Consider the following 55,023-nt stretch of genomic DNA (forward strand, 5'->3'; position numbering starts at 1 on the left):
GGTTGCTGTGAGCTGTGATGCCACGGCACTCTACCCAGGGGGACAGCTTGAGGCTCTGTCTAAAAAAAAAAAAAAAAAGTAGAGCCTACATGGTTTGCTAAAGGGCTAGACATAGGTGCAGGAGAGAGAGAAAGAGGGGGTCAGAGGTAATTGTTAGAGTTTGGGCATGAACAATTTAAAGGACGGAGGTTCCATCAACTGATATGGTAAAGAATTCAGAAAAGCAGGATTAGAGGGAGTTGCTCAATAGCTCAGTTTTGGACAAAGCATGTTGGAGATAATCTCCCAAACAGCCTAGTGGAGATGTCAAGTGGGTGATCGAACATACAACTCTGGAGTTCAGGAGAATGGTCTACACTGGAGATAGATATTTGGGCATTGTGGTAGGCAGAACAAGTCCCCCACAAAGATGTTCATGCTCTAATCCTCAGAACCTATAAATATGTTTTCTTACATGGCAAAAAGGACTTTCCAGGTACGATTAAGAGTTTGAACCTTGAGTGGGAAAATTATCATGGATTTATCTGGATGAGATCAACCTAATCAAATGGGTCCTGAGAAGCCAAGAACTTTTCCCACCTATAGTCAAAGAAAGGTCAAAGAGATAAGACTTTGCTGGCTTTGAAAATAAAGGAAGGTAACCATGAGCTAAGAAATCCAGGTGACCTGTACAAGCTGGAAAAGGCAGAGAAACACATTCTCCCTTGGAGCTTCTGGAAGGGAATGCAACCCTGCTGACAGGCTGACTTTTAGCACAGTGAGACCCATGTCAGACAACCAAACCTCCAGAACTGTAATATAATAAATTAGTGTTGTTTTAAGCCCACTAAGTTTACAGTGATTTTTTATGGTAGAAGTAGAAAATTAATTCCAGTATCACCAATATAGAGATGATATTTACATCAAGAAGAGTGGAATAATTAGAGCCAAAAGAGAGATGTCTTGGAACTGGGCCTTGGGGTATTTGAAACTTAAGTCTGAGAATAAAGGAAGAACCAACAGAGATGACTGTGGCCATGAGGTAGGAGGAAATGAAAGAAAATGGCATTCTAGAAGTGGAAAAACTATGTCACGTGTCACATGTGGCCAAGTAAGATGAACAAGGCAGAGCAGGGAGAGTGGGTGTGGTCAGGCCAGCTGCTACCAGGAGGAAGGGAGTGGACCCTGCCTGTCACTACTCGAGCCACATAAATGGGAGAGATACATGATTGACACCCAGCCCTAATGCTCACTTTTTCATACAAGCCACCTTGGTTGCTAGCAAACTTGGCCCAACTAGAACACTGGAATGTTTCCAATCAGATTAGCAGTGTTTCCCCCTGGGAAAGGGGATGTGAGTCAGTGTGAGACGAGGAGAGAAGAGGAAAGAGGAACAAGATGAACTGTAAACTTTCACTCATAATATTCTTTCCTTTTACCATCCAATATAGTCTTAGCCCTCCAAGGCCCTAACTTGTAATGCCAGTTGCCCTAAGAGAGTTAACATAGTATCTCAAGACTAGGAAATAATCTTAGAGAAACTATGACCTCATCAAAATTAAGATATGCAAGCTTCCGGCACCTGGCATCTTAATCGTCCATTACTGCAGACATCCTTTTCTATTTTGCCTTTCTTTATCTCAATACCCAGGTGTCAGGTGATCATCTATAAAGGACTGAATGAAGTAGGGCAAGGAGGACCCTTGCGGCCTAAGACAAGTGCCTCCCTTATCACACTGCTTCCTGCTGACTTAGTTATTTGTTTACCTATTCATCTTCTCCACTAGACGTGGAAGCCCTCAGAGAGGTGAGACTGTGCCCTTTTACTGCTGAATTATAAGAGTGATAATTCATGAATTTCCCATTCACTGAACTTGTCATATGTGTCAGACATGGTGCTAATTGCTTTCAGGCATTTAATCTTCATATAACCCTATGAGATGAGCACTCTTTATTCCATTTTGCAGAAAGGTTAGGAAATTTACATAGGAGCCATGCTGAGTTGGAGAGCGGCAGAGCAGTCCAATGCCCAAATCTGTGCCGAATAATGGCCCCAAAGGTGTCCTCGGCCTCACTCCTGGAACCTATGAACGTTCTCTTATATGGAAAATGGAACTTTGCAGATGCAATTAAATTAAGGATTTTTGAAATGAGAAGATTATCCTGAATTATCCTGGCAGGCTCAATGTAATCACCAAGGTCCTTGTAAGAGGGAGGCAGGAGGTCAGACTAAGGAGGAAGAGATGGGACAAAAGACGGAAGAGTGGCAGTGAGCTGATAAGGGTCCCCAAGCCAAGGAATGGAGATGGCCTCTAAGCTAGAAGAGGTAAGAGAACAGACTCCCCTTACATCCTCTAGAAAGGAACAGAGACAGTCCTGCCAACACCTTGATTTAGATTTCTGGACTCAGAGCAATACAATGAAAATTTGTGTTGTTTCAAGCCACTAAGCTCATGGGACTTTGTTACAATAGCAACAGGGAATAGACACAACAGGTCTCTGCCTCTGTCATTGTATGATCTGTACACCCCTGGGCTTAAGGCAATGCCTGACATCCAGAGACTCCCTGGATGTTTGCTAAATGAATTGGTAGAGGAGGAGAAGATTTTCCTCTAAGGCTTCTCCTGTCTGGCCCAGCCTGAACCCCTGACCCAGAGAATCTAGCCTACTGCAAGAGAGGCAGGCAGGAGAGACCAGGTATATCCAGGGCATTGGTGGGGTGGTGTATGTGTTTTCCTTATGGCTAAGTTGAATGGATAAGTTAATTATAGTCTGAAGCTTATTCTATGCCAGTCAGTACACCCTGGAAGACATGACAAAATACGACTCTAATTTACAGCTGATTTAGAGCCATGAGGGGGAAGGGAAGGAGGGAGGGAGGTGGAAGAGGGAAGGAAATTGGCTATTTTTATATCAACAACTTAAGATCTTTCTTCCATTCCCTACAGCAGTGCATCAGAAATGATCCAGTTAAAATGATAAGCAGCATTAGTATTTTACAATCAAATTCCTTTAAAAAAAGCATTTCATGACAAATTGGAGCAGTGAATACACACACACATACTGCAATTGCACATAACATTACCTGCCCCATCACGGCCTGTTCTTTGAACAAGGAAGACGATATTTTCTATGTCAACATTAATAAGGGGGAAGTTTTCCAAGTGAATAAAGTCAATATGCCCCATGGCTTAGCTGCTGGAGAAATGAAGAGCTGGAAGTCTGAACATTGTTTAGGTCTCACGAATGGCTCCTCGTGCCGTGGAGTGTTACTTCCCCTTTCTGCATCCCAGTTTCTCTAGCCAGTCAAAATCCTACCCTTAGAAACTACAAAGTAGCTTCTGATCTTTCCAGAACAAGTACTACACAGGGGTCCTCAGACTTTTTAAATAGGGGGCCAGTTCACTGTCCCTCAGACCATTGGAGGGACAGACTGTGGGCCCTGGGATGAGTCGGCTGCTAAGCAGGACAGGCAGTGGCAGCAAAAACACCTGGTGGGCCGGATAAATGTCCTAGGTGGGCCACATGTGGCCCCCGGGCCGTAGTTTGAGGACGTCTGACATAAACAGAAAGATGATTATCACTCCAGCTAAAAACAGCTATTTAGAACTAAATCTCAAATTCATATATTTGTAGCCATAATTTATTTGCAGTTGACCTGGAAGGTAAAATAAATTATTGGGTAGATTTAAGCTAAGATTGGTCACTGCCCTTCCCCTTTCTAAAACTTTGATTAGACTGGCAAGTCCCATGGTGTCCCTAGCTTGTCCAGGTTTGCAGCCAAGGCCCCAGGTGACCCTGAGTGGCTTTGGAATCTGAATAAATCATATACACTAGGGGACCATCAAGACCACCAGAAGCTCAATGTATTTGTAGCACAAGACAGGATTTTATTGCCTTTCAGATTAACAGTTAAAAATGTTTTGCTTTTCTGCCTCGGGGGTATTAGTTTGATGTATGAGGCAGGGAGATTATTAAATCTTTGTTGCCTTCCAAAGATGTAAATTAAACCACAGCACCTCCTTAGATACCCTCCCTGTATGAGCTGCTGATTTATTATTAACTTGTCACTCTTGCATACTCATCAAAACAACCCGAGCCATGATTAATTACTCCTGTTTGTTTAAGGGTGCTTGTCATTCCAGCTTTTTATGGACAAGATATTGCGAAGTCTCCTGGTTTCTTTGCAGAATTAGAGAATGAGGATTTTTAGAGGACTAATCATTTCTATGAGTATATTTGAAGGAAATGTGACATGGACACAGCTATATATTGTTCTATCAGTTTTAAATAGAGTTACACTTCCTTTTGGCTTCCCTTCCCGAGCTAGTTTTGTTCATTTGGACATCTTGCCAAGACTTCGAAGAGGTCCGACATTAAATGAACCTGAACTCTAAAATTCTTCTTTCGATTTTGTCACAATTCAATAAAGCCAGTATTTACCAGGTATCTTCTAGGTGGCAAGCAGCAAATGTGAATGTATTCATTCCTTTTGTCCTACAATATTTATTTAATGTTTTTGTGCGTGTGTGTGTGCCAGTAGTGGTACTAGGTGTACTATTCATTGCTCAAAACAATGAACAGTCCTTGCCTCCGTGGGGTTACAGCCTTGTTATTTCCCTTGCCAGGGCATTTGTCTCTCTATATTATGGACAGGGGAGAATAAAGAGACAATGAGTACCTGGAAGAAGGGGAAGAAAAGCACAATGTCTCCCTCCTAAGGTGAGTTTGCACAAAATAGAAACTGTGCTGAGTCAGGTTTAATAAGACAGCTACAAGGCTCATTCCCCTACCCTGGTCCACTGTGAGTCCGCAGGACTGAACTGCATCAAAACCATGGCATTGCACCTCTTTTTTTTTTTTCTTCCTTGTACCTATCTGCCACCACAGATCATCTGGTTTTCTGAATAACCACTGAAGCAAGGCTGTTCAAATGAACTTTGGAGTCATGGCTGCCCGGCCTCTGTTTGCCAAAAGAAAAAGTCGCCTTACCAGTTTAAATGGTAGGATAGTCACCTTATTTTTTTTTTTTTAAAGATAAAGGTTCCTAATTATATCCTTGTCTTTCTTTTCAAAAGTTTTTATTACGTAAATTGTCCGAAAACATACACAAAAAGATTATAAAATCATGAATCTCTATGTACCTGTCACCTAGCTTGAAAGTTTATCAGTATTTTGCCATTCTTGTTTTTACTGATCACCTTTCTCTCTCTCCCCATCTTTTTATTGTTTTTGAGTATTTTAAAATAAATCTCTGCTATCATACTGTTTTACTTCCATATCCATTTGAATGTATGGCTAACAAATAAGAGCTTAAAAAACATAAATATCACTATAATACCTTAAAATACTCCAATAATTATTTATTTTTAATACCTAGTCCTTGTTCAAATGTAGCTGATTCTCTCTTTGTCTCTCTCTCTTTCTCTCTCTCTCTCTCTCTCAATTTCTGTGTATATATATGTACATATTGGATTGAAATGGGATCTCAACAAAGTCTAGACTTAGATTTAGTTGATGTATCTTTCACTTACACCTTTTCCCCCCATATCCTATGGAATATCACCATAAGGATCTTTAACATTTGATTTTTATCCAGGATAAAGAACTATCTCCAAACCTAAGATATGCTACTGGCAAAATCTTATTATGTAATAATATTTTCAAGGACAAACTATCAATAGAGACAGTGGTCATACAATTTATCACTCAAATGGAGAAACTGAGTGAAAAGGAGGTGCTGTGAATAATTATACTGGTGTAAACCAGGACAAATACTCACCTATCTGAAGAAGATATTGGTGTAAAAATGAGGCTCAGGTTTCTGCTTTCCACCTGAGAGCTGGAGAGAGGGAAAAGAGGTAGAAAGAATTCTCCTCCCATGCTTACAATTTCATAAAAAAAGTAGAACAAACTACAAGTTACCAACTTTCCTTGGATCCATCAAAGGGACAAAGTTGAAGAAACAACTAGTTGAAGAAATGTCAACTAGCCCAACATCTGAGAAAAGAGAACATAGCCTGCAGAAAACACCGATGCAAGCACTTGTTTGTGCAGTCGAATGCCATGAGGAGTCACCGAGAATTGATAACAAATTGGTGGAGGCTGAGTATTGGCTGGAGCAGAATACGGTCATGATAGAAGGGGAGTTCACACCACTCACGCACTTTTCCCAGTGACCCCAGTGGGTACCCACAAACAGCAATGGCAGAGTTCTAAGAAAATACCCCTGGGGGAGGAGAGAGCAGCTGCTGCTGCTGCTGCTGCTGCTGCTACTGCTGCAAGGCCATGGAAACCTGCCAGATCCTTCCTTCCCATCTCCCCTAATAATAAAAAAGATCTCACCTGTGGTAGGGAGGCAGGGGAACAAACACTGTCACCTTTAGGGTGTTGTCGAACACCCACAGCAGCTTTGGGAAGGAAACAAGAAAACCCTTTCATACCTCAGGGAGGAGCAGGAATATATGCCTGGCCCAGAACTATCAATGAGAAGGATAGGAGCACAACAATGTCACAACCCTGAGACACAGGAACAGAGATCCCTCTGGGCACTGAGGCTTAGTCAGAATAACAGAGAACTCTTCCCTCCCCTGCCTCCACCAGCACATGAAGCACGGCAGACAGCGGTGGACTACTGCCTAGAGGGCCCAGGTAGGAGCCAGGGCATGGACAGAAACTCCCTAGGAGTCCACTGCACAGGGGGAGAGAGTAAAGCTTAGGGCAGGGCTGGCACCAGGAAAAAGCCTCTCAATGGATAAATCCGCCCTCATACTAAACACAACCTTTTTTTTTTCTTTTTTTCAGACAGAATCTCAAGCTGTCACTCTGGGTAGAGTGCTGTAGCCTCACAGCACACAACAATCTCCAACGCTTGGGCTCAAGCAATTCTCTTGCATCAGTGTTTTTATTTTTATTAGAAACGGGGTCTCACTTTTGCTCAGGTTGGTCGCAAACTCATGAGCTCAAGCAATCTACCCACCTCAGCTTCCCAGAGGGCTAGGATTACAGACATGAGCCACCGTACCCAGCCCTAAACATAACCTTTTGCTACAGGAACTTGAAGCCTCTGGTATGCTGAGGATGACCCTAGCCACAACCACAGCAAACATGAAGTTCGCCTCAACTTCTGTCCACACTGATTCAGATCCCCACTAAAAGTCAAGAAAAAGAAAAAAAAGGTGCTATTTGCAGGCATAAATCTATACTGTCTTATACGAGATGTCCAGCTTTAACAGTGTGCAAAAAACTAAAGTTAAAAAGCACAAAAACCACAATGCAAAGAAATGAAACAACCAACAGAACCAAAACTCTATCTATCTAGACACAATGTCTCACTCTGTTGTCCAGCCTGGGGTGCACTGGCATCATCATAGCTCACAGCAACCTCAAATGCCTGGGCTCTAGTGATCTCCTGCCTCAGCCTCCCAAGTAGCTGGGACTAGAGGCACATGCCACCACACCTGGCTGTTTTGGGGTTTGGGGTTTTGTTTTTTTTTTTAATCTTTTGTAAATCCTATGTTGTTTAGGCTAGTCTCGAACTCCTGGTCTTAAACAATCCTCCCACCTCATCCTCCCAAAGTGATAGGATTATAGGTGTGAGTCACTTCCTCTGGCCCAGAATCATGTGAAACACAGATGTCAGAACTATCAGGGAATTTAAAATAGCTATGAAAAATATGTCGAAGTCTACAATGAAAGAATTGGACAGTATTCCTTGACAGATGGGTAATTTCAGCAGAGAGATGAGAACTATAAGAAAAGAGATCAAGTGAAGATGCTGTAAATGAGAGACATAATAATAGAGATCAAGATTGCCATTGACAGGCTCATCAGCAGACTCGACAAAGCTAAGAAAAGGATTGATGAACTTGATATCATCCAAATCTTTTGAAAGAGAAAAAAAGAATAAAAAATAGAACATAAGCATCCAAGAACTATAGAACAATATCAAATGATCTAACAGATGTATAGCTAGGATTCCAGAAGGAAAGGGAATGGGGGGGGGGGAAAGAGTAGAATAAATATCAAAAGGAACAATATCTGATAATTTCTGAAGCTAGAAACACACAACAAACTACAAATCCATACCACCAACCAAGGTAAATACCCAAGTCAGAGATAAACATATCACATTCAACTTATGAAAACACAAAGTCTTGAAGGAAAGCAGAGCAGGATGGGGGAGAGGCACATTGCTGATGAGAAATAAACATAATAATTACAACAATCATCCTGTTAGAAAACAAGTAAACCAGAAGATAATAGAATGATATTTTTAAACACTAAAAGAAAAACAATGGTGTCAGCACGGAATCCTCTACAAGGTAAAAATATCTTTCAAAAATAAAAGGTAAAAAAACTTTCTCAGAAAAACCAAAACTAAGAAAATTAATTGCCATCAGGACTACATTATAAATTTTTAAAGGGTATTCTTCAGAACAGAGAATCATACCAGACGGAAACATAGATTTAGATAAGAAATAAAGAACTCTAGAAATGGAACAAAGATAACAATTTGGATTTTATCACCTTTAATTGCTCTAAAAGGTAACAATATAAAGCAAAAATAAAAATGAACAGTAACAATACATTGCACATTATAACATATGTAGAAGTAACATATGGAACAAAAATAGCACAAAGGATGAAAAGACAGATTGGAAAAATTGCAAGGTCCTTGCAGTACACATATGCTACTACTGAGGGTGGACTCTGATTACAGTGTAACTATTAAAAATTTTTAAGAGGTATAGATAGTAAGTCAATAATACAGTTGAATAAGTGGAATAATAAAAACTACTCAATTAACCCAAGAGAAAGCAGAAAAGAAGTTGAAAACACTTGCTTTACTTACTGTGTTCTTGGCAGTGCAGAAGCTATTTAGTTTGATCAGATCCCAGTAATGTATTTTTGATGTTGCTTCAATTGCCCAGGGGGGCCTTCCTCATAAAGTATTCTCCCAGGCCAATTTTTTCAAGTGTTTCCCCTGCACTCTCTCCAAGAATTTTTATAGTTTCATGTCTTAAGTTTAAGCCTTTTAACCAGTGAGAGGAGAGGATTTTTGCAGGTTATATTTCTGACAAAGGTCTAATAATCAGAATCCACAGAGAACTCAAGCTTATTAATAAGAAAAGAACAAGCGATTCCATTTCATTGTGGGCAAGAGACATGAACAAAAGCTTCTCGGAAGAAGACGGGTGCATGGTCTATAGACACATGAAAAAATGCTCATTATCTTTAATCATCAGAGAAATGCAAACCAAAACCACTTTGAGATATCATCTAACTCCAGTAAGAGAAGCCCACATCACAAAATCCCAAAACTACAGATGTTGGCGTGGATATGGAGAAAAGGGCACACTTCTACACTGCTGGTGAGAATGCAAGCTAGTATGTTCCTTTTAGAAAGAAGTTTGGAGAACATTCAGGGATCTAAATGTAGACCTGCCACTTGATCCTGCAATTCCTTTACTAGGTGTATATCCAAAAGACCAAAAATCACTTGGCAACAAAGATATTTTGCACCAGATTGTTCATTTCAGCTCAATTCATAATTGCCAAGTCTTGGAAGAACCCCAAGTGCCCACTGACCCATGAATGGATTAATAAATTATGGTATATATATATATATACCATGGAATACTAGGCAGCATTAAAAAAGATGGAGACTTTACCTCTTTTATGTTTACACGGATGAAACTGGAAAATAGTCTTCTTAGTAGAGTATCTCAGGAATGGAAAAAATATATCCAATGTACTCAGTACTACTATGAAACCAATTTATAATCAGTCATACTTTATATGAGAGATGAATCACAACTATAGCTCAGGATGAAGGAAGGAAGGGGAAGGAGAAGGGGAAGGAGAAGGGAAAGGAGGGGTGTGGTTCAACAGAGGGAGGGTTAATGATGGGACCACAAACATGGAGCATATTGCAAGGGTACAAGTCAAATCTACCAAGTATTGAACACAATGTCTTAACACTGTGATTAAGTAAATGAGGTGAAAGCTATATTAATTAGTAGGATGTAAGCACTCAAATTTGTACAAATAACACATTGAATCCCACAAAGGCATAAATGTATTCATGATCTATGTATATATGACTTAAAAAAAGAAGTTGAAGACAAAGAACTTATAGGAAACAGGTAGCAAGATAGATTTTAATCCTATATCAATAATCACATTTTTTTTTTTTTGAGACAGAGCCTCAAGCTATCCTCCTGGGTAGGGTGCCGTGGCATCACAGCTCACAGCGATCTCCAACTCCTGGGCTCAAGCGAGTCTCCTGCCTCTGCCTCCCAAGTAGCTGGGACTATAGGCGCCCGCCACAACGCCTGGCTATTTTTTGGTTGCAGCCGTCATTGTTGTTTGGCAGGCCCAGGCTGGATTCGAACCCGCCACCTTCAGTGTATGTGGCTGGCACCTTAGCCACTTGAGCCACAGGTGCTGAGCCTATGGATAATCACATTAAGTGAAAGCAATTGAAACTTACCAGTTAAAAGGCAGAGACTCTCAGACTAGATAAAAAAGCAAATGTATGCTGTCTACAAGAAACACACTCTAAATATTTTGAAAATAAAAATACAATGTATCAAAATCTGTGAGATGTAGCTAAAACAATACTTTAAAAGAAGTTCACTGCATAAAATGCTTATCTCAAGTCACTGATGTAAGCTTCTACAAAACCTGGTTGATTAAAGAGATCAATGAATTTAATTTTAAAAAAACAAAAAAGAAGGAAGGATGAGGAAGGGAGTGAGGGAAGGAGGAAATGAGGAAGGAAGGAAGAATCGACTGAAATTACTAATTTCAGGAATGAACAAGAGAATGTCACTACAGATGCCACAGATATTAAAAAGACAATAAGAGAATACTATGAAAGACTTGATGCATATAAATTTAAAAACTTAGATAATATAGACTAACTTCTCAAAAGATATGAACTACCAAAACTCACTCAACAAAATAACCAGAATACTTACATATCTGTTAAAGAAATACAACTTGTAGTTAAAAACCTTCCAATAAACAGAAACTCCAGTCCCAGATGGCTTCACTAGAGAATTATACCAAACATTAAAGGAAAAAAATATCAATTCTAAGAATCTCTTCCAGAAAATGGAAGAAAAGAGAACATTTTATAACTCATTTTATGAGGCCAGCATTTCCCTGATACCAAAACCAGACGTTACAAGAAAACTGCAAACCAATATTTCTTATGACTATAGATATCAAAATTCTTCAAAAAATTTATCAAATCAAATCCATAAATATATCAAAGGGATAACATATTATAACCATGTGGAGTTTATCCCAGGAATACAAGGCGAATTTCAACATTCAAAAATAATCCAATTTAATCCACCACATTAACAGTCTAACGAAGAAAAACCATATGTTTGCCTCAACTGACACAGAAAAGGAACTTGACAAAATTCAACATCCATTCATGATTTTATTTTTAAATCTCAAAACTAGAAATAGAAGGAAACTTCCTTAAGAAAATGAAGGATTTTTACATGTAAAAAAACCAAAAAAACCCTCCATCTAACACCATAATTAATGATGAAATACAATTTCCCCCTAAAATCACGAACAAGGCAAGGAAGTACTTTCTTACTACTCCTGCTCGACATCATATTAAAAGGCCTACCCAGAGCAAACAGGCAAGAAAAATAAATAAAAAGCAGGGAGATTTGAAAGGAAAAAATAAAAGTCTATATTTCAAAATAAGCAGATTGACTCTGTGGATAGTTCCAAAGAGTTCACAAAAAAAAAAAAAAAAAGCTTCTTAGAAGTAAAAAAGATCTTACCAAAGTCAGAGTGCATAAAGTCAACACAGAAAAACGAACAGTGTTTCAAGACACTAACAAGGAAATATGTAGATTTGAATATAAAAATAATCTGTGCAAAGTGTGTACACTGCAAACCAAAAAATGGCAGTGAAAGAAACCAAAGAATGCCTATCCTAAATAAGGAGCTATACTTGTGTTCACTGTTTGGAAGATTCAGTATGATGAAGATGTCAGTTCTCCCAAGTCTGATCTGTAGATTCAATATAATCCCGATCAAAATCTTAAACGGGGCTTTTTTTGTAGATAATTTACAGGCTGATCCTAAAATTTATATGGAAAGACAAAGGATTCAGAATAGCCAAAATAATTTTAGGGGATAAAAAGTTGAGGGATTTAACACTGATTTCAAGAGTTACTGTAAAGCCACAGTAATGAAGACAGTGTGGTATTGAACAAAGGACAGATGTAGAACAATGCAACACCAAAGAGGGTCCAGAAATAGACTCAGACAAATATAGCCAACTATTTAAAAGCTGGAAAGGCAAGTCAGAGTGGTCCTTCAACAAATGGTGTTTTTTATACACAGTAACTTATGCAAAAAATAAATGAACCTTGGCCCTTATCTCACACTTATGCCAAAATTATCTCAAATTGGGTCATAGAACTAAAACTAAAACTATAAAATGTCTAGAGGAAAACATAAAATGTTTGTTATCTTAAGTCAGTAGAAAGTTCTTAGATATACCATGTGCCTGATAAGAAAGAAATTGATACATTGGACTTTATCAAAGTTAAAAACATTTGCTCTGCAAAGCCACTGTTAAAAGAATCAAATTAACCTGCCGCAGACTGAAAGAAAATATTTGCCTATCACACATCACACATTCCAATCCTTCCACCCACCTTTAACCCCTGGCAATCGCTAATATATTCTCCATTCCTGTCATTGTGATGATTTTAGAATGTGATACAAATGTTGTTTCTAATTTTCAGATGCCATCAGATCCTTAAAAATCTCATCTAAATCAAAAATAAGGTACATCAAGAATAAACAAAGAAACGAAGAAAGGAATAAAAACTCATTGGCAGTGGTAATTACTTAGATATTTTTCTTTGATTAAGTAGAAACTTCTGAAATAGCTTCAAATTCAGGGATTGGCTCCAAGAACAAGCACCTTAATCAGACACAAAATAAATTATAGGTTTGGCCCATTCTGGTTTTGTAACCAGAGAACCAGTTCAAGCTACTTCAACTTTATCAAAGTTAGAATGGTTGAGTTGTTTTTCAGCTACAGTGGACACCTGGATTGCAAGTCGTGAGCACGTGCAGATGAACCAAGCATGCCTGCATAGCAACTCAGGAGCTGGCTGGAATGAAAAAGTCAAGCACATACAGAACCTAATGGTTTGGAAGATTCAATACAGATAAGATGTGGGTTCTCCCCAATCTGATCTATAGATTCAACATAATCCCAATCTAAATCCTGACAGTCTAAGTACCTGGACACAGAGCACAGACCAAATGAAGAAGCAGGAGAAGCCCTAGTCTGTTGCAACACAAAATTGAAAGCCAGGATCTGGCACCACACCCTACAAAACCCAGTTAAATCACACAGTTACATTTTCCTATCCCCCTTGTAGTTGTTGTCTTCCTATAAAACCTGTCCTCCAGACCCCAGCTCAGGCAGACAGTCTTAAGCATTGCCTCCTGCCTTCTTGTTGGTCAACCTTGCGATAAAGCTTTCTCTTTTCACAAAAGCTAGTGCCATGGTATTAGTTCCTATGTGTTTCAACCAGCAAGCAATATAACAGTCATTCTTATTTACCGGGAGATGATCTTTCTACACAAAACCATTTTTAAAGAAATAAATTTTTATTTTATTTTTCTAATATAAAATATTCCTATATAAAATGTGCTCATGGAATTTTCCAATTTACTATGAAGTGTTATTGGCTATTTCTTATGTTCTTTCAATTTGTGGAAAGTGCATTAGAGTCAGGTCTTATGGGAATGAAAAGCAAGGCAGTTTGCTCCTCTCCCAGAACTTAATGTCTTTTACATAGAATGTCTGGTATGCTCTATGAATAATCTGTTTTTCTTCAATCTATTTTTTATTTTCCAGTTTAAGAGATCATTGCTTCTCTCAATACTTTGGCTTGCCTAGAAATGGCACTAAAAAGTATTTACAGAGCATCAGCTACATACCAAGTTCTAATTGTCTAATTGGGACAATTTGGTCAATAAGAACAAAGACTCCTCCCTTCACTATTTTGGAAAGAAACCATAAGTACACAAATAAACAATTCAACCTGTGAGGAAACACAAATCAGGATTCTGTGTTATAGAATGGTGACGGGAGAGGTAAGTGAATGGGGCTAGGGATTAGGTGATCAGTCAAAGTTTTCTGTGCTGAGAAGATAACATTTGAGCTGAAGCATTAAGGGTAAAGAAGAGATAACCATAGGGAAAAATAAAATATATGCTTCATGAATTTGTATGTCATGCTCTAACCTGGATTTTTCAGTCTGTTTCCAGCTCCTGAACTTACACCTTCAAGCCTCATTCCTCACCACTTCTCTTTAGACTCTGATCAACTCAAATTATCTTTTGGTTTTACAGCCCACGTAGCTGACTAAATTTGGTTCAATCAAATGGCAGGGGATAGAGTGGAGTGGAAGGCAAGGTCACATATCAAACACCGATGTTTAAGCAACAGGGGTTATAGGCAGACAAATCTTAAAAGGTGATATGGAACAAAATAAGCAGTTTTCACATCTCTCCATAAGAACAAAACTAATAATCCTCTACTCACATATAAAAAAATTGACCAATAAATAAATCCCAAATGCTAAAAATGGATAAATCCAGGTGGAGGATATAAGACAGTCATTGTGCAATCACTGCACTTTTTCTGTAAGCTTGGAATTTTTCCAAAAATAAAGTTGAAGGGAAGAAGAAACCTGCATATCTGAATTATGCATCTTTGAGTACATGTTAATAGACTACATACTTTGGAATTTGTGAGTGTAAAGAAATTTTAATATAAATTAGAGATACAAAGATTAAAGGAAAACCTTATCTGTATAATACTGTGTTCCTAGTCCTTGAAATCCTAGTTACAATTCCTCTACTAATTACCAGGGTCCCCCAAATTCATTATTTTCCCCCTTCACTGCAGAATTTATGGGAAAACAATCTTTAACAATATTTGTCATTTCAATAGTACTGGGCAGAAATAGTATTTTTTTTCCAGAAATAGTATTTAAAAAATCAAAGTCAAATGTAATTCTGGAAGTCTACTAAATATAACCTCCAAAATTAAAAGCTTTAATTTCTCACTCATCCTGCCAGATGTTTTAGGGACCAGAAATACTAGAACACAGCTAATTCATATAGGGACCAAACCATATAGCCCGAAATTAACTCCAAGTTTCCTGTGACACTTCAACTTTCAGAAGAAATGTAACCAACATTAGCAGAAATATGTATATTTCTAAAGCTGACTTTTCCTAGGCAGTAGTAACTATGTTCAAGCACTAAAGTTTCCTTGGTAAATAATTAGTGACTAATTTCTATTTTTTTTTCCTTTTTTTTCCTGAGACAGAGTCTATGTCACCCTTGGTAGAGTGCTGTGCTGTCACAGTTCACAGCAACCTCAAACTCTCAGACTTAACTCTTGCCTCAGTCTCCCACGTAGCTAGGACTACAGGCAACCACCATAAAACCTGGCTATTTTTTGTTGTAGTTGTCATTGTTGTTTAGCTGGCCCAGGCTGGGTTTGAATCCACCAACCTCGGTGTATGTGGCCAGCGCTGTAACCACTGTGCTACAGGCACCAACCCAATTAGTGACTAATTTCTGAGACCAAATGTAAACTATACTAATAAAACCACTTCGGTTACCTTTAAATTAAAGAATAGAAAAGCTTAAAGAAAATCTCTGCAATAATAGTGGAGTAGCTAGTATCAGATTAACTCCAGCAGATAATAATTATAACTCTGAACAAAATTCTAAAAATAAAAAAAAATTATCTGAAGGCACTGGAGAGAGATAGACCAAAAATGTGGCAGAAACTCCCTTCTCCTCAGAGAGGGGAGTTGATCTCTAAACTAAGGTAACTACACTGAGTAATATTTGTATTTTAAAGGCTTTCCACTTGAGGCTTCTCTCTAATCAAAAGGTAGAAAATTCAAGTAGAAATCTATAGTCCAACTGTCTTATGAAGTCAGATAATGGAATTGGAAATCTCCAATACTAGCTAAAACTAAGAGGAGAAATCCCAGCAAGAAAGGAGTCAAAGAAATAACAGCTCTAATATAACTACAAATGCACAGAGGAGATCGTGAGGTTGTCAGTGAACAACAACAGCTAGAAGGCTGAAAAAAACTAAGCAAAACTTTTAGGAACCTCCCCCAAATAGAGGAGCAGTCTATTTGAGTCCAGCCAAGTAGCTGCTTATTAGGACAAAAATCAACACTTTTCTGAGTGACATAAAAGATTCCATAATGTATCATCTATGTTTGGTGGTTAAAAAAAAAATAGATACACAAGGGAATAGTAAATTGTAACCTACAGTTAAGAGGAAAAACCATTCAATAAAATCTGATCTTGATATGACCCAGAAGCTAAAATTAGTAGGAAAAAAGTTTAAAGCCACTATTATAAGCAGGTTAAAAATCTTAAACGAAAATATGATCATATGGAATAAACATATGGAGAATATCAGCAGAAAAAATAGAAACCATAAAAAGGAATCAAATGGAAATCATAGCACTGAAATATCTAAGATGAAAAATTCACCAGATAGAATTAATAGAATATTGAAGATGGCAGAAAAAAGATGAGTAAACTCATAATGGAGAGGGGCCTGCAACAGATTCTTCCCTAGTGCCTTTAGAATGAGACTAGACCTGCCATTCTCAGGAGTTCTGGCCTCTATAACTGTGAGATAATAAATTTCTATTGGTTAAACCACTCAGTTTGTGGTATTTTGTTATAGCAGCCTTGGGAAACTGGAACTAGACATGGTTGTCCACTGTCATCACTTCTAGGGAACACAGTGGTGAAAGTCCCAGCCAGAGCAATCAGGCAAGAGAAGGAAATCAGGGTACCCAAATGGAGAAAGAGATCACACTATCACTCTTTGCTGATAACATGGTCTTCTATCTAGAAATCCCCAAGGATTCTTCCAAGAGACTCCTGGAATTAATAAATAAATTCAGCAGAATCTCAAGTTACAGAATCAATGCACACAAAGCAGTACTATTTCTATACACCAACAGCAGTCAAGCTGAGAATTCAATCAAAGACTCAATATCTTTCACATAGCAACAAATAAAACATCTAGGAATATATTTAACCAAGGAGGTGAAAGACCCCCACAAGGAGAACTACAAATCACTGAGGAAGGAAAACACAGAGGATCTAAACAAATGGAAAAACATCATCCTCATAGATTGACAGAATCAACATACTATGCAGTGACTTCTCGATTCAATGCAATGCAATGCTTATTAAAATACCAATGTCATTTTTTGCAGATCTAGAAAAAATAATTCTGTGCTCTTATGTGGAACCAGAAAAGAGCCCAAATAGCCAAATCACTAGACATCACTTTACCAGACTTCAAGCTATACCACAGGCTATGCTACCAAAATAGCATGGTACTGGCACAAAACCAGAGAAATAAGACTGGTGGATCAGAACAGAGAATCCAGATATAAAATCATCCTCATATTGCCATCTGATGTTTGACAAACCAGACAACGTACACTGGGGGAAAGAATCCCCATTCAAATGGTGCTAGGAAAATTGGATTGCCATGTGGAGAAGACTAAAACAGGATCCTTACCTCTCACCATTCACAAAAATTAACTCAAAGACTAGACTAAAACCTAAGGCATGAAAATATAAGAATGCTAAAAGAAAATGTTAGGAAAATTCCTATAGATGCCTGCCTGGGCAAATAATTTATGAAGAAAATCCCCAAGCAATCACAGAATTAACAAAAATTAATACAGGAGACTTGATTAAACATCTTCACAGCCAAGAAAATAATAGAATAGATATCCTACAGAATGGGAAAAAATATTTGCATGCTACTCATCTGATAAAGTACTAACTGCGGAAATTAGGTTTGTAGTGTAGTTTAGGCCAGGCATTTCTGGAGGGCTTGCTGACCAGAATCCAAGTTCCTCAAACCCCTCAAGGCTAGCAGTAGCCTGGTGGTCTATACAGGATTTGTCTGGCACCTGGCAGGCACAGGGCTAGAATTCTGGGGGAGTTGTTGACCACAGTCCAAGATCCCATGACCCCATTTTTCCTGGGCTGCTGATGGCCCTATTACCTGGTGGCTGAGAGCAGAATGCCTAGCAACCAAAGATTACTATCGCCTGAGTCCTGCCCAGGCATAGATAGAAATTACGGAAGCAAGTTGGGCAAGCTTATCCCCAATTTGTAGTTTAAGATATAATCACATGGTGGTGCCTGCATGATTTTCCCTTCATTTCCTTTCTTGTGATTGTTAATGATTACTTGAGGCGCCTTGCTTTGAATAACTTGAATTGAATTTATGCATTATACTGTAAACTTGATTTATGATTTTTGATTGAATAAAGAGACCAAAGGGAGAATGGCCCAGTGCTGCATTTGCTGGCTGCACTTGAGATGCTCCTGGCTTAATGTATGCTTCTCACAGGCTCCCATCAGTTATTTCACCTGAGATAATTGAGTCCGAGGTTTTTTCTCCTGTCAACTGCCCTCAGTGCAGATCCAGGCCCCCACAACTAATAACCAGAATCTACAAATAACTCAAGTAAATCAGTAAGAAAAAAAATCAAACCACTTCTTTAAAAAGTGAGCAAAAGACATGAACAGATCTTTTCAAAAGAAGATAGACTAATGGCAAACAAACATGAAAAAACGCTCACCATTTCTAATTATCAGGGAAATGTAAATTAAAATTACAATGAGATACCACCTAACTCCAGTGAGAATGGCTTTTATCAAAAATCCCAAAACAGATGCTGATGTGGAGAGAGAGGAACACTTATACACTGTTGGTGGGACTGTAAACTAGTACAACCTAAACACTTCTCAGTTTATGTGCATAGAGTTTTCATAGTATTCAGAGATGATGTTTTGTATTTCTCTGGTATCTCCTTTTTAATCTCCAAGTTTATTAGGGTTCTGTTTTTGGTTAGTCTAGCAAGAGGTCAATTTCATTTATCATTTCAAAGAACCAGCTTTCTATTTCATTAATTTTCTGTACAATTCTTTTGTTGTCAATTTCATTTCTGTTCTGACCTTAGTTATTTCTTTTCTTCTCCTGGCTTTGGGATTGGTTTGCTTTTCTTCTTCTAATTTCTTGAGAGAATTCATTAGATTGTTGATTTCCAATCTTTTTGTTTTCTTGATAAGCATTTAAGGTTATGAATTTTCCTTTTAGCACTGCTTTGGTTGAATCTCAGAGATTTTGATAACTTGTTTCTCCTTTTTCATTTAGTTAAAAGAATCTTATGATTTCCATCTTAATTTCCTCTTTGACCCAATAATCACTCAGCAGCAAGTTAATTTCCACGACTTTGTGTAGAATTGAGTGTTTCTGTTGATTTCTAATTTTATTCCATTGTAGTCTGAGAAGATACATGGTACAATTTCTATTTTTTTGAATTTGAGACATTTTGTGGTCTAAGATGTGATTGATCTTGGCGAATGTTCATATGCTGAAGAAAAGAATGTATACTCAGTAATTCTGGGATAGAATGTTCTATAAATGTCTGTTAAGCCCATTTGCTCTAGAGTCACATTTAAGTTTTGTTTATTTCCTGCTTGACAGATCTGTCCAGTTCTGTCAGCGGGGTGTTGAAATCCCCAGCTATTGCAATGTTGTTGCTTATCACTTTGTTTAGATCTAGTAGAGTTTGCCTTATAATTCTGGGTGCACCTATGTTCAGTGCATAACTATTTAGAATTACATCTGAGTCTTTCTCCACTGGTTTTTTTTTTTTTTAATTTGTTTTTCAGAACAGAGTTTCTCTCTTTTTCCCAGGTTGGAGTGCAGTAGCATCCTCATAGCTCACTGAAACCTGGAACTAACTCCTGGGCTCAAGCAATCCTCCTGCCTCAGCCTCTCAAGTAGCTGGGAGTAGAGACATGTGCTGCCACACCTGGCTAGTTTTTCCTTATTTTTTTTGTAGAGACAGGGTTTCACTATTGCCCAGGCTGGGTTGAAGTGATCCTTCCACCTTAGCCCCCCATGTGCTTAAGATTACAAATGTCAGCCACTCCACTCAGCCCTGCCATTGTATTCTTATCACACATACACAGGGTGGCCATTTTTACTAAAAAATGTCTTTGATGAAGCAGTAAAAATTATTAATTTCATTAAGTATTGATCTTAGAGTACATGCCTTTAATTTTCTTGATGTAGAAATGGAAAGTGCTACATACATAAAGCCTTGCTATATACCAAAGTAGAATGTATGCTTCCAGGAAAAACAATTGTGCAATTTGAGTTGCACTCAAATTGTACATTTTTCATAGAACACTATTTTTACTTGAAAGAAAAACTACAGTTATTGAGACTTGAGTATTTGGCAGATTTGAGTACTCAAAAATGAATAAAGTGAGCTGTCATTTCAAGGAAAACAACTGTCAGTGTTTTTTGTCATGATAAAATTTGCCCACTCAAGTGAAAATTAGAATTTTAGGAAATTTGTATTCACCACGCTGAGCTTGACAGATTTTTTTATGAGATCAGTGGTGATGTTTTAAAACATGATTTTTTTGGATACGGTATAATCAATTGTGTCAACATTTGCAAGATCTTCATGACTCAGGGAACCAACATTTTCCAAATGACAAATTCATGGTGTTAAAAAAAATCACATATGGGCAAATAATCCATTAAAGTACAAGAAAGACCAATGAATTTTAATGTATATAGCACAAAAAGTTATTATTATCGCTTAAGATTTTTCATTGGAACCAACTTTTAAGAAACTATCACCTGTCAAGCTTGTATGTAGCATTAAAAAAATCCATAATTATCTAAAAAGATTATTAAACTACTTCTCCCTTTTCCAATTACACATTTATAAGAGCCAACATTTTCTTAAGCACTTTAACCAAAGCAATGTATTGTAACATATTGACTAGAATCAGATGAGAATCCAGCTATTATAAAAGACATAAAAATAATTTGCAAAAATGTAAACAATGCTGCATTTCTCACTAAATTTTGGGTTAAGAGATACTTTTTCATAACAATGTTATTTATAACATGTTATCGTTATTTTTTAAAACTTGTTTTTCTCTTTTAATTCCTAATACAATATTATCAATATATGTAACTTCCTTAAACAATAGGTCTTTGGGCTCCTCAATAATTCTTGACAGAGTAAATTTTGAGCCCCCAAAGTTTGAGACCACTGCACTAGAGACACTGCCATTAAAGTAAGGGCACTATTAGCTCTGGAAAATATACATGATGAAACTGGCATATACTGAAGAGAAGCTATCAATGATTGTTGATTGCACTTAGAAAAAAGACAGGGATTAGGGCAGCGCCTGCGGCTCAAAGGAGTAGGGTGCTGGCCCCATATGCCAGAGGTGGCAGGTTCAAACCTAGGCCCAGCCAAAAACTAAAAAAAAAAAAAAAAGACAGGGATCAGCATGAAGGAGCCCTTCTCCTAACTAACCAAGCCAAAATTGAGTAACTTGAACATCAAGTGAGAACAAATGGTTGTAACTGATTAAAATACATCAAATATGTAACCATCCATGAGTTCCTAAAAAGTTTTAAAACAACCAAATAAAAAAAATCTCATTGTCACCTTTTGAGATTACTAAGATAATCTAACTTATTTTGATAAAAATTGATAAAGGGCTTACAAAAAATATGTACTTGTCCAGCTTTTCCTGAACTATTCAGAAAAAATGTCAAATAGTTGGTGACTTCAAGCACATCATAATACAGAAGAAGTATGGTTAAATACTACATTGCAACCCCTCATAGAGCAAGTATGGCTAATAAACCTATTAAGTGAAAAATTGATAGATAACTTAATAATTGGATCAGACTGACAACATCTAAACTGATTAACCTAAATGTCACTGATACACTAGCCATTTTGTGCTTCCTGGAGTGATAAAAAGTACACAACACCATTTGCCAAAAGTAATCAATCCTCTAGGTCTACCTACCAATTCACAGTAAATCTGGGGCATAGAGAAACAAACAAACAAACGAACAAAATCACAAGTAAACAATCAGCCAAATTCAGAATATAAAAAAGGCTACAGGACTTCAGCAGTTAAATGGCATAGTAAAAAAGTTGTAGGGGCAAGGACATGGGGAGAGGGAATTAAGGGAGATTTAAGAGACATACTAAATAAACAAAATGTATAAACCTTATTGGGATCCTTATTTGAGACATGAAATTTTGAACCTAGACTGGGTGTTGCACAATAATGAGTCATTTTTTTAGGTATGACAAAAGTGCTTATCTATTAAGAGATATATGTAGGTATGTATTTCATGAATTTTAAATGCTCAAAGAAAAAAAAAGTGTAGGAGGAGGATAAAACAAGTTCAAAATCCTGTTATGGTAGCTGGGTGAAGAGTCATAGGAGTGTTGTGATGTCATTTTAATTTTGTGTATATTTGAAAGTTTTCTATAATAAAAAAAACAGTCAACTAGCACTCTGTAGACATCTGTATTGATGACATGGCATACAAAGTAAGTACAGTAGAACCTTTGTAAGTTGAATACCCATAAACGGGTCAACTCCATTTGGGGATAGGTCGCCTCCATATGTTGACCAATTTGTGGGTGGTCAATTTATAGAGGTTCTGCTGTATGTGTGATATGTTTGAAGAGTCTATAATCTTGGCAAGAAAATCAAAGACTGAAAAAACAGAATTAACAACGCAGTATCACTTAAAATACTGCTCAAATGAATGATGCAAGCAGCAAGTGTAATGGTTCCAGAAAGAGATTAGTACTACTAGAATTATCAAATAGTTGCAGGAATGATGTTTACCCTAATAAAAAATAAATCCACTAGAAAATATTTATGCTTGTTTTAATATTCTCAGCTAGTCTATTACACAGACTGATTTTTCAATCCTGGGATTCACTGGAAACAGAACAGAAACACTTTAACAGGATAAGACAGTAAAAGCACAACTGTGTTGCCAAGGAAAGTAATTTGGTGTTGAAGCATAATCTTAACTAGCTACAGATGCAGAAACACATAAAATATAGGTTTATTCACAAAAATCTGTATAATCTTTTTTTAATAAAAATATTTTTGCAACATACTGGACACAAATAGTTCAGAGAGAAAGAACAATCTCTACAAATGTTTTCCTTAAATCACAATCAAAATTGAAGCCATTATTTAAAAACATGTCTCCAATAGTAATATTAAATGCCCAACAATAAGTTCAACTGATGTGCTGCACTTGGTATAAATGAACACAGAATGATTACACCTAGTTGACTAAGACACTCTGAAAAGACACAAACATCAAGAGCTCAAGAAAATTAGAGAAACATCAAGGGTACAACTTGTAAACGAGTCTGCAACCTATATGTGAACATAATCAGATACAACTTTTAAGTAAAATTTTCAGGTGAGTGAAACTAAATGCTACTTTATGTTTATTGACAGATAATCTTTGTCTTTTCACTAATAGAGACCAGCAGGCACTTTCATGTATCTGTGTCATAAAGCTTCACCTCCTGCCAAATCATTCCAATATAAACTTTCACTTACTCCAAAAGAAGTTATCTTCATTTTCTGTATTAGCCAACAATAAGGAAAAGTTATTGTTATCTAAAGATATTAAATAACAAGAGAGTGGGAGAACTCATTCAAAAATTACAATTTTATGTAAACAAAAGAATGCATTGAGGTTGAAAATAAGCAGCAACATCTTACCATATATACATTTTTAATTATACATCCTAAAACGTACTTACATACTATGAGTTATGATATGTAGTATCAAGCTTTGTGTTTACTTGCTACTTGGTTGATCAGGCCAACACCAAAAAAAGGTTTAAATTTTAATCAATGAATTTAAATATGAATTCATTTTAATTTCAATATTGAATTTGAAATACGAAATATTCGTCTTTCATTTTAATATTGAGATTTATTTTATAGTTATGCTCCTAAGATCAGCCTGAAAGGATTTATTCAATTTTTAAAAAGGGGAGGTTGACTATTATCAAATTTTCAGCCAGGACTTAGAAACCTATACCATCTAGATACAATAATTTGTCATCATTTTAAATAGGATATTATTTACATTAAGTCTACATTTTGTTCAAATTATATTAAATGAATGAAACTTAAAGTCTGTTTTAGTGTATTAATGTCTTGAATTTTTTTAGAACACAAAGATAACAGACCACCTTTTAAGCTTTGCTGAAAATCTTTAAAAGCATGTATTGTTTGTATAAAAATAATCATCATTTATGGTTTAAAGCAATTTAAAAAACTGAAACAAAACTGGAAATGTCCTACTTCTTACTTTCATCTTATAAAGCAAATATACCATCAGTGTTGCTCTTATTTTAAACCAATGAAGACTATTTTAATATGGAAACTGAGATTTTGTTTGGATTTATAATCAACATTTTCCTTTCCAGAAATGTGAGGGATTAACTGACTTGCTATATCACAGCACTGTAACTAATTCAAAATACACACCTAATGATCTTATCCAGAAATGAAAGCTAAGGTTTGGCTGAGCACAGTGCCTCATGCCTATAATCCTAAAAATTTGGGAACCCAGGAGTTCACAATCAGCCTGAGCAAGAGCTAGACCCCATCTATACAAAAATTTAGGAAAATGAGCTGGCTGTGGTGGAACATGCTGGTAGTCCCAGCTACTTGGGAGACTAAGGCAAGAGGATTGCTTGAGCTCCAAATTTGAAGGTTGCAGTGAATAGTTATGATGCCTCTGCACTCTAACCCAAACAACAGAGTAGGACTCTGTCTCAAAAAAAAGAGTAGGTGTGTTTAAATATTTATAAAGACCTGATAGTCTCACTAAAGACACTAAAGATAAATAACAAATGCATGAATAACACGTTTCTTTCATCTCTTCTAATATTTTAACCTTGCTTTTTCCATTACAATATCTTTGGAATAGAAAAAAAAAAAAACATAAATCTCTTTTTTTTCCATAAATCTCTTTAAACAAAAAATAAATTTTAAAAAAGTCAAGTCCACAAATTTGGATCTTAAATTTCTTTCAAAAAAGATGTTTTCAATAGACTTAAATACTTAAACATTACAACAAAAGCCCCCAGTAAAACACAAAACTGACTTTTTCCTTTGGGAGAACAAAAATTAATACTGAAGAAAATAAATTTGTAAGACTTCTTTCTCAGCTAAGTTTTTAGTAAATACATTTGTGAAGTTAACTCTTCTGGCTGTTAAAAACTTCAAAAAGCATGAGAATTAAAAATCTCAAAACCTGTAGGGAAAAAATATTTTTAAAAACAGTAACTACCTCGATAAAAGATACAAACCATCTCTCACCTCTTTCTGTCCTCTCCTTTTTCATCTTTTGAGACAGTACTTTGTCCTCTCTCAAAGAGAAATTCCTACACATTATTGGTCCCTGTCACTATATGTAGCTCAAGTCCTACTTCATGTCGAAAGCAACGTGAATCTAATAAATCAGATGAGTAGCAAAAAGCCACGTTAAAAATCAAAACATATTCTAGTATGCGATATAATCCAGTGTTATATATCCAATACAGATAAGTGTTCAAAAACTAAACATCCAATACTTACTTGAGGGGCTCAAAAGAAAATTTAAATATTAGAATTTGGACTTAGGCTTTCATTCTGATCGGGTAAGTAACACAAGTAAAAATGAATGGCTTTATTATACTGAACCATGCCTACCAAGGCAAAAAGACCACTAAAAGCAAAATGGTGTTCCAGGAGTGGTTTTTTCTCTCTTGTTAACCAATTTTCTATCATACTTCCATCATCATACACCTGGAATAGCTTTCATACAGTCACCAGTAGGAAATCATATTTCTTTCGAAAATCTACTTTCAGGCCTCCACACACTCCCCTCTCTACTCTCCTTAAGTACTTAATTTCTTTCCTGAAGTAGGTCTTCCATAAATATTACAACATTAAGGACTAAATTTTAATGAATGCAAATCAGAGGAAATGAAAGGGCATTAACTCTCATTCAAACCTTCCTTTAAAAAAAGGTCTGTTTCCAAGTTAAATTTTTAACTTCCCCCATGATTCTCTTTAAAAAAGAGAGTTGAACACAAAAATCTCTCTGCTAATGACTTTATTCATGAAACTATAATGGAACCCAAAATAGCAAAGAACATGAAAATTTTTCAGATTAATATTTATCAACTGAATACATCAGAGAATTTATCTATTATTTATATAACTAACAAAAATGCCTAAAATGCACAAGTGAGAATGTAAGTATCCTACACTTGGTGGAATTTCAAGGTAATGAAGATTCACCTAATAGAGTTCCCAGAAAAATTCATTACACTATTAACTACATATAAAAGAAATCAACGTAACTGGTAAGATAACCATTTCGTGACTAACCTTTTAGTAAAGTGCTATTTTCATACTGAAAAAGAAATTAGTAAAGTTTAAAAATTTTTAAATGCTGAGCCATCATTCCAAAAGTATTAGGATTTCTCTTTAGCATTATGTTCATCACATTCACGTCTCCAATATGAGACAATAAACACTATTTTAAAGTCTAAAAAAATCTTTCCATTCACAAATTTCCTGGAAGTTAAAAATCATACCATTGCTAAATGAAATTTTTCACGATATGAGATTATATTAGACACAACAGTTTTTCATGGTTTTAAACATGATCTTTGGCTTAAAGCTGTCATCTTTTTCAGTCAGATGGTTGTGGTTAGTAAAAGATTCATACAACAGAGCACTAGTTTCATCTTGAGCCATAAAATTGGGTCAATTGCATAAGGGCAATGAATGGCACGTATCAAGAATCTAGCAAGATGAATTCCCTGAAATCCATAAATGACAGTTTAAGTGTTAAAACATACCAGTGTTACTGAGGAGTGGCTCATCCCCTTTCATCAATGACCTCTATCAATTCATCAATACCATTAGCCACTGAGAAGAAATTAGCTAGAAAAACTACCTGAATGAAGGCACACAGGTGCAAATCTTAAGCAGATAAATAAGACCATCTAAGCTGCATGTGTAACATGGGTGATCGACACCAAGCGCGCACACACATCTCATATTCAGAAGTTGAATACCATCACTGCATAGATTCTACCACTTGGATGAACTCTATGCTATGGATGTATACATCCCAGAGATCAGAATCTGTTGGTTTTCCAGAATTAATGAGACTGTGAATGATGTAAAAATACTAGATAAACAATAAGTTATGAAGCTGAATCTCAGAAAGGACATGTTTAACTTCATAACTGAAGGCTGCTGATGATTTCTTCTCTCTCTACTTGAATAATCAAATGCAAATGCCTTTTAGCAATGGCAGCATTCAAATCCCACAAAAAATCAAGGAATGCCCCCTTAAGGAGCACTTCCATTGGCACAAATTGTAAAACCTGCTGGGACGCCTCAGAGTTAAGCAAAGTGCTCAACAGTTCATTCACATTCTGCAGATACTGGAAAACTGGATTTGGAAGGTCCTTATAACCCACACATAGCAGGATTGCACAGGTCCTCAGGGGCTCAGAGGATGTGGGACAAGAAAATGTGATGAATCTAAAACAACTGTGGAGTACAAAGATCAAACCAGCCATAAATCTTGTAAAGCAAGAAAGTATAGGCAAAATCAGAACGTCTCCTGTCTGAAGCTGTTGCAATGAATGTAGAAGGCAGTCCAAAAATAAATGCTGGTAAGTTAGGTCTCCATCATGAAGCAATGAACAGCTAAAAGTCACGAGTTCAGCTGATTCCACAAGTTGCACTTCCAAGGGTATATGCATTTTGATATCATAGAAAGTTGGCAAACCCACAAGCAGGCACTTTATTTGGTTGCTGGGTTCTACACTCTGTTCATCTTGTAGGCACTTGATAAAGCTAAACAAGTCAGAAAACATCAGTTCTTTAGAGAAAACATGACAAGAACAATAATATTGTTGTTTTGGCCTCAACTTGGAATCTGAATTCAAAGCTCCTCCTAATGACTTTTCAATTACTTCATTAAGAGTCTTTAAAATTTCACCATCACAGAAGGGGGAACATTTTACCTTTGGCAGTTTCTTTCCTTCTAAAATATGCCATAAGTGACACTCAAGATTGGAAGCTGTCCCTTCTAAAAGATAACTTTGCCCAGGATGATATACACCATGATCTTCTGCCCAAACATTGAAGTATCCTTGGGCTACCTTATCTTTCCATGGAAGGGTTTCCAGCATCTTTCTTTCATTATAGGTTTTAAAATATCTGTTCCTCTGCCCAAGCCATTTAGTATTTGTACTACAACCAATAGTTGACTTTTTTACTAGCCAATTATTTCTGGAAAGAGGTTTCAGTTGGAATTTTTGCATGAAATATTGTACAGCACAGTCCCTTAAATTATTCAGCTTTGTTTGTTCCTCTTTTTCCATGTACTCAAACAGACGAATGTTCTCAGAAATAGTGTCTAGCTGGTATTTATGGAAGAATGCACAGCATTCTTCATGTCTTTTAAGAAAAGATTCAGGAATCACATGATGGGGAAAGAGGGCTTTCCTGGTCATTTCAGTCCCAAAATTCAGCACCATTTTAGATAACAGAGGATAGACGGCCTCTCTTCCCTTATAGCGAAGACATACCACATAGACTTCTGAGTTTCCTGCCTTGCTAGTAGCAGGTTTGAAAACATGGACTTGGTCAAAGGAACAGTTTAGCAGGTACATCAGGTTTATGGAACAATGTTCAAACAAAGTAAACATCTTCAGAACAAAAGAGCCACCATTTCCAAGAGTGGTCAGAGCAGTGACAACTTCACAGTAATGTAAAGAAGAGACTAAAGCTTCTTGTTCACCTGGGTTTCCTTGGCAATCAAAACTCCCATCTGCAGTGACCAAGTGAATAGTAGCGATGCTGCTTATGAAATTCTGAAGTCCAGTCAGGTATTTTAGGGTCATAATATCACCAGTGTTATCTGGACCAAAGTACCACCAATGCAAGGTATTTGCAATAAGCCGGTCATCCATGATCATCATAAGATTGTCATTTGCTTCATGGTAGGGATTCAGAGTATTAGCCACCCAACTCCAATCACAAGGGAACCTATGGGATTTTAAGTAGTGATTGAGACTAGCTATAAAAGCTCCAGGAGCTTCACAAAGGTGTAGAGAATTCAGTTTTCCATTCTGAAAAGCTTCCTCTGGAATAACTGGAAAGCTACACAAAATCTCATGGAACTTACACCAAGCTTGAGTACAAAGTTCTGCATTGACAGATTTTCTAACATGAGAAATGATTTTTCCTGCTTTATTGGTGAAAGCAGTGTGCTCATGCCATTCGTCCAATTTCTTATCATTCAGTAGGTTTTTTACTTCATTTAGAGAGTTCTTCAAATCAAGAAAGGCATTAAATTCTGTGTGGTCACAGCTGAAAATCTCACTGGGATCTGGTAACTGCCACTCATTATCAAGTGGCTTGCCATAAGAAAAATTCTTGGCAAAGAGTTCAAAAATGTCAGCAAGAACATCTGAGCTGAATGTCTCAAGACTTGCTAGCTGCTGAACTGGTGGCTTTCTGCACTTACTCATTTTCAAATCAAATTAAAATCTAGAAAAAGAAAATACATAATTAAATGAATCCAATTTATTAGTGAGTGAAATCACATCAGCAGTGAATCTGATCACACTCGACAAACTCCATAAAATGAGAAAGCTAATGTCAGCACATTGTTACATAACAGGGTGATTTGGAGTAATCAAAGAGTAAAGCCTTTGATGTCCAACAGATCTGAGTTCAAATTCCAGCTCAGCTACTTACAGCTTCATAAATCATCCTAGATAAATTATGTCTCTGGAATTCAGTTTCTTCCCATTAAAAAGTCTGGAATATAATTTTTTTTAAGAAGAAAACAATATAAAGCACCTATATCAAAGAATAAGCATCAGTGAGTGAAAGCTCTTGTTATCTTAGTAACCCATCTTGCTCTTCTCCAAAGTTCTCCGCTACCTACAGCTGCGACAATACCCTCATGGCCTCCAACAAATATACCTTCAGGGATTCATCCCTGGATATGACCTTTGTTCAAGCTCCAATAAGTGATTTTTAACTTTTGGGTTCTCTCCATATCTCATCTCCTTCCAGGAGAAGATCATGCAATGAACCCAGTACTGGTCCTGCCACCAGCCACTTACCCCTCTATTAGGATTGTTGAGTACATCTTCTGTCCAAATTTCATTCTCTAAGACATGCACTTTGGTGGGAACAATCACCTACATAGGTCACCAACTAATTTTCATCATCATATAATTTGTAAACTTGAGAGGTTAGCCTCCTCTTGCTTGATGCTAAAACTGACACATAGTTCATGCTAGCATGCCTCTAATCTACAGATTCCTGCCTTTTATATAATTGCTCAAACAGCTCCACACTTATCATTATATCACTACTCATCACTATAAAGTATGATTATTTCTTCTTGCTATTAAAACTGCTCAACACACTTTGATAGCAGAATTTGAAACTGAAGAAATATCGTTTTTGAATATACAAATTACAAATAGTCACTCTACATTCTGTATACTAACACTGACAAAGAAACCAGTAACATCTGTCTCTTGGAGATGAAAAAAGATATGAGAAAGCTGCATGACTTGAATGACATGATGTTGGAAAATTCATGAATTCCAGCAGATAAGTGCATGAGTGTTATGTGGTACCTATTAGTGTAATATTAATCAACAGGTGTTTTAGTTCATGAACTCTGCACTTATTTAGTATATACAATGAATTCTACAGTGGTTTTCGAAAAAGAAAAAATCTAGGCTGATTGTGATGGTGTATGCTTATAATCTTAGCACTCTGGGAGGACAAGAGGTGAAGATCACTTGAGGCCAATAGTCTGAGACCAGCGTGGGTCTCAGCTGAGACATGTATCCTGGCACGCACCTGTAGTCCCAGCTACTCAGGAGGCTGAGGCAGGAGAATAGCTTGAGCCCAGAGTTTGAGGCTGCAGTGAGCTATGATCCCACCACTATACTCCAGCATGGGGGAGACCCCGTCCCTAAAAATAAAGAAAAGAAAATGTGAAATAACTGGTAATTAAATCACCATCCTAGACAAGATGTTATTTGAAGATAAAATGGGAAATAAAGAGAGCTACTGCCATAATAAATAATATCCAGATGACTTCATACTTTTAGCATTTATTTTGTATTGTTCTATTAGCATACTTTTTTCATCCTTTTTAACTTTATGCTTATTCACATGTCTATCTACCAGTTAAGTTCAGGTACTTCTAAGTCCTTACTATTTGCTACAATGTATTTACAAATTACATTTAAATAGAGGTTTAGAAGTCATAGTTAACCCATCATCATCTTTTTCTTACCTTAGATCATTTTTTCCCCACCAGCAGAAGCAGTTGAACTTAGACAAATTTCTGGAAGAAGGCAAAACAGAGGCATTTCCACAGTAACTAAAATCCTAAATAGGAGCAAATAAAAGTTTATTATAATAAGCTCCTCTGTCTTAATTTACACTTTGCTTGCTGGAAACTACAACCATGTTGAGATCTCAGTTACATTCTTTTTCAGATAAAGTCTGATTTTAGTCATTAACTTCACATTCTAATTAGTAGCTGCAGTGAAGCTGTGAAATCTTACCTCAGCTAATATGTAATTACCTCCACATGCAGACAACTAAAGCGATTCAAACACTCCACTGTTCTTCCTGACTGTACTTCAGCTATGGTGCCATCTAATTTTTATTACTACTCCCTTCCTCATTCTTCTACAACTACACACCTCCCTATTCACTGGGGACACCAGGAACATTCCAAGCTGAAAGCCTTTGCCTGGAATACTCTTCCCCCAGATATGAACACAGAAAATTCTCTCACCTCCTTCCAGTATTGACTCTAATTTTCTCAATGAAGCCTACCCTGACATGCTTATTTAGAATTACATACTGCATTCTCAATGCCCCTTACCTTGCTGTACTTTTCCTCCCCTTGGCACTAATTTTCTTCTAACCTATAATTTACTTATGTTTACTGTTTATTGTCTTCCCCAAATTAGAATGTAAACTCCATAGGGCAGGGATATTTGTTTTGTTTATTCATATATCGTCCCAAGAAGTGAGAACAATGCTTGGTACACAGCACCAAAAATACTTCTCTGTTCAGATTCTGAATATGAGTCATAATACTGCATCTCAACTTCACTACAGCACTTCAATGCATGACAAAAAAAAAAAAAAAGTCCTCAGAATGTGTGGGAAAGTTTTCTTATGATCCTCTGCCCGTTCCATGAAGCACTCCAAAGAGTTTTGTGGCATCCTAATTCTGCTAGATGGGTCAGTATTACCACCCTTACACTGCAGACTCTAGTAGGAAGTCAAGCGGCCCCGCCCCAAACAACAAAGGGAATACCTGGAAAATTTGTGAGCCTAACACAAACCCACAAGATCTCATCAACAGCGCTCCAATTATTGCTTACAAAGCAGTTCTGAGTGCGTCCGCCAACTCGTCCTCTCAGCAACTGTGGCAGCTAGTGTGTATGCCGCAGGGCCAGGGCACCCAAGACCTCACTTCATCCAGTGGAAGCGAATCCCAAGCCCCCATTCGAGCTGCCCAGTTCCTGACCTGGAACACACCCCAGCCCCTGTCTCACCCTCCGGAAAGTCTGAGGAGGACCCGGACTCGGAACCAGCCTGGATTACCTTCGCTCACGCCCACCTGGGGCCCCACTGTCTGGAGAAGTAGCGCTTCACTCGCTTTCGGGGGCCGTCCTCCACTTCCGCTCCCGGGGTTGGGGGCTGCTTCCCGGGGTAGTCGTTCCTTTGGGTCCACTACGCCCCAAGCCGCGAGGGAGAGAGGTGGCGCACCGGTAGGCCAGAAAGTTTGCCCGGACACGCCCCCGCAGCACCGGGAACCGGCACCCACCTCCCCGGCCCAGCCACCGCCGAACGCAGGAAGCCCGGGGCCCTTGACAGACACACCGCGCACGCGCCCTCTAGTCCCGCTAGCGTCGCCTGCGTCAACGTTACGCACGCCAGCTAGTATCGCAGCGCCCAGGCTTTGGCTCGTTAGGTTTCGCTTCTCCGCGGGTTACCAGAGGGGAAAAGCGCCAGCTTCTTGCACCCACAAGCCGCTATGGCAACGGAAGCTGCGCGCGCAGGCCTAGGCTTTGGCCCCGCCCTGGGAGGGGGTGGACTGGTGAGAGGGGCGGGGCATATCTGTCAGGACATGCTGGCTCCGCCCACCTGGCCGCTGTATCCGAAGGCTTTCTGGCGCTGTTGGGTAGATGTGTTAGTCTGGTATAGACTGGGTTAAAACTGGAGCTCGAAAGACAATATGATGTTAAAAGTTTAACTAGGGAAACGGCGACATAATTTGGGGGGAGTGTATTTATATGATTTAAACAATAAGGAAATGACAATCTCAGAAGGAAAATGGATGAAAATTCCAACAGGCAGTACGACAAAAAACAAATGAAGCAAGTAGCCAATAAGAAGATACAAAGTTGTTTAACCTATTATAAAATAAATTGAAAATGAAAACAATAACGTTTTCCTTTACTCCGTTTGTCAAAGATTTAAAAGATTGATAATAGCCACTTGGTGAGACTAAGAGGAAACAGGTTTAGGTCTGTGGGTGGGAGTTAAAATTAGCATAGCCTTTACAGAAGGCAAACTTTAAAATAGACTCACACTTTAACCCAGCAATTTTCCTAGCTATTTATCCTTAGAAAATAAACACCTGGCACTCACTTTAAACAAAATGTTCATTTCCGTAGATTAATAACAACAATAACAAACATGTTAATACTGTCTACTTTAGGAGGATTAACTAAATTATTTATGGTAATATAACAAGAGAATATAGAACTATGTGTAGAGTTTGCATGTATGTAAATAAATGTCTAAATGTGTATCTCTGTATGTAAATAAATACCAAGATATAAATATGAAATGAAGAAAAATGTATTTTCAAACAATGGTGTTAGGTCACTTGGATATCCATATGCAAATAAACTTTATTCATATTCTTTCTTCACATAAATAAAACTACATTTCATTTGGATTGCCAATGTGTACATTAAAAGTCAAATAATAAGAAAACATAAAAGAACATTTTTGCAACCTCGGCATAGGTAAAAAGTTAATCAGACATAAAAAGCACTAATCATAAAGGAAAAATATGTAAGTTGAATTGTATTAAAATAAAGACACCTATTCATCAAAAGAAATCATTGAGAGTAAAAACGCAAGCTAGGCCTGAGATAAAATACTAACTATTAAATATTTTGGGATATGTAACATCCACAATTAAATAAGGGAAAGACATTTTAATAGAAAAATGGATAGATACTTCAAAAAGATGATATCCAATATGTGAAAAGGTACACATCTTCATTAGTCTTTGGGGAAATTCAAACAAAACCCACAACAAGATACCATTACACGCACCCACCAGACTGGCTGAGATGGAAAAGTATGAAAACATAAGTGGTGTAGAGAATGAAGAGCAGCCAATGGAAAGAAGAAAACAATCTTCCAAACTCACCAGTTGGTTATTTTTCTGTTTTCTTTTCTTTTTTATTTCAATTTTTTGTGATATACATCCATACAGTAAAGTACTCAAATCTTAAATATTGTATTCTACCAGTTTTGACAACAGCTTATTGAATATTCCAGAACATTCTCATGAACTCCTTCCCAATCTCCCACCCTCAAGAAGCCACCACTGATCTGTTTTCTACCATCATAGTTTAGTTGTACACATTCTAGAATGTCAAATAAATTCAGTCATTTCAGTTTATACTTTTTGGTTTCCAGCCTCTTTTAGTGTACTTCGTTTTTAAATGTATCCATGTTGTTTTATGTGTCTAGTTTTTTCCATTAACACAGGAAAACAGTGCCTTTGAGTGAGACTTGAGTGAATAGTGTTGGACTCAGTCAAGAGAAGGGGAATGTTCTTATGGTTCATTCATTTGATCTATTTATCTGATTCGGTGGAACACCACAGTTTGGATTTTGACCATTATACAATCTTAAATTGTTCCTATTCTTTGTCACATAGTGTTCTACTTATTGTATGGAATGGACTGTTGTTTAAAGGCAGCAAAGACAGTGTTCCTAAGTGATGTTGATGTGCCAGGCGTTGGTAAGGATTTAAACCTGGTAATTATTCCAATTTCCCTCAAGCACTTCACTAGATCTTTAAAAGGCATTCTGATCAAAATTTTCACATTGAACCTTATCATGCCAAAACACAACGTTAAAAATAGAAAATAAAGTAAAAAGTATAACTGGTTTGGCTTTTGGGTAGAACATCTACACATATATTGTGGTATTTGTGGGAAGGTGCTTGCAAACAGCAGCCTGAATCTTTTTTTCTTACTGTTGAGAAGCCAAAATTATGAAAACAAATCAACTAATTTTTAAATATAAATCCAAAAATTCTAAACATAGGTTCATTAAAACAATTTTTATTTACTTTTGATAATAAACTTTTAGATGGTATGAGTATCATTAAAGGTTATTTAAAATTAACTTTAAAAGAAAATGTATAATATAGTCAATAATACGCTGACCTAAAATATGTTTTTACTCAAAATAACTTTGTTATGTACTGAACTATGTCTCCTGTCCCCAAATTTGTATGTTGAAGTTCTAACTCCTATTGAGGCTGGATTTGGAGACAGGGCCTCGAAGGAGATGATCAGGGGCAATTGAAGTCATAAAAGTGGCACCCTAATCTGATAGGACTGAGATCCTTATAAAAAGAGGAAGAGACACTATCTATCTCTTTCTCTCTCTCTCTGTCTGCACACAAAGAAGAAAGGCCAGGTAAGAATACAGCAAAAAGATAGCTGTCTGCAAACCAGGAAGAGCAGCCTCCCTCTTTAGAACCCAGCCCTACTGGCACCTTGATCTAGAACTTCTAGCTTCCAGAAATGTGAGAAAATACATTTTTGTTGTTTAAGTTGCCCAGTGTGTGGCATTTTGTTACAGCAGCCCAAAGAGACTAATACATACTTCTTTACTTTCTTCCATATAAAATTACTTTTTAAAAACTCACAAGGATTTAATAGAGAATGTGTATTACTAGGAGATGGACTCTGGAATTTAAAAATGTTGGGAAACACTGATGTGGGGAAGAATACAGGATGTGGCCCACCCTTGAAGAGTCTATTATTTCATTGCAGACACAAGACATTTAAAAATAAATCACGTTATAGGAGTAAGTGCTATATTGTGTGGTACAGATTACATGTTATAGGGGTCTTAAAGAAGATGAAATTACTACAAAGATATAGGAAAAGACTAGGGAAAAAAAAACTTTAACTTTTGTCTTAAAACATAGCTGTTACTTGGGGAGGGGGCACATCCAGCTAGCTCAGGAAAATATCATGGGTGAAAAACAGGCAAGAGGAGAGGTGATGAAGACTGCAGAAAAGGGATACAAAGTTAATAAGATTAAAGTGCTATGCAGGTAGTGTGTTAGCTTGGGCTGCTACAGCAGAATAATAGAGAAGGTGGCTTAAACCAGCAGTCCCCAATCTTTTGGGTACCAGGGACCAGTTCCATGAAAGACAATTTTTTTCCCACAGACAGGATCAGGGGTGGTTTTGATAGAAGTCTGCAAGCTGTTGAGTTATTATGGTCTCTGTGCAGGCAAACCTCTCTGCTAATGATAGTCTGTATTTACAGCTGCTGTCTCTATGGTAGGGTTAAGGCTCCTATGAGAATCTAATGCTGCTGCTGATGTGACAGGAGGCAGAGCTCAAGCCCTAAGGTGAGCCATGGGATGGGGAGCAGCTGTAAGTACAAGCAAAGCTTCACGGTGACACCTTCTGCTATGTGGCTTGGTTCCTAATGGGCCACTTACCTAACAATACCCATTCTCACCCAGGGGCTTGGGCTGTTTAAACAAGAGAAATTTATTTTCTCAAGTTCAAGAGGCTGAGAAATCCGAGATCAGGGCTCTCTTCTTGGCTTGCAGACAACCATCTTCTTGCTATGTCCTCACATGGCAGAGAGAGAAAGCAAGCTCTCTGGTTTCTTCCTTAAAGGGCACTAATCCCATCACAAAGACCCCACCCTCTTGACTTCATTTTATGGGGGAGAAGGAAAATTTCCCCTTCATCTGGAAGGTTCAGAGAAAGATCTATGCACAATAAGGCAGTTTAATAAGAGAAAGAGGTTACAAATTTGTTTAGTGTGTGTAGGAGAAGAATCACAGAGTCATTACCCAATATTCCAGTGGGGTCTAGAAGTTTCTATACCCGCATTTTAGAGGGGAGGGGAAAATGAGGAACATACGTAATTTTCTTCATGGGTAAAAATAAACGGTTCTAGGAAGGATGAACAGATACTTGAGAGAATGGATGGATGGGAGGGAACAGATTGACTTGGAAATTAAATTAACCCGAGACAGTGTATTATCTTTAAAATCCACAGGGCTGGGTCTGGTTGCATGCTTGATCTTCTTTCCTGCGATATATTGAGATAGCAAGGAAGGGAAGGCAAGGCAATTGTTCTTTTTGATGGGTCCTTATGGCTTTATGCAAATAGAAAGCCCCTTCCAAAGCTAGTGTATGGCTAAAGGCCTTTAATTCAAAATACTCTTTATACTAAAAAGTAACATTTGGGGGTTAAATTCCCTGAGCTCCTTCAATCTAAACCTAATTATCTCCCAATGGCTCCATCTTCAAATACCATCACATTGGACATGGGGGCTTTAACACAAGTTGGGAGGGAGAGGAAAATCAGTCCTTAGCAGTATGAACTTAAATAAAATCTTAAGGCTCCCCCAGAGCCCCCATCTTGGCCAAGGGGATCCCCTAAAACTGAATTGCTAGCCATGAGAAAGGAGATCAGGCATGGCTCATCATGATCCACACTCCCTCCTTAGAAACATCTTTTGTGACCCATTAACAGGCCTAAGGCTCTGCAAGACACACCTCCAGGTCTTCAATGTATATAACAAACCACTTGAGTCTATTCGTATGTCCAGTAGCATGCCTCTGATTAACAGATGCTCACCTTAACTGGAACTTTCCTTTTCGATGACTCCTGGTCTATTAGACAAAGCCTAACTCAGCCAATTGTCAGCTAAAGAATCTTTAAACCCACCTATAACCTATAAGTGCTCCCTCCATCCGCTTTGAGAAATCCCACCTTTTCGAGCCAATCCAAGGTATAATCTCTATGTATTGATTTATGATGATGCCTAGAATTCCTGTCTCCCTGAAATATATAAACTGTAAACCTACCACAAGTCCACTTGCTCCTTGGGTATGGCTCTAGGTCATGGTCCTCAAATTTGGCTTAGAATAAACCTCTTGAGATTATTTTACAGAATATGGCTTCTTTTCCACTGACAGCAGGTAGCTGGGAGAGTATAGAAGACCAAGACCGAGGCATCAGATCTGCCACAGTAGAAAATGGTCAAGAGGGAAAGAAATAACTAAGTTTAGTTCTTACAGAGTCAGAGACAGTACTGGAATAGAAAAACGAAAATATCTGGGAGGTAGTTAGAAAGCAATGGGTGGCTAAAGTTTGGGTAAGAAAACTAAAATAACGATCAGTCCTGTGAATTTTCAAGTACCCATTTTATTATGATTGTAACCTGCTCTCCAACAAATTTCAGTGACCTCCCCCATATATTTTTGTATAACCTCTTCCCTTAACTATTTGAACTTTTTGAGTTGTTTCCCAAAAATGATGAAATTTTTATGAGACAGGGGAGATGAGATTCTGAAGACCCCAGAGCAAAATTCCTGATGCCAAGAATTACTACTCCCTGTGACCTGCCCCAATGTACATGGCCCCTCCTTAAAAAGCCCATGATCTCTGGTGGTCAGGGAGACAGATTTGAGACTATTTCTCTCGTTCTTTTGACTGATGTCTTTTATACTGAAGTTCCTTTCTTCCTTGGCAATCCTCACTGTCTCAATAATTGAATCTTCGTGTGGTCAGCAACTGCATCTAGACTGAAACTGTCCTGTGGTTTCTTTCTTTCTTTTTTTTTTCCCCTCTTGAAACAGTCTTACTCTATTGTCCAGACCAGAGTGCCTTGGTGTCAGCCTAACTCACTGCAACCTCCAACCTCCAACTCCTGGGCTCAAGTCATCTTCCTGCCTCAGCTAGGATTACAGGCATCTACCACAATCCCCAGCTAGTTATGCTTTTTTTACTAGAGACAGGGGGTCTCACTCTTGCTCAGGCTGGTCTTGAACTCCTGAGCTCAAACGATCCACTCACCTTGGCCTCCCAGAGTGCTAGGACTACAGGCACGGGCCACTGGGTCCACCTCCTTGTGGTTTCAATAATGTTATTGTTTGTTAGTAATCATTATTATATTTAATTTAGAAGTGAAATCAATACCCAAAGTTTTTAAAGTACTACATTGGGGGCTCCTGACAATCATTCACCCAACACTATGAAAACCTGGGCTCATTAGGGCAGCTCTTTTTGAATGGTGAAACATACCAGTTCTGGTGGCCAGCTGATTGCCTGGGTTAAAATCTCCACCTACAAATCCATTACTGGGATTTGATCAAACTAAAAAGCTTTTGCACAGCCAAGAGCACTGTAAGTAAAGCAAACAGAGAACCTTCAGAATGGGAGATTTCTGCAGGTTATGCTTCTGACAAAGGTCTGATAACTAGAATCTACAGGGAACTCAAACTAATCAATAAGAAAAGAATAAATAACCCCATTTCTATGTGGGCAAGAGACTTGAACAGAAACTTCTCTGAAAAAGACAGGCGCATGGCCTACAAACACATGAAAAAATGCTCATCAGCCTTAATCATCAGAGAAATGCAAATCAAAACCACTTTGAGATATCATCTAACTCCAGTAAGATTAGCCCACATCACAAAATTCTAAAACTACAGATGCTGGCGTGGATGCAGAGAGCAGGGAACGCTTCTACACTGCTGGTGGGAATGCAAGCTAATACGACCTTTTTGGAAAGAAGTTTGGAGAACACTCAAAAAACTAGAAGTAGACCTACCGTTCCATCCTGCAATTCCTCTACTAGGTACATACCCAGATCAGGCATCCTCAAACTACGGCCCACGGGCCAAATGCGGCCCACTGAGGACATTTATCTGGCCAGCTGGGTCTTTTTGCCATCATTGCCTGTCCTGCTTAGCAGCTAACTTGTCCTGGGGCCCACAGTCCGGCCCTCCAATGGTCTGAGGGACAGTGAACTGGCCCCCTATCTAAAAAGTTTGAAGACCCCTGACCCAGATGATCAAAAACTATTTTACAACAAAGACATTTGCACCAGAATGTTTATTGTAGCCCAATTCATAATAGCCAAGACATGAAAACAGCCCAAGTGTCCATCGACCCATGAATGGATTAACAAATTGTGGTATATGTACACCATGGAATACTATGCAGCCATAAAAAAGATGGAGACTTCACATCCTTTATGTTTACCTGGATGGAGCTGGAACATATTCTTCTTAGTTAAGTATCTCAAGAATGGAAAAAAAGTATCCAATGTACTCAATACTACTATGAAATCAATACATAACCACCTACATGCTCATATGAATAGCAAAACATAACTATAGTTCAGAAATTAGAAGGGAAGAGGAGACAGAGGGGAGGGGAGATATGCGCAGAGGGAGGATGTTTGGGGGGACCTCACCTAATGTGCATGATGCAATGGTTCATTTCAAAACTATTAAGAAATGAACATAATTGTGATGGATGTGTTACTTAGTTCAATGTAAACATTTCACATTGTATATGGAAGCATATACATAAATGAACCCCATAAATGCATCAATGTACAAAGTTATGATTTAATAAAAAACAATTTTAAAAAAATCTCCACCTACTAGGTATATGACCTCGGGCTCTGGGAAGACCCTGACCCCCTCAAGGTCATATCAAAGATGACCAAATGAATGTAAAGTGCTTAGCACAGGTTCTTACAGTTGGCAGGTATCTGATAAAATGTTAGAAGCTCTTGAAAAATGTCTGTTCTTTTTTGGAAAATAGGGTGCTAAGTCCAGACCCTCTGTGCAGAGTTTTCTCTTGCTGTTTCTTTTTATATTCAAAATCCTTAACACAGCAGGAGAGGAAATGAGGTAGGGAGACTATGGAGAAGAAAAGAGAAAAAGACAATTGAGGCCAAATGATTTCATATCTGCCACTAAGAAACTGTCAGATGTTTCTGCTGTCTGTCTTCAATAATTGGGAAGGTTTCAAAGAGTAGAAAGAAGCCAGGCTGTAAAATGAATGAACACATGAATCAACATGGATGCATTTCAAAAACGTAGTGTGGCGAGTCACCGAACAGTTTTACATTGCCTGATCATTTGTGTAATGTTTAAAAACACACGGAACAATTCTCCTTAGTGTGTATATTGATATTAACATAGTAAAAACATAAAAACATGGGTGAGGAAGATACATACCAATTCTGGGAGACTAGTAAACCCTGAGAAGGCAGAGGGAGTTAGGGAATCTAATCACGAATAGAAAATACTCAATGAAAAAATGGATAGTTGTGTCTGTACTGAACAGGTACAGACTTCTTTCTTTGTTGTTATTCCCTAACCAATACAGCATAGCAGCTATTTATACAGCACTTACATTGTATTAGGTATAAGCAATCTAGATATGATTTAAGCTTTAAATATTAAGGTGAATGGAGGTGGGGTTCAGTTATATGCAAATGCTATATCATTTTATATAAAGGACTTGAGCATCCATGGATTTGGGTATCATTGGGGGTCCTAAAGCTGATCCCCCACAGATACTGAGTGATGATTATACTTTTAAAATCTAGGTAGTGAGGCCAGGCTTGGTGGCTCATGCCTGTAATCCCAGCACTCTGGGAGGCCAAGGCAGGTGGATTGCCTGAGCTCAGGAGTTTAAGACCAGCCTGAGCAAGAGTGAGACCCCCATCTCTATAAAATAGCTGGGCATTGTGGCAGGCACCTGTAGTCCCTGATACTTGGGAGGCTGAGGCAAGAGAATCACTTGATCCCAAGAGTTTGAGGTTGCTATGAGCTGTGATGCCATGGTACTCTACTGAGGGTGACAAAGTGAGACTCTTTCTCAAGACATACATACATACATACATACATACATAGATAAATATAAAATAAAATCTAGGTAGTGAATACATGGGTATTATCCTTTTCTTGTTATTGAATGTTTGAAATATTTCCTAAAAATGTTAGAAAGAGAACCATCTGCCCCATTCCTAAATCCACTCAAACTTTCATACAGTTTAGAAATCCCTTATTTCTCAGTTAAGTTTAATGTACGAATGATTTTCAGGAGTGAGTTATATGTCTCAGATTCAATTTGAAAAGAATATGATGCATCTGTTAAAATATGCTATGTATCTGCGCTATGTTTATATTACCAAACTATATTTCACATTCTGAAACATCTGGGTTGAATTACACATATGATGATATCATGATTAGGCTTTTATTTTATTAGCAATACCATATGACCTGCCCCAAATGCTTTGTGGTTCACAAATTGCATGTGTATACATTAAGACAGGGGATAAGCATTAGGTTTCATGGCAGGCGTGAACTCCCCCTGACTGCTGGTAGCTGCCCAGGAAGCTCTGTTGAGATACATTGTGAAATCACACCTGGCTGCAGCAGGGGCAAAGAGAGGGCAAAGATCAGATAGCAGGGTGTGTCAAGGGCAGAGTGGGGGAGTGGTACCCTATGTGTCCCACTGATAATCCTGACACTTTCCTGATGCTTCTTCTGCCTCTCTCACAGCTCCTTCTCTGTCTGCCCTCACTTATCCCTCCTACCTTGGTGATCTCCAGAATCCCCCCTCCTTGATTCTCTCTGATCTTTACTCACACCACAACGATCATTGACTGATGTCCTTTTCAACCATGGCAAGCTCACATGCTGACAATTCCTTCCCATCCCTGTCCAGGCCAGGTGTGACACCTCCCCTTCATCTATGCAGCATGCACAGAGCACTTGTAAGTATTCCAACTCTCTTTTGCCCATCTATCTCTGCTACTAGACTGTGTGCTTTGAAAGGACAAGGCAAGATCTTATTGATCGATGCACTCTCAGCTTCTGGCACATGGTAAGCAATCAATACATGTTTGTTAAGTGAAAGACGGGTTTAATGAATGGTGTCCTTATTTTGCAGAAAAGGAAACAGACTCAGAAGTTGGAATTTTCTCAAGGTTACCCTTCCTCTGAAACTTTCTCAACTTTCCTATAAAACAGGGATTGTGAAACATTTCCTGTAAAGAGCCAGTTAGCAAATATTTTCAGCTTTACGGGCTAGAGGTTTCTGTAGCAGCTACTCAACTCTGATGTTGCTGGAAAGAAATCATAACAAAATATAAACAAGTGGGTGTGGCTGCATCACAATAAGACCTTATTATAAAAACAGGACCCTGCCTGTAGAAGATGGTAAATGGACAGTCCTGTAAGTCTAGTTTCTTTGTGGAACATCCTCTCTGCCTTGACCTGAACCTGTCACCTGATTCCAGTGTTTCCACACTGCCAGGGTTAGATCCACGATCCCTTCCTAACAAGCAGCTAAGGAATTGAAGAAGGGTCACAAAGAACTAAGATGAGACCAGAATGGGGCTAAGAGGAGTTTATTGACAATGGCTTTTAAGAAACCCAGAGGAATTCAAGTTCAGCTTATACACATCTTCCTTGACCACCCATTTGGAAAACTCGTAACATTTTAAAAAGAAAAGAGATCCATTTCTAGAGTGCAGTGGGTAAAGAAAGTGGAACAAATAACCCCTCCATTTCCTCCATCCCCATCTGTGCCTCCAAATGACTAGTCTTTTTTTTTTTTTCCTTAGCAGGGACTATTTCAAACTTCCTCCACTCTTCTCATACTTCCTGCCTCATCATCCTGTCAGTCACTATTAGCAGATGATCTCACCCTCTGTTTCACAAAGGCAACAGAAGCCATCATAAGAGAATTCCTTGAATTCTGCCTCTCTTCACAAACTTATCTGCATCTATGCTCATTGTCTTATACTCCCCGTGATAATGGACTAGGTGTCGAAGACGAATCCCTCTTGCTGTTCTCCGTCCTCTGTTCCCTGAATCCCAGGTCTTTCTACCTTCTCAGGGAACATGTTTCTATCAATTGTCTCTCTCCCGTGTCCTTTAAATCAATCAATCTCTCTCCCTCTCTCTTTCTTCTCTCTTCCCTCCTCACTTTTGCCTCTTGGAAACTTTCTATCAACATTTAGACATGCATGTCTCTGCCATCTTGAAATTTAGTCTCTCAACCCTGCATATTCCTCTAATTAGCACCCTCTGGCTTCCCCTACCTCCTTCACAGCCAAAGTTCTAGAAAGAGTGGCACACTCGGTTTCCACTTCATCATCGTCCACTAATTCCTTAGCTGATGACGAATCTGTTTCTCCTGCATCATATCCCCGAAACTCTCTCACTGATGACCCCAAATAACCTCATTTATTGCTACGTCCAACCTAGAATTCCTTACTCTTTTCTCTACTGAACCCCTGGCACCAGCCACCCCTTCCTTCTTGAAGCATTCTCTTCTCACATCTTTGGTGACAGTGGGTCTCCTGCTTTTCCTCCAAAGGTCATTCTCTCTTAGTCTTCTTGATAGACTTTTATACATCTATCTCTTTATTAAATATTTACGTCCTTACAGTTCCCACTATGCCCTCTGCTCTGAGTCTAAATGCCCCTCCTTCCCAAGATATCTCATCTAATCTCTAAGGAATTTTTAATACGTTGAAGATCTCCAAATATATTTCTCCTACTTAGGGTTCACCATTGAGGCTGGATTAGCTGGCCGATTGCCCAATGAGCAGAAATCACTGCTCTTCCTTTATTCACCACATCCAGTCCCAGCTTTTGAAAAAGTGTCTTGACCCCACCAACATAGCCAACTACCACCGTATTTCTTTGTCTCATTTGTAGCAAAACTTCTTTGAAAAACAATTGTCCATATTTGTCATTCCAATTCCTCACCAACTGTCTCTCTTAAACCCCCTCTAGTCAAGCTTTCAACTGTACAACTCTACTGAAATAGTTCTTGTCAGGGTCACCCATGGCTTCCATGTTGCTAAAGGTAGCGGACAATTCCTAGGTCTCACCTTATTTTGACCTTTCAGCCACATTGAACACATCTGATAACCTGTCCTTCACTTGGCTTTCTAGATCTCTCTCTCTTCTGGTTTTCCTACATCTCTATGGACTTTCCATCTCAGTCTTCTTTGCTTACTCCTCTTTCTCTCCGTGATTTCTTAATATCTTATCTTTTTTTTAATTTGAGACAGAGTCTCATCCTGTTGCCCTAGGCTAGAGCACCACGGCATCAGCATAGCTCACAGCAACCTCAAACTCCTAGGTTCAAGTGATCCTCCTGCCTCAGCCTCCCAAGTAGCCAGGACTATAGGCACCTGCCATGACATCTGGCTAATTTTTATATTTTTAGTAGAGATGGACTCTCACTCTTGCTCAGGTTGGACTCCTGAGGCCCAGGGATCCCTCCCTCTCAGAGTGTTAGGATTACAGGTGTGAACAACCATGTGCCCAGCCTGATTTCTTAATATTAAAGGCTCATTCCTTTGCCATCTTCTCTACACTCACTCCCTGAGTGACCTTGTCCAATCTTAAGCCTTAAATACCATCCATACATCTATGACTCCCAAATGTATATCTTCATCCCAACCTCTAGTCTTTTATACCTAACTACCTACTCAACCTCTCCACAAGGACACCTCATAGGCATCTCCAATCAAACTGAAATTGAATTCCAGTTCCAAACACCCCTTCCACCCATGGCCTCTCACATGTCCATGGTTTGGGACTGGAATGAGATGACAATTCATTTTCCCAGTGGTGCAGGCCCAAACCTTGTTATCATCACATATATGACTTGATTCATTGTAAGTCCTTTTTATTACCATGTTTCCCCAAAAATAAGACCTACCCCCAAAATATGCCCTAGCAGGATTTCTATGCATTTGTTAAATATAAGCCCTATCCCGATAATAAGACCTAGTGATGGGCGTGGCCATGCAGCACCATGCATTTCAGGGCAGAGAAGAAGACATCCCCTGAAAATAAGCCCTAGTGTGTCTTCTTGAGGAAAAAATAAATATAAGGCAGTGTCTTGTTTTGGGGGAAACACAGTATAATTTCTCCATTTACCACTTTTTAAACATGATGTGAAGACTTTATTTTTCAAGAAGGCTCATAGGTACCAAGTTTGAGCAAGCTTAAAAATGCCTCCTCCTGTCTTTATCCTCCCCTTCTCTCAAATTTGTAGAAATCATCCCCTGATCACATGGGAATGAATGTTGCATTAGTTCTTCTTTCCTTGACCTCCTCATTCATCTTTTGATTTGTTGGATTTTATCACTGAAGTGTTTGGGTTTTGTTTTCTTTTGGTTGTGGTTCTTATCTGGAATTCACATTCTTAAGTCATTTTTCTATAGCCTGGGGCAACTGCAGAGAAGTTTTCTGGGCTCTTTGGGTTATTTTTTCTTCCACCTTCCTCTGTGTTTCCCTTTCCTTTTCTTCTCCTGCAGAATGCTTGCTTAGTTACCACGTTGCTTCCTTTCATCCTGCTCATGCTTCAAGTGGACAGCTCTGCACAGTTCTTCTTTTTTCTCTGACAGAAAGAAGATGAATTCTCCTTGACACTTTCCCAACCTTATCTAGGATTTTTTTTTCCTTTCAGATACTATTTAAGGCCTGAGGATTACATTCCACCCACTTCCCTTCAGCTTGAGGACAGGGATTTGGAAAGAGCTCAGCAAACTCCCTGCAGCCTTTGGTATGGGACTGGACGGGCCCTTTCTTCGAAGGCTTTGGAACACTCCCTCCCCCTTCCCATGGAGGGGGTAATATTCCAGGCTTCAAATCGGTCCCTATATTTAGCATGGAATCCCAGCAAATGATCACATCCCCACTTTCCTGGCTCAATTATGATATTGAGATCATAGGTAGGAACTCTGCTCTGGGAAAGATTTCCTTGACTTTCATTTAAGTTCCTGCCTCCCAACTTTGTTTGCTTCTATCCTAGTCAGGAGGTTTTGGGGAGAGTTCTCAAGGTTTTCCTTCCTTTGTATCACTTCTAGAAGAAGAGGTGATGTCGGAACTGCATTGAGTCACACTGAAAGTTTCTGTTTTTCTTTGGGTTGGGTATTTTTCAGCTCATAGCACGAAGATAGCCTCTTTCCTTATTCGGTTGTTGGTGGTGATTTTTTAAAATTCAGTTTGCTTCATTGAGTACTGGAGGAGGATAATCTGGGAACAAAAACAAATAAATACATATGTGTGTGTGTATATATATGTGTATATATGTGTGTATGTGTATATATAATAAATACAAATAAATATATATGTGTGTGTATATATATGTGTATATATAATACATCTGTGTGTATATATGTGTGTATATATAATAAATACATATATGTATATATGTGTATATATAATTTTTTATATTATATATATATATATATATATATATGAGGATGCTGACAATTTTCCCCTGTCATTCTTGGGATCAGAACTGAGGTGAAACATATGAAATGTGATGACCTCAGCAGACCCCAGAAGACCCTAGCTTCATGGCCGTGGCAGCCCTACCCAAGGAGCCTGGTATTTTTTGTGAAGCATAACTGGCCTCTATACTTCTCATTCCTCTTCCTGCTACCCCTTGTTTTCTCAGCAAGAAGTAGTACCACTTTTCACACAGAAAGGGCTTCTGTTTTGCTTGGCTGCAGGGCAGCAATTATAGCAGAGCTCGGGAAGCCCCCAACCCCATCCCCACCCCTTCAGCAGTGTGAATGGATGGAGAAGAGGGGCTGAGTCCTGCTGTCTGGAACCAAGGCACAGCAAGGGCAGGTGGGACATCTGGGCTGCAGCCGTGGCCTTGGAATGAAGAGGTGAGAAGAGAGAGGAGAGGTGGGGTCGGGCACCTGCTCCTCTAACACCTCTGACTATCAGTCATGCAAGGCCCACAGCTCCCAGTGGGAGACCAACATCCCGGAGAGAAATGAATGCACAGTAACTGAGAATGTGTGCTTGGAATTAATAAGCAAATCCCATCCAACCCTGGACATCATGGGCTCGGGCCTCAGAAAGCAGAAACCTTTTAAGTGCCAATAATTATCCCTGTGAGCTTCATCCTCCAGCTCCGGCTCTGTGATGGATTGTCACCTGCATAGCGCCCTGGCATTTCCACGCACAAAATAATTGGCTACAGAAGGTTGTTGGATGCCTTTCTGTGGAAGGAAACTGCAAAAACAAATTCTGCTCTAGCAACTCAGTTCTTTTTTATATTTCGAATCTGAGAGCACTAGCTTTGTTTTTGACTTCTCCACGCTATGAAATTGTTCTTCACGGTAGGACCAAAGTGAGCAAAATCAAAATAGTTTTCTATAGTTCGTAATTCAATAGCCATTTGCTTCAAGATTTGTAGACATTTTATGTTGTTTTCCCTAACGAGCATAAAATTCCCCAGACGTCTTTGAAGATGGAACTGAGGTACCCATGACCCAAGCAGATAGGTAAGCTCAGTAGCAATAGCTAAGCTTTACTGATATTGTTAATATTAACGAATATGTGTTGGTTAGTTGCTATTAATATAACTAAACCAAGTTCAGGTACTGGGCTTACATTATGTCATTAGTCCTTATAACAACTGTATGATTATTATCTCTGTTTTACAAAAGAGAATATGGCTTGAGTAGGTTCCATAACTTGCACAAAATCCCACAGCCTGTACACCCAAGGCAAGGACAAGACACAGGCCTCTGACCCTAGCATCTCTCCAATCATGAAATGCCTGTATTTGTTATCTATTGCTGCATCACAAATTATCCCCCAAATTTAGTAGCTTAAGGGCAGGACTTCTGGAATGATGAGGTAAAATTCAGTGGCTTAACACAGCATCTGTTACCCCATCATTTCTGGGGGTCAGGAATCACATGGCTCAGCAGGGTGCACCTACCTCAAGGTCACTCATGAGGCTACAATCAAGATGACAGCCCGGGCTGCAGTCATCTCAAGGCTCAAGTAGGGAAGGGTCCACTTCCAAGTCCTCTCCTGTGTTTGTTGTTGGGATTTAGTCCCTGGTGGCACTTGGCCAGAGCCCACTCTCTGTCCCTGGCCACATGGACCTCTCCACAGGACACACATAGCATTGCATTCTTTGCAGAATGCATTCTCAGAGCAAATAAACAAGAAGAAGCAGAGAGAAGGAATTCAAGCAAGATGGAAGTCCCAGTCTTTCGTGGCCTAATTTTGAAAGTGACATCTGATCACTTTGGGTATAATCTATTCATTAGAATCGAGTGACTAGGTCCAGCCTTTACTCAAGGGAAGGGATGGCAGAGAGGTGTGTCTACCAGGAGGTGGGATCCCCAGGGGCCATTGCAGAAGCACTTGCCACCACACCCTTCTCAGACAACTGCTCACACCCCTTACGCACAGGGGCAGGCTTGTGCTATGCCACTGTGACCTCCTAGCCACACTGACTGGACCAGAGAGGGACACCTGATCCAAGCTAGGCCAATTAGATTCTTTCCCCCCAGGAATTCTGAATTGCAATCCAGAGACCCTAGCTGGTTTCTGCTAGAGGCTTGAAATGAAATCATGTTAATTGGGAGCTATGGAGAAGCCATCTTCTGCTGTGCTCAAAAATAGAGGAGGTTAGATAGGAGGAAGAGAAAGAGACAGAGAGAGGGAGAGAGGGAGAGAGAGAGGGAGAAAGAAATTGGCTGGATTTCTTTCCTGGGCATAGGGAGACACAATACAAGCTGGATTTCTGACTCTTGCAACCAAGGGTGATATTCTTAAGATTTAACAATCAGGAAGGCCCAAACCCGAACCAACCCAGAGGGAACACACCAGAAACAACAGTGCAGCCCCACCGCAGGACACTGGGCGCCCACCAGCTGTTTGCCCCCCCGAGGTGCACCGTAATCTGGCCTGGACCACACTGCTGCCCTGGAGAGGTAAAGGTCAGGCCTAAGAACCTCAGGTTACCGGGAGTGGCAGTCCCAGTGGCAGCCTAGCACAGAAACCTATATGATCGCAGATTTTCTCTGTAACCCACTGCGGAGACAGCATCTCTGGCAGACAACTTACAGATAAGGTTTGGGTGACAATGACTAGTGCTCTTCTGGCTCATTCGCTGTCATCCATGGAAAAAGAAATCCAGTGCCCTAGACAGGGATGAACAGCCTCCCTCTGATCCATGTGAGAAGGGGCTGGAAAGAGCCACCTCTGGGTAATGGGGCCTGGGACACCTGGCTCTTCCTCTAAAACAGAGCCTGTAACTGGGTCCATGTAGCTCCCCGATGAGCTAGAGACTGTAAATCCCTAGATAACGTACACAGTGTTTTATGGATATTTCACAAGTATGTAGCTGACACCAGATACTCCAATGACATGACCGAGATAAAACAAAAAGGCTCAACAGTCAGTGTTTGAAGAAAGGGTCACATTTACTCTTATTATTTTTTAAAGTATATCAACTGAGAGTCAACAAAACCAGCAAATGCTCTCACCACATAATTCTGCTCAGGAACAAGGAGTCAACACAACATTCCTCTCTAAACAGGGAAGGATCTTCCACTGACGTCTCATTTCCTCCCGGAGAATAAACACCAACAGGTGCAATCTGAAAGCTGCCGAGGAACTGATCCCCAAAGTGTCACCCTGAACTGAATTAAACCTAAATGTAGCTTCCTTTCGTGAATGCCTGACAAGTTACACTTTTGCACGAATGCTACATAGTCGGATGATTTTTCTCTCACCTTAGATACTGAGATAATTGTTCCACTTCTTTGTTCAACAAAATATGAGGTAAATTGTTACAACTCACAGCAAAAAGAGATTTATGCCCCTGACTAACAGTAGCGCAGAGTGTGCACATTTCTAAGAAAATAAGGTTGATCTCAATGCACTGAGTTCAATATTCATAATTACAAGCCATAACTCACAATTCAAATTTTATTTAATCAGCGATTTTGCTCTAGAAGAAATTTTAGATTAACATATACAGTACATGTTATTTTTTTTAATTACAGAAGGGCAAATGTATATGTAATTGTAATTCTTCTTTTTTTCAAAGCTTTAGGTGAATTAATTGCAGAATATTGTCCCAGATTAACAACTGGACTTACAACAGCCACATGCCAGCGAATAGGGATGTCCTTCGGTGATTTAATTCACCATTATTAATAACAATGTTTAATATTTATTGAGCACTCACTATGTGCCAGGCACTGTAATAAACACTCTACATGTATTATCCTATTTTATTCTCATAACTATCCTCTCTCATCAACTATTATTATACCTATTTTGCAGAAGGGAAAATTGAAGCATAGAGAGGCTCTGAAATTTGGCCAAAGGTGCATCAGGTCTTTTTTTTTTTTTTTTTTTGAGACAGAGTTTTACCTTGTCGCCCACGTAGAGTGCCATGGCATTATAGCTCATATCAGCCTCAAACTCTTAGGCACAGCGATTTTCTTGCTTCAGCCTCCCAAGTAGCTGAGATTACAGGCGCACACCACAATGCCTGGCTATTTTTGTTGTTGTTGTTGTCATTGTTTAGGAGGCTTGGGCTAGGTTTGAACCCACCAGCCCCAGTGCATGTGGCTGGCACCCTAACCACTGAACTACAGGTGCTAAGCCAGATCAGGTCTATTTTATTCCAGCATTTGCTCTGAACCCCTATATACTTATCACTGAACTTGATACTTTAAAAGTATCACTATTGTCTTGGCTGGGCATGCCTATAATCTCAGCACTTTGCAAGGCCGAGGTAGGAGGATCCCTTGAGTCCAGGAATTTGAAACCAGCCTGGACAACATAGCAAGACCCCACTCTACAAAAAAAAAAAAAAAGAAATATTTGTCTGGTGTGGTGGCCCAGTCTTGTAGTCCCAGCTACTTAGGAAGCTGAACCCAGGAGTTGAAGGCTACAGTGAACTATGATCATGCCACTGCATTCCAGCCTAGACAACAGAGTAAGATCCCACCTCTAAAAAAAAAATAAATAAATAAACAATATATATCACTAGTGCCTTAAGTATTTAGTGGTATAGTTAGTAACCTTCCAAAGAGTCCTACCCTGGATTTCTCCCTCCTTCCTTCAATTAGCCTCTACAAAACTTTAAGTAGTGTCATACTGAGCCTGTGATGCATAAGACTCCCAAAATGAAGAGACATTAGGCAATAGTATTTATGATGGTTCACAAGCCTATGGGTCAGCTGTGGGGCAGGGGACTGCTCTGCTGCTATTAGCTCAGCAGGGCTCCCCCACATGACTGGGAGTCTCTGGCTGAGCCTAGGCTGATGATTAGGAAACTGGTCTCTGTGCCATGTAATTCCTATTCTCCATTAGGCTAGCCCAGGCCTTTCCATATGGTTTCAAGAGCAAGCAAGGCCCCTGGAGGCCTGGCTTGAAACTAACACTGCATCTCTTTGGCCAAAGTCACTTTGGCATTCTCTCAGCTAAAGCAAGACCCAAGGCCAGCTGAGAGTCAGAGTAGGCAGGGACTCCAGGGAGCCATCAGCATGCTCAGTCATTCACCATGAGTAGTCATGAAAACGGCCCATCTTTTTCAATCCCCAGTAGCAATACTGACTGAATGCCAAGTGTATGCAGGACTCCACCACCACTGCTCTGCGAGAGAGACGCTGTTACCACCACACTTTATATGATGGGAAACTAAGGTTTAAAGAGATGAAGAAACTTGCTCTGGTCCCAACTTCTGAGCATCTAGAAAGGATGTAGTCTTAGCTTTCACCAGCTCAGTCCAGCCAACTAGGCCCTGAGCCAGGGGCACTGGTGGCTTCTTTTCTTCAAAAGCAAAAAGAAAGATCTATTCCCATCCGGTGGTAAGTAGGTATTGAAAGGGTTTAGTCCTTTGACTTCTCATGCTTTCATCCGAGGGTCTAATGAGATTGATGGCACCCCAGAGTCTGTGCCTCTGAACAAAACTTCATGTATTACTTTGGCAGGTTTTGCTCTAATTCCAATGGTGTGTGGTGCCAGGGTGGGAGAACAGCCCGTCTGAGACGGCAAACAACGTGAGCCTCAGCTGTCGCCTTCATGTCCTGTATTGCAGCGAAGAACAGCTGCTAGGGACCAGGCGCCTCTCTAGACCTTTATTTCTTCCGCAAAATGGTATTTCACCTGCCTCCACCCCTTTCCTAGAAGGGACCCAGGAAGGCAGCGGGTGTGAGCCCGCTTTACAGTGATAAAAAGGGAGACCCGGGACCGAGGGAACAGAAGAGAAGAGACATGAGGAAAGAGGGAAGAAAAAGGTTGCATAATCTCTTCCCAGACCCTCTTGTGAAAAGCAGACGGCCCCTCACTCACAAGGAACTAGGGGGCCGCACCGCCCCCTGCTGACCGTCGTGTGTAAGAGCATAGGCGCTCACAGCCAGGGGCCAGGAGAACTGGTTTCAGACGCCAGCAGGGGCGCCAGGGGGCGAGGAGACTGGTCTCTCTGAAACCACACCTGCTAACCCTAACCCTAACTGGTCCCAAGACCAACCTCTTAGCCCTAGGTCAGTGAGCTACACTCCCTTCCTTTCTCTTCTTTCCCAGGGATCCAGAGAGGCAGTATCTTTTCCCTTCTGCCAGGCCCTGTTGCCATCTTTTTCTATAAACTGTGGCTGTAACATGGGGCCCAGCTCCCCAGCTTTTCCAAACCCCAAAGATTCTCTTCAGAGTTTTACTGCTAATCACCATGGAGAAAGGGAGAGAGGGGAGGATGTAATACAGCAAAAACTGCAATCACATTACAAAAGTTCTGGAATCTCATCGAGTCAGTGCATCTTAGCCTGAGGTCTTAGTCAGTCAAGCCTGGCTGTCCCTGAAATGTTACCTGAAAGAGAAAGCCCCTTAATATTTTTCTCTCCTTTTATTCCCAAGGAGGGACCTTTCCAGACTACTCCCTTGACCATCACCTGACTTTTAGTCCATTTTACCAGGATTTAATTTCTCCCAAATGGCTCCTTTCCCCGGCACGTGCTCTGATGATGAAACTGTGGCAGGTGATCTGTTGCCCTGTAGCTAGAGCTGAGCTTTCAAAGAGCACAGACCAGGGCACCGCCTGTGGCTCAAGGAGTAGGGTGCCAGCCCCATATACCGGAGGTGGTGGGTTCAAACCTGGCCCTGGCCAAAAAAAAAAAAAAAAAAAAAAGAACTGCAACAACAACAAAGAGCACAGACCTGTGACTTGAGAACTTGGCAGAGATGGATCATATGGGTACTTCCTCCCAGCTCATTTGGAATCAGAGTTGAGTAAAAGGTTCATCTGGCTTCAAGTAAACTATAACGTCCAATAAACCACTCTTGACCCCCTGCTCTGGCCTGAAGTTACACAGAAGATTAAGAGAGGACCCTGCCCTCCTGGCTCACATTCACCTGGCATGGCTAAATAATAATGGCATATTTGCAGAATGCTTACAGTGTGCCAAGCACCACTCTAAACTCTGTACCTATGTTTAAATCAATGACCCTATGAAATAGAATCCATTGTCATTGTTCTCTATTTATGGATGAGGAAAAAGGCAACAAGAAGTTCATGAAGTGACTTGCTCAAGGTCACGGGTGGGGGGGGGGAGTTTGAAGGCAGTATTCTCAGCTCCTGTATCCACCTTCATGGCCACTCTGCTATTCTGCCTCTCCCCACAGGTTAATATGACTGATCTTTGCGACATATGGGCTGTGGGAATTGGACTAGTTCAGGTTTGAATTCCCACTCTGCCACTTGCTATCATATGTAAGTTCTTGAAGCTTCAGTTTCCTCATCTGTAAAACAGGAAGAGTAGACTCTACCTCAGATAATTATGACACATGTTAAATAAAATGACACGTTAAAGCAATTAAATAAAATGATGCCTATAAAGCAATCAATTAAATAAGATGATGGGTTATAAAGGCCTGGCAAATACTAAGCACTTAATAAATGATAACTATTCTTTTACTTGTATACTTTTTCAACTGTACTGAATCCATTTGTTGTTGG

General features: G+C 39.2%; 1 protein-coding gene and 1 long non-coding RNA gene across 2 annotated transcripts; both read right to left on the reverse strand.

Moving 5' to 3' along the window:
* Positions 1-25,143: 25,143 nt before the first annotated feature.
* CMTR2 (cap methyltransferase 2) lies at positions 25,144-30,956 on the reverse strand. The gene is made up of 2 exons (XM_003791378.3): positions 30,925-30,956; positions 25,144-29,586 (listed from the first exon to the last, which is right to left on the reverse strand). Exon 2 carries the CDS (start codon positions 29,565-29,567, stop codon positions 27,261-27,263), a length of 2,307 nt encoding a protein of 768 aa, XP_003791426.1. The 5' UTR covers positions 29,568-29,586; positions 30,925-30,956; the 3' UTR covers positions 25,144-27,260.
* Positions 30,957-31,009: 53 nt separating this feature from the next.
* Positions 31,010-33,100, reverse strand: LOC111725780. Its single transcript, XR_002773758.1, has 3 exons — positions 32,698-33,100; positions 31,367-31,461; positions 31,010-31,039 (listed from the first exon to the last, which is right to left on the reverse strand). It is a non-coding gene; the product is annotated as an uncharacterized LOC111725780 (long non-coding RNA).
* Positions 33,101-55,023: the final 21,923 nt, after the last annotated feature.

Source organism: Otolemur garnettii, unplaced genomic scaffold (genome assembly GCF_000181295.1).
Source record: "Otolemur garnettii isolate 467f Iridium unplaced genomic scaffold, OtoGar3 scaffold00047, whole genome shotgun sequence".
In the NCBI taxonomy this organism is placed as follows: Eukaryota; Metazoa; Chordata; class Mammalia; order Primates; family Galagidae; genus Otolemur; species Otolemur garnettii.

Coding starts and splice junctions, on each gene's coding strand:
- CMTR2 (XM_003791378.3), bottom strand. CDS start 29,567: ATGAGTAAGTGCAGAAAGCCACCAGTTCAGCAGCTAGCAAGTCTTGAG.